We start from the raw sequence: 60,948 nt of genomic DNA, 5'->3' as shown, positions 1-60,948 counted from the left end.
ACAGGACGTGCCAAGTGTCAACCGTGGCGTTGACCCAATTTCTGATTGGCTGAAAGCGACGAGCAACCGTTGACTGGAAAATATAACGCGGTATCGCTTTCAGTGTTGCTGAAACTCATTAGTGGGGAATACGAAGTTATTATTTCCGAATTTTGATTTCTTTTTGTATTCTGTAGTTCTATGGTTGGTTCACCATTAGTTTTGTTTGTACACGAATTTTAATTTTCAAAATGAAATGCAAAACATGATTTTGGTCGCATAAACTGTGGCGTATTCGGGAGCTGTTGTTCGGCAAACGAAGTTATTCTTAAAATAATATGTGCAGGCAACAGTGGTGCAGAGTGTAACAAAGGATATTCAATCGGGATGGCGGTAATAATAAGAAGAAGAGTAAGAAGCCAGATGGCACGTCCTGTCCTAGGCAAAAAGAAATGCAGTGCAGGTCATACAGCAAACACCCGGGCGATATTACAATAGATCAACTATACTGCTATACTGGTCGCAGTAATTAGTCCACACATGGAAAAAAATAATTAAAATTTTGTAAGTTATGATACAATTCCTTTATTTAGATTTTCAAATTTCAATTAACAAAATATTTATACATACTTCGCTTCTTTGCATTTCTTAATGTATCTTTCAAACTACAAGACCAATCATCATAAAATTTGAAAGTTACGGGTTTGAAAGACTCCTCTTTCATTTGCAATCAATTTCGTTTGAATAGCAATAAATTTCGTTTTTGCTTCAATATAACGTAACGAAAATAAAAATAAAGTTGCTTTCAAGGGGTCGGACACTCAGCACATTGTGCCCAGGCACTCCAGAGATATCAAGCGGCACACCTCTAAAGCCCTATAAAAATAACATTTATATGACTTTACACACCTCCGGTTCAATGTTACAGATGAAATGGGACCACTGCCAGTTGTCAAAATCATCTCGCACGGTTGCCAGATCTATCAGATTAGAACGAATTTAACAAATCTTGCAGTTCGGCACTTTCGGTACAGCATCGGCACAGTTCGGCTTGTTTCAAGTCGCCTAACATAAAAACGGCTGTGCTGAGTGACCGACCCCTTGGTTGCTTTATTATTACCACAGAGAACAGACTTCCAAGCTAGAACAAATTTGTCGTAATTTTCTGTGTAAAAATTCAAACGAAAAACCGTTAAAATTACAACAGTTATCAAACGCCGCCTAGCTTACGAATCGCCAAACTAAATTGACTATCAATCACCGTCAAGTATTTCCGTCAATTAACGATGAGAGATAACACTTGAAATAACTATCGATATTACGAGGCTATTTATCGATGATTTGACGGATACCATTTCGAACAAAACTAGTCAAACATCAACAGTAATAATAATAATAATTAGCCTAACAACACGATAACATCAAAAGAAGACCGAATTTTGCCACGTGTGTGTCACAAATCGCAAATCATTTCTAACAATGAAGTTTGACGATACTATCGATACCACACTAGTTTCGATAGTATCAACAAACCTTTGTACCATTCCCATGGTGGTTACTGATGAGCTTTTGATGTTTTTTTGGTTTTTGCATAAGTAAAAAAGGGTAAGAAATATATTGGATTTCAGTTTTGACAGATGCTTGCGGGTGGCGCCGCCATCGAACGAATCGCCAAACTAACAAATGCGAGGGATAACTTCGGGTAACTTTAACGTGAACGAGGGGTTATTTTGAAATGGCCGTTACAAAAATTTACACAGGTTGGGTATGCCAGCTTGGATGTCTGTTCTCTGTGGTATTACTGTATTAATAGTAGGTATATGTGTTTGTATGAATTTCAACTATTGTGTGAGTGATTCTAAATGATGCTCTTATCAAAAGATTCTGAAAATAGGAACAAAATGCTGCATTTTAAAGCTCATTTATGCTCAACTGATTAAAATAGGTGATCCCTGATTAATCGGTCTTGACCTACTGGCTCACTGCCCGATCTTGCTCGGGGACATCTCTTGCTCTTGCAATCTTGCTCGGTGGATTTTTAGGTAAAATCAAGAAAAGCTAATGCTAAGTAGTATCCGCCTTTTGAAATTTTGAATATGCATTTGGGTTATGTTGGCTTGGTTATGAAACTTGGTTATTTATTGTATGGTTATTTATCGTGTTTTTACATGTATTTTTGATTGAAACTGCCACAGAAACTGGATAATTTAAGTCCATAGGTTGAAGAGAAATGCTTCCAATCATCGTCCGCCAAAATTTAGTCCTAAAATATTACGTGCCTGAAAAGATAACAAATAAATATAAATTGAATGTAGATGCCGCAAGTCTATCTTTGAAAGTAAAAACTGTAGTAACAACGATTTTTCTCGCATTTCAGCAAATATGATTAATTGCAGTGGTGGTTTCTGTACCTACCTCTTTCACCGTTGTACCACAGATAACAGACATCCAAGCTAGAACAAAAAGCTTCGTAAACCGTGTGTAAAATGACTCTAGCGACATCTAACTGCTTATTGCCACTTGCATTCTCTTAAGTGATTGAAGCGCCCGCTTGCGATACCTGCAGCTGGTGTTGGGCAGAGCTGCCAGATATCCCGCTTTTTTCAGCTTACCACATATTGTACACATATATTATAAATACGGCATGGTTAAAAGATATGTTTATATTAGAAATCAATATAAATCCAAATAGATGAAACAGAATGCACAAAATCATTGTTTCCGTGATTCGGCGTTAAAATTCGATAAAGAATAATTCTTTTAAAAAATATCTGGCAGCTCTGCAAAGTGTTGCTGATATTTTGAGGTTTGTTCATGACAAAAAAGGAAGGAAATATTTTTTCCTTTTGTTTATCTTCCCGTTTAAGATTTCGTGCAAGTGCGAGCAGGCTCTTCCGCGAAACTAAAAAAGGATGTTCAATTCTTTTCGCACTCACACGAAATCTCATTGTGGATTGGCAATGCGTGCGTGATGTCAAAAGTAAAATATTTCCTTCTGTTTTTTTTCTCGCTAATAAGCTAAACATCGATGATTCGCGGTTTTGCTGATATTGTTCAGGCGTGAGAAAAAAAGAGGGAAGTATATTTTTGATTTTTTCGTTACTCACACGTTGACAGTTCGTTACGAGGTTTCCTGTAAGTGCGAGCAGCCACGAAATCTCTTTTACTGCTTTCAACGCGAATTCGTGACTACAAAAGTGAATGAAATTTTCAAGCCTGTTCGCACTTACACGAAAACCCATGCCGAATTGTCAAAACTTGTGGGAAAACAATAGCAAAAATACTTCCTTCTCTTTTTTTCTTACAAAAACCAAACAAATATCAGCAACTTCGTAGTCTCGAATATGTATACAAGAGATCGTGTAGGGTGTAGCATCGTAGTCGCGAATGTGTACCTTATGGGGTTTCCTGTATACACTAGGGCCCCCAGCTATATAGGATTTTGTGTTAGTGTGAGCAGGCTTCAAATTGCTTTTGCGCTCATGTCTTCGAATGAACATTTTAGGTGATCGCAGTGCCACCATACTGCTTATTGCCACTTGCGAAAAACCGTTGCAAGTTTTTACACACGGTCCAAGCCTAGCTTGGATGTCTGTTATCTGTGGTTGTACGAAGCTACAACTGCTCGATTTTTACTGCGCGCAGCGCCAATGACTACTAGTTGCGATAACAAAAACTAAGCAGAATTTAAAATTAATTATTATTTTGCAAGATTTTGGCAAAGATTTAACGCTAAATGCTCGGCATCTTGAAATTTGTGTTTACATTTCGTGAATAGGAACAAAAACCAACGCTTAGACCATGCAATTAGAGAATATCAATGATGAGCACAACCACGTACAACGTACAGCCACAGACAAACAGACATAACACTCGTTTTCCATTCTTCGTACCGATTAAACCGTCATTTCAAATTTGGGCTTAGTTGGGAATGTCTCCATTTTGGTCAAAGTGGCGCTTTTTGACGAAAGAAGGGGAATTCCCCATAAAAAAATACTTGCTACTTCGAGGGACACCCATGTTGCTATTTGATATTTGGGAATGTCGATCATAGATGGTGCTAGTGTTCAGGCTAAATGTGAGGTACGATAATTTTTGTTGACTTTTCTTCCAAGTGTTATGTCTGTTTGTCTGTGGTACAGCAGTATGTCTGTCACCCTTCCGTTGTACATGTACAACGCTGTACACGTACAACGCTGTACACGTACAACGCTGGTACAATTGTATGTCTGTCTAGGGTATAATCCTTCAATAGGCGAATTCGAGCAAAACTAATAGCAACCGTTCGCTACCTGGTTGTGATTATTGGAACTACAAAAAAAGTGCAATTCCCAAAATGCTTGCTGGTACTTATATGGAGCTCAACTTTAAAAGTAATATTTTACCGAATTAACAACAGTGGGAATGATGAAAATGAATAATAAAGGTAAGAAAATGCATTTCCGTTCATTTGATGTATATTGTTTCTGATTCCGGAGATTATTAGAGCTTCGCAAGTGTGTTTATGACTACGAACTGATAGGTTATATGTTTGGCTCTTGACGCAGGTGGTGCTAATCACGAAAATAAATCCGTTAGCATTTGAAAACACATTGGAATGCACTGAAGACTGAAAATAATTGGTGATTCTCTATCCAGGATATGTAAACTTTGCAGCTGACTCTATGTACTTTTGTTTCATGCGGTACAAAATCAAACATTAACATTTTTCGGCCGTAAAGTTAATTAATTCGAATATTTTCACTTACTTTAACGTAGATAAACAAATTTCTTCCAATATTTCGCTATCTAAAATCCTGGACAATTGAAAGGGTTAATAAAAAAATGCATTTTATTTCAGCATTTTTCAAAAATGTATGGAGTTTGACAGCGATTTTACTTTTCATCACTTTTTTTATGCAGCGCCTCCAAGCGGGCGATAGCTTGTCAAAAACGCCTATAGAGCACACCTCGAGCAGTAAGTGGTAAACTAAATCTTGATGTCGCTGCCATCGCTGCTATGTAATACCAGAGACAGACATACAATTGTACCAGCGTTGTACCTGTACAATTGTATGTCTGTCACCGTGTACAACGATAGAATCACGCAAGCAAAGTGGTACAACGGTGGTTTCTGTACCTACCTCTTTCACCGTTGTACGAAGCTACAACTGCTCGATTTTTACTGCGCGCAGCGCCAATGACTACTAGTTGTGATAACAAAAACTAAGCAGAATTTAAAATTAATTATTATTTTGCAAGATTTTGGCAAAGATTTAACGCTAAACGCTCGGCATCTTGAAATTTGTGTTTACATTTCGTGAATAGGAACAATAACCAACGCTTAGACCATGCAATTAGAGATTATCGGTGATGAGCACAACCACGTACAACGTACAGTAGTATGTCTGTCACCCTTCCGTTGTACATGTACAACGCTGTACACGTACAACGCTGGTACAATTGTATGTCTGTCTAGGGTATAATCCAGCACATACAACGAAATATTGATAAAGGTAATATATGGATATTTTTTGATGCGTTTGGCAAACTATTTCTGGAGGGCGCACCAGCAGATTTTACACACAAAAAATCAATTACTTTTTTCGAGCCTGTCAATCTGTTCTCTGTGTTTATGGTATACTAGCTGACCCGACAAACTTCGTATTGCCACAAATTTAATTGTGTTGTACATAAATCGTGAATCTCGGATGACCTTTGTCACAATCTCGAGTTTTGCAAGCTTCTGAGGAGTTCAACCCTAGATGATTCATTTTGGCAGTTACATAATTGTGAAAGCATAGGTGGTTTAATATACAAATTTGCAATTTTCCTCACTGTGAAGTAGAAAACATTGCCCCCGTTGCTTAACCAGATAAAATAAAGCGGATAGCAATATTCGCCGTGGTTGTATAACATTTCGCCGAATACCATTTCGCAAAAAACCTTACGCGGAATGTGCTATTTCACACAATACCTTTTTGTGGAATGTACAGTGGACCCCCGTTCGTTTGAACAATTCCTCATGCAAACTAACGGGGTCAGTTTTTGATTTGAACTAGCAACCCTAAATATACTGAAACTTGTATGAACTGCGCGCCCTGCTCTTATAGTATAGTTATTGTTTTGGTAGTTTGATTCAGTTGGCAGTTGCAAGCAGCAAATATTTTATTCTCCGGTCGGACTTCTATCGTAATCGTTGGGAAACGAAATGTGAAACTGATTAAACACGCTAGATCAGTACAAACAAATCATGTTTATGTACATTGTCTACAAAAGCAAATGATGCCATGTTGACAATTACATTCCATAGGGCAATATAGTCTTAGCTCTTAGCCACTCAGCCCTATCATCGAGCTGTCGAAACGATGGCTAAAATAGAGAATAGTGTAGTGACGCTTAGTACCACCAGAAGAAGAAGAGACAATTACATTTGAACCATTTTTAATTTGCACGTTGCACAGAAGAGTAACTAGGGCAAAAAGCTGGTCACAATTATTTTCTTATGTATTAAGTAATATTTCGGTCGATAATGAAGTGAAACGTAAAAATAGTTAATTTTGTAACAAACTGGTGCCATTACTAGTTATTTCAATTCACTTATCAGTGCAGATTATGCTTTTCTTCTAGTTACTATTTTGCAGCCTTCTCCAAAACCTACAAATGCATGAGCAAATCAATGAGTATCTTGTTTGTCTCTGATTCATATAAAAAATGATATTGGTTAATACCACATCAGGCTTGGCATACACTTTTCGCTTTGATTTTGCTCTTTTGATTACTGCTCCTCAGCCAAGAAGAATTTGAAAAAGTGGTGTAGGGGACATTTGTAGAGCTAGTAATTATCTATCATATTGCTGAAGAAAGTGAAGTTTTATCTTTAGTATTCACGGCGCTGTAGGGCAGCAATGCCGTTGGTAGCAAAAAGAGCGCTCTTTTCGCCACCAAGAGGGTAGCAGCCTTATAGCGCCATAAATACAAAATGCACAGTAATGCTTACTTCAGCAATATTGTAGATAATAACAAATTCTACAAACGCCCCATACATCACTTATTCAAATTTTACTTGGCTGAGATGCAGTAATCAAAAGAGCAAAATCGAAGCGAAAAGTGTATGCCAAGCCTGTACCACATTGTTGATAGTGGAGTAGACTGATTCTTCGATACTAAATCAACGCAGATGTCTTCTCTGTGATATAATGCCTCTGTTATGCAATTTGTCAAATAACAATCACGTCACACATACTATAACATACTTTACCCAACTAACATTTTTCCTACTATTTTTGTTAGCGAATTTTGTTGAATGGGAATATTGATTCAATTAGTGACACTTCTTCTGGAGAACAGGCCTCATAATCCCTAGACATGTAGTATAGCTGGTGTGCCCATTGTATTCAAGGTGAATTATCCTGCACAAAAGATAGTACGCAACTAGATGCGAATTATCGATATTTCTTTGAAAACAATGTGAAACATATAATTTTCAAAAGGGTCACAAATGCCAGTCCGGACGTTTCCGGATGAGCTTTACGTACCGATTTGTTCAAAATACCACAAAGATTCATTCCTCCATAGAATATATGACCAGATTCTGCAAGATTTGATAACTTTTTTACCATTGAAAAATAACAAAATTGCAAAAAAATAGTTGTTTGACAAAACTATTTAAAACAAGTCAGATTTTCAAAAATTTTAATTTTCTTCCTGCAAACCAGTTAGAATTACTTATGTACTTTGTAAATCTTTTTGTTTACTTCTGATGGAATCCATTTCCTGATGATTGTTGCTTGTGGTGCGTGTGATGTGGGCTTGTGCGCGCATCGCAGTAAGGTGGTAATTCTTGAATTTGGTTCAATAGGTAAATTGAACGAAAAGTTTTCGGTTCGTAATTAAAATTCAGAGACGAGTTTGCTGGTAAAGTAAACCGTCGTATCCCGTTGCTATTTAAATAAATAGGGATATTCACGTAGCGCTTGCTATGTTGCGAATACGGAGTATTGCTTATTTATACTGCCGCTACTCGCATAACAGATCCATCTCTATAGAAACTGGAATTGCGGCAGTATATACACGAATTACACCGTTTACGCAACATGGCAAGCGCTACGGTGAAAACTCCTAATGTTGGTTTTATGATTAAAATATAGAAATGCGATAATAAAAAAAAGCTGCGTATTAATTTGTATTTTTCGCTCGTTGAACAGGTAAGCTAAACCCCCACGAGTCGCCACTGTCGCAATGTTACATGAACATCTTGTTATTGTTTCGTTCAGTTCAAGTGAACCGCTTTGATTTTTCGCTGCTAAGTTTTCGCGTTTTAAAGTGTTAAATTTACCCAAGTCGCTTTATTTTTCGCATATAGTAAATCTGCATCACTTGTACTAGCCGCACGCTGTGAAATTGCATCTGATTAGTTGTTTGTTCAGCTTTTGTTTTAATATTCTTCGTTAAGTTGTCATCCGCGCCAATTTCGGAACCAAAACAGAATGGAAAAGCAACAGTGTGGAGAATGTCAACAAAGCGTCAACGATCTCGAACCGATCCGTTGCGGCTTTTGTGAAACTAGCTTCCACATTGATCAGCAATGCTGTGGTTTCAACAGTCGAGTGTGCAAGGATCTATTCTCGCAAGGAAAAATGATTTTTATTTGCCCAACATGTAGAGAAGTGCTCAATGGTCGCTCTATCTCGGCTTACGTGGCAGATTTGCAACTGAACGTGCCAACACAATCGCAACCTCTCACCGAGCTACCGGCGCAGGTTCAAAAGTTGTGTGATGTCATTGATAGCCTAAGCAAAAAAATCGACAACTTGCCTAACAAGCCGATGTACGCTGATCATGAAACACCTTCTAGCTTGCAGACCACTCCTGTGTGGCCAAGTAAGAGTGTGAAGCGTCGCCGAACCGAGCGGGTTCCGTTTGCTGCTCAATCAGATCGTGGTGAAAACAATATCGATCTAAGCGATCTTTCAGTGTCATCCGTTGCTACCGTCGCAGTACAGAGACGGTTCTGGTTATATTTGTCGGGGCTGAATCCACAACTAACCGACAACGATATACAAAAAATTGTCTCTCGTTGCCTTAATACAACTGAGCCTGCTATTGCTATTCGTCTCGTGAAGAAAGGAATGGATACCTCTGGTTTTTCATATGTTTCTTACAAAATTGGACTGGATCCGGATCTGAAAAATATTGACTGCTGTTTCGAGAATTCGTGGATCAGCCAAAAAACTAATTAGTGAGAATGCTACAATCAACACCGTGTCTAATCGTTTTGGTACTGGATTTGTATTGACTGGATCTGACCCGGGACACCGAAATAGAGGTTTTCCGTCAAAAATTTTTTTTTCACTAAATGTTCGGTTTTAACTCTTAGAAATGATACCCATATAAAACTTTCTTTATTAAAACCTCTAACTACCGTAGAAATGGAAAACTAAAATAAGTATATTTCAATCCGTCACTTCTCGGATGTATTACATGCCTTTTTGTACCAGTGTCCTCTATTTTCACCACTTCGAAACCATTTGTGCCACTCTTTACTCTTGTGGCAAGCAACAAACGAAATGAAAAAGAAGATAATCATTAGCTTTTCATTCGTTTTGTCCTTTTCACTCTACCGCTGATACACCATATGTCAAAAACTGTTGTGCAATGCTGCCAGAAAATCTGGAAGTTTTGATAAGCAGTGCAGCCGAAACGAATTTTTTAAAACTCAACATTCGTGATTTGGTGAAAAGAAACTCAACATTCTTGCAATTTGCATTATTTAAAAAATCGTAGTAAATTCTAGAGTCAACGAAAAAAATATATTTTTGCACCATTGTCACTCGTATTGGGAGTACTTTCGAGAAAAAATAAGAAAAGGAGGGGTATGATCTGACGGAAAACCTCTATTGGCAATTTGGAAGCCCCTAATCCACTCATCACAGTCGCGCCACTGCAGCCAGCGCTCATCAGCCGTCCCGGTCCTGTGTATGAGAACGGAGAAGGGGTCTTCCAGCTTGCTAGTATAGGCAAGTATTCTGCTATCAATATTAATTCCGAGCAATCGGTACCTGATGAATGTTCTTTTTATGTACAGAACGTCCGTGGCCTAAGAACAAAAATTGACGAGTTTTTCCTGTCGACTACGGAGAGCAACTACGACGTTATATTTTTAACCGAGACCGGACTTGACGACCGTATACATTCACTTCAACTATTTGGCACGTCATACAACGTCTTTCGCTGCGACCGCAACCCGAGCAACAGCAATAAATCTGCTTTCGGTGGTGTTTTGATTGCCGTTGCGCAGCGGTTCCCCAGCTCAATCGTACGGACAATGAACGGCAACAGTCTGGAACAGGTATGTGCAAGTGCTACTGTTCGGGGGAAAAAACTATTGCTTTGTTGTGTGTACATTCCGCCTGAGAAAGCAAGAGTAGCCGATGTCGTCAACATGCACATCTCGTCCGTCTGTGAGCTGTGTGATGCTTGTGTGGAGCACGATAATTTAATAGTTTGTGGCGATTTTAACCAGCCACGCATTGAGTGGGAGCCAGACGACGATGCGATTCGAAATATCCGTACATCCCAATTGACATGTGCTAGTGACGCACTGGTAGACGGAATGAATTTTTTGAACCTTTCTCAAGTAAATACGCAGCGAAACTATCTCGGCCGTATTCTAGACCTAGTGTTTTGTTCTTCGGATTGCATGCTTACGGTTGATAGTTGTATCACTCCGCTGGTACCTATCGATCCGCACCACCCTGCTCTTGTTTTGTCACTGCCAGTGCACAACAATACTGCCATTGGAGATGCTTTTGGTGATGATGTGAGCAAATTGAACTATAGGAAAATCGATTTCGCTGCCCTGAATGAATACTTAACGTGCACTGATTGGAGTTCTCTATTTGTTGGTGAAGATGTTGATGAAATGGCTTCACAGTTTTGCAATACCATATCTCAGTGGTTGAGTTTGCATTTGCCGTTTGTAAGACGACCAGCCATCCCCGCATGGTGCACTCCTCGCCTCCGACAACTGAAACGTTTACGCAACAGCGCCCAGCGTGCCCTTCGCCGTTGGAGAACAGCTTTGACTCGACGCAATTTTAAGCTTGCCAGTGATAAATACCGCCGTCTGAATGCTTCATTATACAAATTGTATGTACTGCGTGTGCAGTCCGATTTTCGGAAGCAGCCGAAAAAATTCTGGAACTTTGTCAACTCTAAAAGGAAATGTTCCTCTATCCCTTCCAACGTGTATTACGACGACGTTGAGTCGAACTCAATCTCTGACTCCTGCGAGATGTTTGCGAAATTCTTTGCCTCAGTTTTCGCTGATGAAACTGCTCCCGATAGTATTGCTGGAATTGCTGCTGCACCTGTTCCGGCCGATTTGGTGGACTTGGGTTTGTTTACCATTACTACTGACATGGTGATAACTGCCGCCAAAAAAATAAAGCGCTCCTTTTCTGCGGGCCTGATGGTATCCCAGCCGTAGTTTTGAGTCGTTGCATTGCAGTGCTGGCCAATCCGTTATGTTCTATTTTTAATAAATCTTTTGAACAAGGCAAATTTTCCGCCATTTGGAAGCAGTCGTTCATGTTCCCGGTATTCAAATCGGGTGATCGTCACAATGTGAGGAATTACCGTGGAATCACCAGTCTTTCTGCATCATCAAAACTGTTTGAAATAATAGTGAGTAGCGTGATGCTGTCCTGCACTAGGAATTACATTTCAACGGCTCAGCATGGTTTTATGCCCGGTAGGTCTGAATGCACTAACCTGCTAGAGTTCACATCGATGTGTATTTCGGAAATGGAAGACAAGAAACAAGTTGATGTCATCCATACAGACTTGAAGGCTGCTTTCGATAGAATTGACCATACAATACTCTTGCGGAAACTATCTCGACTCGGTGCTTCTCAACAAATGGTGAAATGGTTGAACTCATACCTCAGTGGCAGAGTGCTTCGTATAAAACTTGGATCCGCTGTTTCATCTGTGTTTACTAATAAGTCTGGAGTTCCTCAGGGCAGTAATTTGGGACCATTGCTTTTCTTGTTGTTCTTCAACGATATTGCGCTGCTTTTGGGTACTGGCTGTAGGTTAGTGTACGCCGATGACCTGAAACTATTTGCCTCGATAGGAAATATAGATGACTGCCGTCGACTGCAGGGTTTGCTTGATTTGTTTACGAGCTGGTGCAAACAAAATTGGCTGATTATAAGTGTTGCCAAATGTGAAGTTATGAGCTTTCACCGCGTTAAAAACCCGATCCTTTTTGGTTACACCGTTGATGGTATTGAGTTACGCAGAGTAGTCCGAGTTAACGACCTTGGAGTCCTGCTGGACACAAAAATGACGTTCAATGTGCATCGTGAATCAATTATCTCCAAGGCATCACGGCAGCTCGGATTCATCTTTAAGATTGGTCGGAACTTTAAGGATGCCCACTGTCTTAAATCGTTGTATTGCGCCCTTGTTCGTCCGCTATTAGAAAATTGCAGCCTAGTTTGGTTTCCAAAGCAGCTAACTTGGAACCTGCGCATTGAACGTGTGCAACGGAGGTTTGTCCGACTAGCACTGCGACACCTCCCTTGGCGAAATCCTGACGACTTGCCCCCATACGCAGACAGATGCCGTTTACTCGACCTAAACACACTAGAACATAGACGCAAGGTGCAACAGGCATTATTTGTAGCAAAAGTTATTAATGGTGAAATTGACGCCCCTAACTTACTATCAATGATCAATTTTCGCGCTTCGCAACGATCCCTGCGCTCGACGGGTTTACTGCAGACCCAATTTCATCGGACTGTGTTTGGATACAACGAACCAATTACTGAATGTGTAAGGACCTTTTCGAATGCGGATGAATTGTTTGACTTTGGTGAACCGTCGCGCTTGTTTGCGCAGAGATTACGCAGATTTAATTTAGTATAAGATTTTATTCATGTAGACAATATTTTATGTCAAATGAAATATCCCTAATAAATAAATAAAAATAAATAAATAAACATTATCGCAATGTTACATTGTAATGTAACAATGTTATGTAAAAAAGTAGGAAATTTCAACCATCCTGTTACTCCCAGGTTACGTAACTACAACCTCACATCATAACACAGTTACGTAACAATCTGGTTAATGTTATGTAACAATGTTGACCGGGTTATATGCAAGTTAGCTGTTTTTTCATAGTCTACGTTTAATAATGTTTTCGCGTGTTTTGTATTTCCGGAGTGATTCGCGATTGGGGCTCAACTACAAATTGTAAACAAATCGTTTTATCACACCATCAGCCTTAAAAAGACTGATAATATCCTTGGCAAGAATCCTTTCTTCTGTTTTAATCGTTAGAATGATTTAAAACAAGTTTTTAGTAATGGGCGATAGAAGTGTTTAACCAAAACAAATGACAGTTTGCAGTTTAGCCCCTCGCATTGTTATGAAGTGACAGGCTTATTTGCAAATTGTTTTGTAAACAGGCGATAGTAAAGAGCTAAACTGCGTTGTTAAAACACAGGCGCATTGTAAACAGGCGAAACTAAATAAAAAAATCAAAACAAGGCGAAACAGGGCTGGGCGAATCTCATTGTCAAAATGCTTTGAGGCTCATTCCAAGGGGTTCAACTATAAAACATAGATTTTGAGCTTGAATGCACAAATTTTATGCAGTATTGTTGTGAAATTATAAGATTGATTTATTTTACACCAATTTATGTCTTTAAACTTGATTTTTGTAACTTTTATTTAAATTAAGATTTGAAAATGTATTGGCAAATTATCACAGCGATATTTCTCATTGTCAACACTTTGTTAGTTGCGCCCTTATCGCGAATCACTCCGGATTTCTTCTGTTCCTTCTTTTGTATTTAAATTTATTCTGAGTGTGAAAAGTCCTGAAGTAACTATGTGCGCGTGTCGAATTATAGCTGAAACTGTCCGGTACAAGAGTTTAATTTAATCCAAAATATGGTGTAACTCTGTATGAAACGGTGGAAAGCTGACGATAAATCGAAAAATAAAAAATAAAGATAAAAAGAAAACACACGTGTGTGAACCAACGCTCGAACAACCAATAAATTCAAACTCTCCGAAAAGTTAACGAAAAAATTAACTTTTTAGAGTTTTGCATGGGAGGTAATATTCGCTTAACTTTTCCGAACAATTTACTTTTCAGAGAGTTAACTTTTACGAGAATCCACTGTTACTAAATAAACAACGTTCGAGAAAATCGGAAAATTTCCACTGAAGTTTTTTGGAAAAATAGCTAATAGTAGCACAGAGGGGTTATTTCGAAATGGCCGTTACAAAAATTTACACAGGTTGGGTATGCCAGCCAACACGAGGTTGGGTATTCTCTGTGATAGTAGTTAAAAAGACACGAGGTATATCAGATTGATACATTCATATTAACATTAACACATTAACAACTTGTATGTAAATGGATTTGCAAGATTCAACATTGTTGCAAAACTAATCTAATGCTAATAAAACTATTATTAGATATTGTTATAAAACAATACATACCGTTGAAAAAGCAGAGCCAAAAGCGTTCTGCAAATGTGAAGTTGCATCCTCAGATTTAACAAAAAAATCGTGAACCACGCTAGCCTCATCTATACGTCGCTCCAGGAACTTCCACGTCTTTTCGTAATCAACTGAGTTATCTTGTAACATATACAATTCGGTCGCTTTATAAATACTTGCAAGTGCAATTCGTCTTGTATACCAGTTAAACTGTAAAATTATTAATGATAATGGATTATTCGAGATAGCTTGTTTAAAAGGGACAAATGGCTGGTGATACTACTGTGTTACCTGACTCACTGCGAATATGGGTTGTGTTCGCGGGACCGTGTTGGTTCGAAAGGTTTCGAAAAATATCGCCCTTGTATAGAAAATATCGTTAATTTTGATCACTAAAAATAACGTACTTAAATGTTATATTTCAAGTGCCAGTAGTACGCAATAATTGTATTGTGAAACTAAATTGTTATTTATGCAACTTTTTACAAATTAAATGCAATAACAAAAGCACAACTTATAAAAAATCGTTTGTTATCGATATTAGCTGCATATGCGTTATAAACGAATATAACGAATGATACGTTTTATTTCAATAATACGTATATTCGTAGTGAGTCAGGTAAAACAGTAGTGCCAAAACAAATTGCCACTCTAAAATTAGCAATCTTCAATGATATTTTAAATGACAAATAGTAATAAAAATGTAAAATTACTCACATCTATGGACCGATCGCCTGCATAGTAGCATATATCATCAGCAAGAGTCAGCACATGTGCTAGTGAGTTGGGTATATTTGGTGGTAGAGCCATGAGGCCCATTGCCTGTGGCCAGTTTTTTATATATGGTATTTGCATCCGTAACCGTACTTCAATAGCCTTTTGTGCAAATTTGGTTGGATTTTGAGCTTTATTTGAGCGACTGGATTCTTCTTTTAAGTAATTTAGCATATTCTCATTACATTGTCTGTGAAAATGCTGCACCAATTCAATTGCACCAAGAGGAAAGAGTCCATTAACTACTGATGGGTAATTAATACTTAGTGCGCCCTTTGAGATTGATTGCTTCGACCAACCGTAGACAGAAACATAACTCAAAGCTGCGTTTAGGATATCACTTTTTACAGATAAAACTTTTGCGTTCTTTTTACCTTCATGAATTTGTCCAGTGTTGTTACTTGCACGCTGTTTCAATAAATCTTCTTGTTTTTGCTCTTCGCGTGCTCGGAAGTTATCAAAATTACTCTTTATCCCATCTTTTCCTGAAGTGGTACTGCAAGACCTTATCAAGTTTAAAAAGTGCCCGGAAATACTCTTAATTAATACGGCACGTCGATTGTAACAGAAATATATTAGAGAAGCTGAAATGAATGAAATCACATGGTTAATTACATACTGTTTTATACAATGATTTTATGAACGTTGGTTGATATTAAGTTTTTCAATTAACGTGTTTTTATCTCGTTCATATAAATACTGTTTCATTACTCGAAAAATCATCTTATATATAAAAATGGAAGTGAAAAAGTTCGACCGCGCATCACTTGAGAACGGAGCGTCCGATTTGAGCCGTCTTTTCTTTATTGTGTTCGTTTCCACCACCGCTATGTTTTTACGGCGAGAAAAATTGAAAAATTTACTGGGAAGATAGGAAAACTCGAAAAATTATTATTTTTTTTTTTTTTTTTTTTGAACCGATGGTTCTACAATTGATGAAGGGACGGTAGGGGAAAGAAATGAAAATTTTTGGTGAAGGAGGGGGGAAGAGCGGAAAGGAAGGGGGGGGGGGGGTATTGGTAGCTATGCTTGACAAGTAGTCATTTTGACTCCTACCTTTTGTCCAATGCTGGAAGGTGCATGAGTCGAACCAAGCTGTAATCTGAGATTATAACCGGATTCGAACCCACAACACCCTCCAGGGCATGTGGTTCGCTGGTACTTGTACCTTTGAACCATAGAGGCGCTGGACAAAAGGAGACCGCAAAATCCACTTCTCAAGGATAGCTACGCGTGTTGGTTGTGTTATCGACACATATTGTGCCGCTTCCTGCATCAATTGCAGATTACCACCGAGCGAGAAGTTTTAATCTAACTACTATTTACTTTCAGGACGACGACACTGTGCCGGTCCTTACGACTTGCAAGGTACTGCACGTGACGCTGTTCGTCCGTCAGCGTATGTTAGCCGCGTTTCTCGGCGCGGGTTTTCGAGGGAAGGCCCCGTTCCTATGTAATAGACTAATCTCAAGATTTTAGTCTTGACCTTGGAATGAGGTCATACATATATTAATATTTTTTTTTTTTTTGAAACGATGGTTCTACAATTGATGAAGGGACGGTAGGGGAAAGAAATGAAAATTTTTGGTGAAGGAGGGGGGAAGAGCGGAAAGGAAGGGGGGGGGGGTATTGGTAGCTATGCTTGACAAGTAGTCATTTTGACTCCTACCTTTTGTCCAATGCTGGAAGGTGCATGAGTCGAACCAAGCAGTAATCTGAGATTATAACCGGATTCGAACCCACAACACCCTCCAGGGCATGTGGTTCGCTGGTACTTGTACCTTTGAACCATAGAGGCGCTGGACAAAAGGAGACCGCAAAATCCACTTCTCAAGGATAGCTACGCGTGTTGGTTGTGTTATCGACACATATTGTGCCGCTTCCTGCATCAATTGCAGATTACCACCGAGCGAGAAGTTTTAATCTAACTACTATTTACTTTCAGGACGACGACACTGTGCCGGTCCTTACGACTTGCAAGGTACTGCACGTGACGCTGTTCGTCCGTCAGCGTATGTTAGCCGCGTTTCTCGGCGCGGGTTTTCGAGGGAAGGCCCCGTTCCTATGTAATAGACTAATCTCAAGATTTTAGTCTTGACCTTGGAATGAGGTCATACATATATTAATATTTTTTTTTTTTTTTTGAAACGATGGTTCTACAATTGATGAAGGGACGGTAGGGGAAAGAAATGAAAATTTTTGGTGAAGGAGGGGGGAAGAGCGGAAAGGAAGGGGGGGGGGGGTATTGGTAGCTATGCTTGACAAGTAGTCATTTTGACTCCTACCTTTTGTCCAATGCTGGAAGGTGCATGAGTCGAACCAAGCAGTAATCTGAGATTATAACCGGATTCGAACCCACAACACCCTCCAGGGCATGTGGTTCGCTGGTACTTGTACCTTTGAACCATAGAGGCGCTGGACAAAAGGAGACCGCAAAATCCACTTCTCAAGGATAGCTACGCGTGTTGGTTGTGTTATCGACACATATTGTGCCGCTTCCTGCATCAATTGCAGATTACCACCGAGCGAGAAGTTTTAATCTAACTACTATTTACTTTCAGGACGACGACACTGTGCCGGTCCTTACGACTTGCAAGGTACTGCACGTGACGCTGTTCGTCCGTCAGCGTATGTTAGCCGCGTTTCTCGGCGCGGGTTTTCGAGGGAAGGCCCCGTTCCTATGTAATAGACTAATCTCAAGATTTTAGTCTTGACCTTGGAATGAGGTCATACATATATTAATATTTTTTTTTTTTTTGAAACGATGGTTCTACAATTGATGAAGGGACGGTAGGGGAAAGAAATGAAAATTTTTGGTGAAGGAGGGGGGAAGAGCGGAAAGGAAGGGGGGGGGGTATTGGTAGCTATGCTTGACAAGTAGTCATTTTGACTCCTACCTTTTGTCCAATGCTGGAAGGTGCATGAGTCGAACCAAGCAGTAATCTGAGATTATAACCGGATTCGAACCCACAACACCCTCCAGGGCATGTGGTTCGCTGGTACTTGTACCTTTGAACCATAGAGGCGCTGGACAAAAGGAGACCGCAAAATCCACTTCTCAAGGATAGCTACGCGTGTTGGTTGTGTTATCGACACATATTGTGCCGCTTCCTGCATCAATTGCAGATTACCACCGAGCGAGAAGTTTTAATCTAACTACTATTTACTTTCAGGACGACGACACTGTGCCGGTCCTTACGACTTGCAAGGTACTGCACGTGACGCTGTTCGTCCGTCAGCGTATGTTAGCCGCGTTTCTCGGCGCGGGTTTTCGAGGGAAGGCCCCGTTCCTATGTAATAGACTAATCTCAAGATTTTAGTCTTGACCTTGGAATGAGGTCATACATATATTAATATTTTTTTTTTTTTTTTGAAACGATGGTTCTACAATTGATGAAGGGACGGTAGGGGAAAGAAATGAAAATTTTTGGTGAAGGAGGGGGGAAGAGCGGAAAGGAAGGGGGGGGGGGGTATTGGTAGCTATGCTTGACAAGTAGTCATTTTGACTCCTACCTTTTGTCCAATGCTGGAAGGTGCATGAGTCGAACCAAGCAGTAATCTGAGATTATAACCGGATTCGAACCCACAACACCCTCCAGGGCATGTGGTTCGCTGGTACTTGTACCTTTGAACCATAGAGGCGCTGGACAAAAGGAGACCGCAAAATCCACTTCTCAAGGATAGCTACGCGTGTTGGTTGTGTTATCGACACATATTGTGCCGCTTCCTGCATCAATTGCAGATTACCACCGAGCGAGAAGTTTTAATCTAACTACTATTTACTTTCAGGACGACGACACTGTGCCGTCCTGAAAGTAAATAGTAGTTAGATTAAAACTTCTCGCTCGGTGGTAATCTGCAATTGATGCAGGAAGCGGCACAATATGTGTCGATAACACAACCAACACGCGTAGCTATCCTTGAGAAGTGGATTTTGCGGTCTCCTTTTGTCCAGCGCCTCTATGGTTCAAAGGTACAAGTACCAGCGAACCACATGCCCTGGAGGGTGTTGTGGGTTCGAATCCGGTTATAATCTCAGATTACTGCTTGGTTCGACTCATGCACCTTCCAGCATTGGACAAAAGGTAGGAGTCAAAATGACTACTTGTCAAGCATAGCTACCAATACCCCCCCCCCCCTTCCTTTCCGCTCTTCCCCCCTCCTTCACCAAAAATTTTCATTTCTTTCCCCTACCGTCCCTTCATCAATTGTAGAACCATCGTTTCAAAAAAAAAAAAAATATTAATATATGTATGACCTCATTCCAAGGTCAAGACTAAAATCTTGAGATTAGTCTATTACATAGGAACGGGGCCTTCCCTCGAAAACCCGCGCCGAGAAACGCGGCTAACATACGCTGACGGACGAACAGCGTCACGTGCAGTACCTTGCAAGTCGTAAGGACCGGCACAGTGTCGTCGTCCTGAAAGTAAATAGTAGTTAGATTAAAACTTCTCGCTCGGTGGTAATCTGCAATTGATGCAGGAAGCGGCACAATATGTGTCGATAACACAACCAACACGCGTAGCTATCCTTGAGAAGTGGATTTTGCGGTCTCCTTTTGTCCAGCGCCTCTATGGTTCAAAGGTACAAGTACCAGCGAACCACATGCCCTGGAGGGTGTTGTGGGTTCGAATCCGGTTATAATCTCAGATTACAGCTGGGTTCGACTCATGCACCTTCCAGCATTGGACAAAAGGTAGGAGTCAAAATGACTACTTGTCAAGCATAGCTACCAATACCCCCCCCCCCCTTCCTTTCCGCTCTTCCCCCCTCCTTCACCAAAAATTTTCATTTCTTTCCCCTACCGTCCCTTCATCAATTGTAGAACCATCGTTTCAAAAAAAAAAAAAATATTAATATATGTATGACCTCATTCCAAGGTCAAGACTAAAATCTTGAGATTAGTCTATTACATAGGAACGGGGCCTTCCCTCGAAAACCCGCGCCGAGAAACGCGGCTAACATACGCTGACGGACGAACAGCGTCACGTGCAGTACCTTGCAAGTCGTAAGGACCGGCACAGTGTCGTCGTCCTGAAAGTAAATAGTAGTTAGATTAAAACTTCTCGCTCGGTGGTAATCTGCAATTGATGCAGGAAGCGGCACAATATGTGTCGATAACACAACCAACACGCGTAGCTATCCTTGAGAAGTGGATTTTGCGGTCTCCTTTTGTCCAGCGCCTCTATGGTTCAAAGGTACAAGTACCAGCGAACCACATGCCCTGGAGGGTGTTGTGGGTTCGAATCCGGTTATAATCTCAGATTACTGCTTGGTTCGACTCATGCACCTTCCAGCATTGGACAAAAGGTAGGAGTCAAAATGACTACTTGTCAAGCATAGCTACCAATACCCCCCCCCCTTCCTTTCCGCTCTTCCCCCCTCCTTCACCAAAAATTTTCATTTCTTTCCCCTACCGTCCCTTCATCAATTGTAGAACCATCGTTTCAAAAAAAAAAAAAAAATATTAATATATGTATGACCTCATTCCAAGGTCAAGACTAAAATCTTGAGATTAGTCTATTACATAGGAACGGGGCCTTCCCTCGAAAACCCGCGCCGAGAAACGCGGCTAACATACGCTGACGGACGAACAGCGTCACGTGCAGTACCTTGCAAGTCGTAAGGACCGGCACAGTGTCGTCGTCCTGAAAGTAAATAGTAGTTAGATTAAAACTTCTCGCTCGGTGGTAATCTGCAATTGATGCAGGAAGCGGCACAATATGTGTCGATAACACAACCAACACGCGTAGCTATCCTTGAGAAGTGGATTTTGCGGTCTCCTTTTGTCCAGCGCCTCTATGGTTCAAAGGTACAAGTACCAGCGAACCACATGCCCTGGAGGGTGTTGTGGGTTCGAATCCGGTTATAATCTCAGATTACAGCTTGGTTCGACTCATGCACCTTCCAGCATTGGACAAAAGGTAGGAGTCAAAATGACTACTTGTCAAGCATAGCTACCAATACCCCCCCCCCCCTTCCTTTCCGCTCTTCCCCCCTCCTTCACCAAAAATTTTCATTTCTTTCCCCTACCGTCCCTTCATCAATTGTAGAACCATCGTTTCAAAAAAAAAAAAAAAATATTAATATATGTATGACCTCATTCCAAGGTCAAGACTAAAATCTTGAGATTAGTCTATCGAAAAATTAGTTTTCCATATAAAACCCGCAACGCATTGTATGCGCCACGTCATTGGCTGCTATGATCATCGTACGATTTTTTGCAGCACCGTGGTCGTATTCAAACAAACACATGGTTACCTTCATTGAAATCGCCACATCGAACAATGCTCTTAAACATTTTGGGGGTTTACAATTTCAGAAAATAACCATTTCAATAGGTCCAACTTATTAATCAACCTAAACTCAAGCCTAAAGCGTCAACAATAAAATTTGTTAATTTCATTCATTCGTTCATTCATTTATCAAATTTATGAAACAAACACGAATCATTTTCATCCTTTTTACATCGGATGCGTAGCCAGAAGATCCAGTGCAGGTTAACAAAAGGTTTAAGCACTAAATTCACTAAATTGCCACTTCCCAATCATCAAAAGAAGAATACATTTTGCATATGTTAACGGATTATGAGCATATTCGGTTTAACTGAATATCAAGCTAATAAATCAACAGTTAGAGCATATGATTTAGAAATTAAAAAAAAGTGAACGAAGCAACTATTACACATCGTATTTAAGGGATCAGTCCCGGCGTAGTGGTTAGCATTCACGCCTTTCACGCCGAGGACCCGGGTTCAAATCCCAACCCCGCAGAAGTCAGGAATGACCCAAGCTGGTTAAAGTGACTATGATCAAAACAAAAAAAATCGTATTTAACTTTCAATCGATTTCATTTCGTATTAGACTCTTTAGAAGAGTAAAAAGGTTTATAAAATGACGCTTTTATGTTAAATTGTTTTAGTGCGTGAATTACTAAAGGAAACATTACAGCGATCAATTGATTTTGTGGAATAATAAAATTTAGTTTGTTTTGAGAATAACAGTTATCGTGATTCAGCAATGCAATTCCTTTGGGTAATTCTTATCAATAGATTTATGAATAAAAAAAAATCTAATGACTATTGATATTGAATACATATCAGAATATAAAATTGACCCTTAAATTATCGAGAAATTCCAACGTTGCAGCAGACGATATTAGCCGTTGTACCAAATTTTACAACAAGTATATTAACATCCAGTATTACTATTTTTAACCAGCAGAGTTTTTAAAACAAGACTCAATGCAACTACCACCAACACGACTGATGATATTGCGGGGATTGGCAAACCAACTTTTACACCGATATGCATTTCTTACTAATGACTTAATACAGTTGTTAAATTTAGACATTCTCTGAAATCCCGGCGTTTCGAAACGCAGAACTCCTTAGACAACGGCAAAACTTGACTTATACCTAGAATATATCCCTTTTTCTAAAACGCAGCAGGAGTTCATCTGAAGTTTACATATCGTATATTTAGTCCAATTTGTGGCAGTACGAAGTTTGCCGGGTCTTCTAGTTTATTATATAAATGGCAATGTCTGTCTGATTGTACATTATATAGATTCAAAAACTACTGGTCTATCGTCAAACATTGAGACTCAAACTAGGGTCAAACTAGTGGAGGCGGGGGGGCAAGAGAGACTTAGCCCCTCTAGGGGAGGACCTTGGCCGACCAAATAAAATGGTCGATAAAATGCGGGAGTCTAGCCCCCCCCCCCCATAAATGAGCGCTATTTCCGCCAATGTCGTCACACCCAGTCTCACATACGCGCCAGGTGTGCATCCTATTTATTATTTTGATTTGACAAAACAAACGTTCTCGAATTCTTAACGTCCGAATTCTACCGTGTTATCTGACTCATAACGAACCCCTATCACAGAAAACAGATTAACAGGCTCGAAGGAAGTAATCGATTTTTATTGTGTAAAATCTGTCGGTGGCGCCCTCCAGAAATAGTTTGCCAAACGCATCAAAAAATATCCATGTACCTTTATCAATATTTCTTTGTGCTGGAGTTACATAGCAGCGATGGCAGCGACATCAAGATTTAGTTTGCCACTTATACTGCTCGAGGGGTGCTCTATTAAAGGATTACTCGTAGATTACATAAAAACCTTTTACACACTTTTTATAAATTACCTGGTAGTCTGTTCTCTGTGCCCCTATTGCTTTTATTTTTGGAGTAAACATGTAATTTCTTATGTTATATAGTTGATATTTGTATGCTCTATTCGAACTTATCATTGGCGTAGCTAGAGGGGGTGCCTGGGGTACCAGGCCCCCTCCAGAATTCTGGAGGCCCCCTCCAGAAATGTTCCCCATTGAAATTTAAAAACCGGAAAAAAATTCAGTGTACATGTTCGCGCTGCGTAGATATTTTCTTTTTCACTAGCCTAGCCTAGTAACCAACCCGGGTCATGCTGTTTAAAGCAGTCGTCTTCATTCAACTCCATCTTGGGGTACTCGTCGCCAATTTCCCAGTCTCAGAAGTCGCAAATCACTTTCGACCTGGTCGACCCATCTTGCACTTTGAGCCTCTCTGTTTCTGATACTGGTGCAGTTGTTAAAGAGAACTGTTTTCGTCGCACTGTAGCCTACTGACTTTCACCACCTGAAAATGGCAATCTCTCCAAACAGGGCTTGCGGCTCGTGATTCATACATCTCCACTACTCTTCGCTTTTAGTTTGTACACCGCCATATATCGTCCGCAGTACTTTCCCGCTCGAACATGGCAAGGGCGCGTACCGTCCGCGGGAAGCACGCGCTTGTTTCCATTGAGTCTCTTTCTCTCATGTATTTTGTCTTCAACGCAATTATGTTTATCCCACTCCTCTTAGACTTCGCTTTCATCGGATCACACCCTCTAGTTGGATGCCGTCACATTGTCTCAACCTTCACCGTGTCTCAAAGGAACACGAAAGTATCGCCGAGATGCACACGAAACACATCACTCGATCCAAAGCTCTGATCAGTTGTAGCAAACCGTATTCGTGCATTCTCTGCCATAGCTGGTCTCGATCGATTGTATCGTATGTTGCTTTGAAATCAATAAAGATGTGATGCGTGAACACGTTGTACTCTCAACATTTCTGCAAGAGCTGTGGGATGGTAAACATCTGGTCCGTAATTGCGCGGGCCCTCATGAAACCCGCCTGGTATTTTTCTACAAAACGTACTATCGGTGACAGCCGGAGGATGAATGAAAGTTTTTTTTGGAAGGCACCACCTAGGCCCCCTCCAGGGAAATTTCCTAGCTACGCCAATGGAAATTATAATCAATTAAACGAAAAACCACAAAGTTTGTGAGTTACGAGACCCTCCTCCGTATATAACGTATATTTGTTATGAGTCAAGTAACACAGTAGTAGTAATAAGTAGAATGAAAGTCTGCTCGGCATTCCCAACTAAAACGGTCTTTTTGCATTTTGGATGCTGAAGAGGTAAGTTGCATATAAGTTGAAGGTACTGGCACTGGGCCTTCAATATTGGAAGCTTTAAGGTGAAATTAGTCGTCATCGATTCTGCAAATTTCAAAAGCAGTTTTTTTTTGTTAGAAACAAAAATTCTATTCATGAAAATATATTCGCTGTATTCAGATTAGTAAGAAGAATGCAGTGAATCCAGCTTTTTACGCGCTATAATGGCGGACGCTATAAATTGTGTTCGTAATATGCGTACAATCTTTTTGACAACTCTGCATACATCAAATCATTTGTCGCAGCATATTATTTGGGTAGTCGCCGGAATCGAAACCACAACGAACATTAAATGGATTATTGAAGATAGCATAGCTATAGTTTCAGAGTGACAACTAGTTGCTTCTGGTGCTGGTGGACAATTTAATTACCGTCAGAAGCAAAGTATTGTCGCTGCAAAACTGGCTATCTTCAACGATCCACTACTCAGAATTGCTAATAAATTTATCAGAAAATTTAACAAATCCGGCAAAAAGTGCCAATTCGGCTTCATATGTCAGAAAACCGGCCTTTTTGCAGGATTGACCGGCCACCGGCTTTGCAGATGAAAAATCGGTCGAGCCGGCCACTTGGCAACCCTAGGTCGTTTGCTTGCAAGATCTTGTGAGTCAAAAATGAAACGCCCGTGTCACGTCAGTTCGTCAGTGCCCTCCGTCTAATGGACGTGGAGGGTTATCACACTTGCAGAGGAATCTTCTGATTGTATTAGAAAAGGCCTTCCTGAGAGAGTTACCCCTCCGTCCCAGACGTGACACGCCTTCACAAATATCTACAGTACTATTATTCTTACAGAAAAGTGAAGTTCAACTAATCGATAGCAAATTTTCTTATCTTTAATATGGAAAAAAGAGATTTAAAATTTGTTTTTGCAGCCGGAGATATTTGTATATTTATGTACATGTACTTTCTTTAAGCAAAATTTTAACTTTTGTGCATCTGCATATCCCAAAAACTATTCTACTTTAATTTTTTCTGACCTCATTTTCGGATTCAGCGGCCAATTTTGCATGAAACATCACCTTCAGCTTACTGAGTTCATAAAGGCTGTTAACTAGTTAATTATAATTATTAAGTTATAACTTGGGTGCCCATCTTGCCCCGCATAATTTTTTTATTGGTAAAACTTTGTTTTTTTTTGTACTTATTTTTCCAAGCTAATTAAATAAAATGATGGCAAAGCTTACAGGGTAGATGTTAATATGTTGGGACAATTGACAGCCCACGTTAACGTGCAAATAATTTATGTTTTACCCAGTGAAATCTCCACCTATTCTTAGGGTACCCCGGGTCCTCCTATCACAAATTACTATTAAAGTATAATACATCTCTTTACGGGGAAAAATGAGCACCTCTTTACAGTACAAGATCACCACCATGCAACTCTATATCCCTAACCTTGAATCAGCAATTGTTAGGGTAACGGAGGTATTTTGGACCACCTATATATTTTGGCCCACCTGGTAGTATTTTGTACATTTTATCACATAAACTTAATAATCCATACGTATGGATTATGGATTATGTACGTTATGAAGGTTATACCAAGATTGACTACTTCAAAGTATTTTAGGTTCTTTGCTTTCAGTAAATTGTTTCATTTTGAGGTGGTAAATTTAAAATGAATCCAGGCCAAGGGGTCGGACACTCAGCACATAGTGCCCCGGCACTGCAGAGATAGCAAACGGCACACCTCTAAAGCCTTAAAAATAACATTTATAGGGCTTTACACACCTCCGGTTCAATTTTACATATGAAATGGGAGCACTGCCAGTTGTCAAAATCATCTCGCACGGTTGCCAGATCTATCAGATTTTAACGAATTTAACAAATCTTCCAATTCGGCACTTTCGGTACAGCACCGGCACAGTTCGGTTCGTTTCAAGTCGCCTAACATAAAAACGGCTGTGTCGAGTGACCGACCCCTTGATCCAGGCAGTTTCAGACTCGTCACTGAATCGGTACAATATCAATTGGAAATCGATAATTGGAGCCAATTTTAAATATTTGTTATAAATAACTAATGTGTATATATTTTTAACATGCAATTAATTTTTTTACATCAATAAAATCCAGTAAAAACAATTTTCATGCTCGAACAAGCGCTAAAAAGTGTTAAAACAAAAATTTGAGGTATGGCGAAAATATGTTGGCATATTCTAGAGAAAATATATTTTCGCCATACCCCTAACCAGTTTTGACAGTCCTTTGTTTACTCTTCATCAGTTCTATCGTGAGCAGGTAATATTTTCTTTAATTTTTTCTTATATACTTAGTAAAAAAAACAACTAAACCTATATATGAAATTGTTCTTTTTAATTCTAGATGGCGAAATTGAAAAAACCTCCGCAGCAGAAGGCCTAAACAGAGGCAAATATAAGCAAGTGTTTACACGAGATAAAAGCAGGAATTCGCAGTGCGTGTCGCCGCAACAATGTCCCTCGCTCTACAATAAACTTCTGTGTGGGGAAACAGTGTAAAAATCAGTGAAGAACCGGGCCACCGACTGCCCTCATAGCTGAAGAGGAAATAGATTTGGTGAACATGATGCGCAAAATGGCCCGGAAAGGGATTTCGGTTACCAAATACCAAATTCAACAGAATCCAGACAGGGGAAGTTTTAGAACCGGCAGGCCAGGTATGGCAACCAAATTCAATTTTTTGATTAATTAAACTTGTTTTATCGTTTTGCAGCTGATGGATGATTTAAAGGTTTTCTGAGCCGGCGTAAGGAGCTTTCCATTCAGAAGCCAGACGATGTCACTGTAACGATCAGATACTCATCACGAGAGAGTACAAAGAAATGAGCATAACAAAATAGCTTTTATAAGCAACCGAATACATACGCGAAAATGATTCGCTCGAGACAAGCAACGTAGTAAGACGTGTTTCCTCTATTCTCCATCTGTGATTTATCACCGCACCACGAACCCTTTTAACGGTTTCAATTGGCGACGAGGAAGATTTTTCTAAAAATTTTAGGTCTCATTTTACAAGGGTTTTTTTAACAGTAAAAGTGATTTTTCGCAGTAAAAGGTTTTTGCGGTAAACAGTTTTTCTTTCAACTGTGATACAATGTAGTGAACCGGATTTGGACGCGTTACGTCGGCCATTTCGGGAGTTTCTTTTTCAACATACGAAGCGTGTGAGTGTAGGCCATTGGTTAACCTACCACCATGCTATCGGATTCAATTTTGGAATTGTTTTACCTGAGACAAACTCATCATACAATTTTATTAACGCTTTGCCTGGAGTGCGGATGTTATCAAGCTGGTTACGCTTGAACGATAGACGATTTTTCTTGGATTTCTGTTGCTGGTCGGATCAACTATTTTCGGATTTTGGAGCTGCTAATTTTGGAATGATTTGTTGCTGCTAATCACCATTAGTTGGACGTGCTACAATTATTTTTCGTTGCTGTTGTTGCTGTAGCTGGATTTTTATTGGATTTGTTGCTGACTTTTGTGTTGATTGCTGCTGTGGAATATTTGCGCGGTTTTTTATACTGCCCGTGTGAAGGAAATTTTAGTCAACGGATTGCTAATTTTGTTTAAGCTATACATTTATTTTTTTTGATTATGGCTTTAACTACTGTCGTATCCGAGAACGAAATCTTCTGATCACGCATCTTTCCTTCTCAAAAGCAGCACACAAAATATCACATGTCATCTTAACGATACTCGACGTCGCGGGCAAAGTTGCACATATGTCAGAATATTTGTGCAATTCTTTACCTTATTGCCAAATAAAATGCTTAATTCAACTAGCATTTGAGCAATGCTTTTCTTGAAAGATATCGTTATTTTCTTATGATAATATTCTTGACTAAGCCTTTTATGCATTATGTTCTATAAATACTTCAACTTCAATTACATGGCCCTACCACGCCATTGGTATTCACTACAACTACCACTACGGAACCCTATTTATCAGGGTCAATACCCTTTTCACAATATGTGGAACAATTAGAATGGGTTTTTCTTCACAATAAAATTGATGAAGAGCTTTATAAAACTTCTTTCCTTGCGCTTTGTGGTCAGGAAGTGTACTCGGAATTAAAAAGACAGGAAAAGCCTAGATTTCAAAAATTTGACATATGCACAGATTACCGACGAATTAAAAAAGCGTTATGATAAAATAGATTCTGAGGTCATCCACAGCTACAAGTTTTGGACACGTAGACAGGGACAGTATGAGAAATCAGAGGATTTCGTACTGGCAGTTAAGGTTTTAGCGGAACAATGCGGTTTCGGAACGTTCAAAGACAGAGCAATCAGGGATTTATTAGTAATCGGAGTGTTTGACAAACAACTCCAAAAAAGGTTGTGTGACGAAGAAGATTTAACTGCAACTAGGGTAGAAAAACTTATTTTGAGCCAGGAATTGGCGACAAATAGAACCCAACTATTAAACCCAGAAGACAACAGGAGATCCATTGTGGCTAGATTGGGACATAGGCCTAATGGGCATCAATCTCGACGGCGTTTTAGGAGTAGAAGTAGAAGTTTCGATAGAAATCGCTCGTTTTCATCAAGAAGCAGAAGTAATGGTCGGTTTTCGGGAAGCAATAGAATTGAAAAACCCTTGTATGTGTGTTCTTTCTGCAAAAAGAAGGGGCATACGAGGAATTTTTGCTATCGGTTAAAAGTAAAAGGCAATGATCAGCGTAGTGTCAAATTTATAGATTCTCCAAAGCCATCGATTTCGGGAATGTTTAAACGTTTAAAAACAGACGTATCTTCTGAGTCTGATGATGAAGATGATACGAAATGTTTGATGATCGCTTCCGTAAATATAATTAACGATCCATGCTATGTACACGTTACAATAAATCATAAACAATTGACTATGGAAGTGGATTGCGGATCTGCCGAGAGCGTAATTTCTGAACGGGTGTTTCTACAAAATTTTAAAAACGTAAAGCTTTTACCATGCACTAAAAAAATCAGGGGGGTTGTGTACAAGACACGACCGCATATATAGGCCCAGTGAACCATTTGGTTTGTATATCTCGATTGCAACTGAGATATACGAAATCATATCTGAACGAAAAAGTTATATTTCACGCCATATAAGAACATATATGTACCAAAGTGGAGGCGCTATACGTGCGAAAATTTTGACAATTATTCGTAATTCTATTTTACGTAATTTTTATAACACGCAACTAAATATTCCTGAATATATGATTAAGATATAATCAAATATTGCAATCGTCTATACTGCTTTATAATTCACAGTCATGGATTGTATATGAAGACACGCACGACTGCAAAACAACTTCTTGTTCACTTCGATTTGACATACTCTAATCATTATACAATTCCAATGTGAAATTGACATGAAAACGATTTAATGTGAACTTTCTATTACGATTTTGTGTTATCTGGGGGTGACGCAGGACTACGTAAGTCTCTTTGTAGTGATAATAGCATGTATTCATGCTTGTAATCATTCGATTCTTCATGTATACATGCTATATGCAACATATATACATGCTACATGCGTTGTATGTAACATTTATCAAAGTAGTAACATTGCATACGTTCAATTCTCAAAAGATTGTGCATTTGAAAACAATTTAACAAAATCAAGAACACAAACTATTGCTTTCCTGCTACCTTACTGAAATTAAAGATTGTTTTTATTATCCATGGTTTTCCACGTTGAAGGGATTTTACCAATTCAATCCTATTTTATCAACAGCACATCTTTTCACTACACTTCTAATGAAACAGCAAGCATGGGTATTCATACAGAGTCGTATTATAACCGAACATTACAGCTGTAGCACATTTTTCCAACACAGATAGCAAATTCGCCGAGGTTTAATCGTCTCGCAGTAAAGAATTTGCGATCTGTTGGGACGACGAACTTGTGTCATTTTTCTGGCACACTTCCCTAACACAGACATCAAATTGGACTAGGTTTAATCGCGTTCGTAAGAAATCTGTTGGCACGAGGGGGCTTTGTCACTCTCTCTGGCGTACTTCTCAAGCAAGGACATCAAAATGGTCTAGGTTGAACCGCGGTGTCAGGAAATCTTGTTGAAATGAGGAAACTTTGTCACTTGTTTTGGCTTACTTTCCAAGCACAGATATCAAATTGGTATAGGTTTAGATCATCGTAAAGAATCTTCCAACCAATCACGAAGCGAGTAGCATTGGGCGATACTGCGAGAAGCATCGATATTCGAATATCGATACAAATTTTTTAAGATCCGGCTGAAATATCGGGCGGCAAGTATCGATACCAGTAGTATCGATATCGGTATCGATACACTGACAGGGTGTACGCAACCACAACGAAAACCATACTTTTGTTTATTATTTAGCTTAATTTTCATCCGTGTTTTCAGCAAATCCGTTTTCTTAAGTCGGTAAACCGACTTTTTGCCAGATTGACCGGTCACCAGCTTTGCAAGTGAAAAACCGGCCGGGTCGGCCAGAAATCGAGCACTCAGCAACCTTACAGACAAAAATGCTAGAAATGGAACCTATGAATAAAAGCGAGGTGACCATATCGGTCGAACTAAAAAATCAGAACATTTTCTGCCCAAACATGCGGATGAAGATTTAGATTCGACAAACCAATTAATTTAACCCCCTTTCACCTCTGTTTACGCTACAAAAGGTACAAGCCATACAAAACTGGACAATAATGATGACCGTGAGAATGTACCTCTACAATCATACAGATAACTAAATTAAACACTTTGCTCTACAAGTGGTAACACCAACAGGTAACAATGCTCCTAATGGCCCTTAACACCTAATACAGTAAACATCGAAACATTGAAATAACTGTAGAGCGTAACACTTGCTGAGACAGATGAAAGTCAAACACTGCTGAAATTTGGTTGAATGCATGTTACAGACCAGTGATGGCGCTATCAGCAAGAGAGACAAGAAAAAAAATGCTACGTTGTAGCGACCCGGGGTGGATTGTGCTATATCAAGAACTCCCAAGTCAGTTTCATCCTGATGCCAATGGTGCATTCGTACAACATGCCAGCCGTGTACTACATTGGCGTAGCTAGGTAATTTCCCTGGAGGGGGCCCAGGGGGTGCCTTCCGAAAAAAATTTCATTATGATCCAGTTACGCCGGCTGTCAGCGATAGCACAGGGTTTTGTAGGGAAATACCAGACGGGCTTCATGAGAGCCCGCGCAATTACGGACCAGATGTTTATCATCCGGCAGATCTTGCAGAAATATCGGGAGTACAACGTGCCCATGCACCACATCTTTATTAATTTCAAAGCAGATACGATGCACTCGATCGAGGCTAGCTATGACAGATAATGCAAGAGCACGGTTTTCCGGATAAACTGGGGCAAATGATCAGAGCTACATTGTATCGAGAGATGTATTTCGTGTGTAACTCGGGAACACTTTCGAATCCTTTTTACATACTATTCAACTTCGCTCTTGAGGGGGTGGTCCGACGAAAGTGAAGTCTAGGAGGATTGGGTTAAACATAAGTGCGTCGAAACCCAAATACATGAAAGAAAGAGGCTCGATAAATCAAACACGTGCCTCACACGGACGGTAACTGTTCACAGCGTCGCTTGCCGGAAGCGGGAGGCACACCGGACAATATTTGGCGGAGAACAAACTGAAAGCGGAGAGTGGCAGAGACGAATGAATCACGAGCTACAGAAACTGTTTGGAGAGATTCTCATTGTCATCTGGCGAAAGTCAGTAGGCTATCGTGGGCCGGACATTTCGTAAAGATACCGGACGGCAGTGTGACGGAAACAGCTCTTTTCAACAGCTACATCAGCACCAGGAACAGGGAGGCTTAACGTGCGAAGATGGCACGACCAAGTCGAAAGTGATTTGAGACTTCTAAGACTGGAAAATTGGCGACGAGTGGCCCAAGATCGAGTTGAATGGAGACGACTGTTTATAACAGCATGAGCCGGGGTGGCTATCAGGTTACTGACGGCTACTAACGATGACAACAACTACGCGTTTGCGATACCTAGCAAAAAAGGAAAACATCAACGCGGTGGGAATATATACACTGAATGTTTTTCCGGTTTTTCAATTACAATGGGGAAAATTTCTGGAGGGGGCCTGCAAAATTCTGGAGGGGGCCTGGTACCCCAGGCACCCCCTCTAGCTACGCCAATGCGTGTACGATGGGAATCTTTCAAAGTAGTGCCTGCAGCTCGTGGTTTATATGCCTGGACCGCTCTCTGCTTCCAGTTACCAACACCTTGCGTTCAAATACGGCAAATGCACTTATATTTTGCGTACGGTTTATGCTCCTTGATCGAAATCACTTACGAAGGCAAAAGTAAACCTGACATAGCTAGAATGTGTCGTTGAATCTGCTTACTCGTATTATTGACGGCGGTTGCCAGAGATCCCTAATTTATGAATTCATCAACCCCTTCCAGTTCATCTCCGTCAAAATTCACTCCATGCAGGGTTTCTTCACTTAACAACGCGGTTGCGGCCTCATTGACGGCCTAGCGTATCCAACCACATCCATTTTCGAGTGGCAAGACAGCTAGCTCTATTGAGGAAAGCAAAGCTTCACTCAGCAAGTGCGCGTAGTTCTCAGCAACTTGCGAGTTGTCTAAATGATCGCATTTGAAGATTATTTTAAAATCGGAGCTGGAATTGCACTTGAAATTTTACTTAAAATTGAACTTGAAATAGAAACTGAAATTTAACTTAGAATTAAGCATGGCATTATGCTAAAAATTGAACTTTAAATTGATATTGATGATCAAATGATATTGGACAGTTTGAATCAATTTCAACTTAAATATTTACTTTAAATTGAACTGGAAGTAAGACTTTAAATTGTCCTTAAAATTAAACTAAAAGTGGAACTTGAATTTGGACTTCAAATTACACTTAAAATTGGACGCGAAGTTAAACTTAAGTTTGGACTAATTCAGACTAGAATATATAAATAGGACTTGAAATTACACATGAAATAGGACTTAATGAGACATGAAATTGAACTTGAAATTTTACTTGAAACTAACCTGAATTGGATGTAAAATTATACTAGAAATTTTACTTACAACTTCGCCAGAAATTGGAGTTAAATCGGACTTAAAAAGGAACTTCGAATTGAACTTGAAATAGGATTTGAAACTTAATTTAAGTTTTACATCGCCCAAGAAATCCGACTTGAAATTGGATTTCAAATTGAAATTAAAGTTTTATTTAAAATTTGATTTAAGACTGGGACTAGGAATGCATCTATTTTTGCAGCGTTAGTATATTTATCGATAAAAATAGCCGCCGTACTTTTAATTAGGTACACCTCATATTTTAATTTCTACGAGTTCGAGGTGGTAAACTAGTTTATATACTTCGGGTCGTTGATGACGTCGGATAAGGGTATGAAATGGGGAAGGCAACTAGGAAGAAGCGCCCAACATAGCTCTAGCCGTCCCAAGCCCCTACCTAGCGCCTCCACGCGGCCATACCTGGAAATACTTCAATTTGAATAATTGAGTAGCCAAGCTAGGAGGTGCGGGGTCGTGCGGTTTTCAGTTCCTAACCTTACAAATGTAGTTTTAGGCAACCATTAAACCACACGACTTTAATTTCAAGTATTATATGATTTATACTAATTTTTTGGTAAACTAATCTATTTTCAGAGAGCGAAATAAGGCGCTATATCCTTGGCCAATTGCAGCCTGGTCTAAATGCCATTAGTTCATCCCTGAGGGTCCGGAGTATCACTTAACCCTTATTAGCAAAGATACTCCCAACGACTGTAAATAAATCATTATCTATGTATATGGGAAGCGTTTGGTACGGGAGGTCCACGCTTTCTTCCTTCCCTTGATTTCAAGGAATTTGATGGAATTAGGTATTTTTTCTAGTTCCACTTGATTCCTTGGAATTCTCTCTGCGGTACATGCTGCGCAGTTGGCCTGGCCGTTGACAAGAAAAATGATTGATTCAAGTAATCGTCATTTTCCAGGATGCCTTCCAGAATTGGCTGCGTTAGTGTGAGATTAGATTAGATTAGATTCGGGTCGTTGATGACGTTGGATAACAACTGCAGCAGAGAAACACACCTCACCATTCTTGCCGGAATTCGTGCTTACTACGGATTCTACAAGACCATAAAATTTGACCAACTTCAACCCTGTATCAAATGTACCATGTACAAAGCACAAATAAGACCGATAGTCTACGGGCACGAAATGTGGACAATGCTCGACGGAGACTTGAAAGCGCTGCAACGGCCATGGCAACGTTTGGACGTTGTGTGCTTAGGATCATCTTTGGTGGTGTATGTGAGTACGATGTATGGAGAAAAAACATAAACCACAAGCTGGCGCAGCTTTTCGGCGAACCCAGTATTCAGAAAGTTGCTGAGGCTGGAAGGGTACAATGGGCGAGACATGCCGGAAAACAATCCCGTAAAAATGATGTTTGCCTCGAATTCGATTGGTTCCAGGCGCAGAGGTACGCAGCGTGCTCGACGGTTAGACCAAATGGACTCCATTTAATGGAGCAAGTCCTGGAAAGTGTGGGACATTCGAGAAATTGGAGACGGGCAGCCATGGACCGAGTTTGTTGGCGGAACATTGTTATGCAGGTGAAATCCTAATGGACATCGCATTAGGATAAGCAACGTTATTAATTAGGATAAGTATTTTAGTTTCTCTAGCTTTTACTATATAAAGGTATCGATACAAATATCGGCGTTTTAGCATCGATACTGGCCGGTATCGGGACGCTCAGTATCGATCCAAAATATCGATGTATCGGCCCAAAAGTATCGATTTTTCGATACAGATACAGTATCGCCCAATGCTAGAAGCGAGAATTCTGATAAAACATAGGTTCATCATTTTCAATTTTTCAATAGTTAAACATCAAGAGTCCATACTTTTCTCCATTTGGGTCAATTCTTAGAAGATTTTCCGATCGATTGGTGTAAGAATATTGAAAATCGATCGGAAAACCGCTGAGCTATTTGCGCTCAAAACCTTTCATTTTTCGTGACGCACGTATTTTTCGATTTTTTGGAATGACACCCTATCTCAAAACTTGCCGTAAGACGTAGTCCTACGTCAAAATTGGTAGTTATCGATGGGAACCGTTTGGTAGTTCTAGGCAAAATTGTAGTCGAAGTACAGTTGAGTGGAATGAAACAGACCCTTGAGCTAGTTGTCTTGCGATGCGGCAACGATTTTGTTCATTTAATGGGACGCACTTGGCTGGACATTTTTTACGCAGGATGGAGAGACTTTTATCAACAAGACAATTTTGAAAAGCATAAATAAGCTCGATGAGAGGGATTTCGTTGAAAAGTTAAAGAGTAAGTTTTCGACAGTATTTGACAAAGATTTCTCAAATGCAATAGTGGGATTTGAAGGTGATTTGATATTGAAGGAGGACACTGCAATTTTTAAAAAGGCTTACCAGGTTCCTTTGCGATTACGACAAAAAGTCGCTGACTATTTAGTTGAACTTGAAAGTGATGGAATCATAACTCCTATTGAAGCAAGTCAGTGGGCCTCGCCGGTAATAATTGTCATTAAGAAAGATCAGAATATTCGTTTAGTTATAGACTGTAAAGTCTCCATAAATAAAGTATTAGGGTAGATGTACCAGTGGTTGTGGGTGTACCAGTAATAGTGGAAACTCGAAACATTTCATAATTTTGGCGGATTTTAGAATGATTTCGATAGAATATCAATTTTCGATTGTTAAATGTATATTTGTGAACAGTTTTATCTAACGTATATAGTTAAAATTTAAGATGTTGGTGCAGAAATTACAAATTCCTTTTGAGTAGACCAAAACGGTGCAATTACTTAAGAAATTCATAACAAACACTAGCATTTAAACAAGCCTACGTTGTTATCCACCAGCTGCCATGCACACTGCAAGCGTTACTAAGGGCGGTAAATAAAATTCCACTATTATAGGCACATTTTCCACTATTATAGGAACATTGCCACTACTTTAGGAGCACAGACTAATGCCAGTAAAAGCAATATTTTAGACATATTAACCAACAGAATGGTATAATTTTGGTATGTATATAAAGCCAACATTATGGCGCACCATATTATCGTATAGTTCAATTGGAAACTGGTAAATTGAGCATTCTAATTGTCTTCAAATACTTTCCCCTGACATAATCCCTCCATTACTGGAGCATCTACCCTATTACCGAACATTTACCCCTTGCCACAGGCTCAAGATTTATTTGCTGCACTTACGGGATCAAGTGTATTTTGTTCTTTGGATTTAGCAGGCGCTTATACTCAACTTTTACTATCAAAAAAATCCAGAAAATTTATGACTATCAACACAATTAAGGGTCTATACACATACAATCGTTTGCCACAAGGCGCTTCTTCGAGCGCTGCAATTTTTCCGAAAGTCATGGACAGGATACTTTGTGGGTTAGACAATGTATTCTGTTACCTTGACGACGCACAGAGGAGTAACTAGGGCAAAAAGCTGGTCAAAATGATTTTCTTACGTATTAAGTAATATTTGGCTCGAATATGAAATGAAACGTAAAAATAGTTAGTTTTGTAACAAACTGGTGCCATTACAAGTCATTTCAATTCACTTATCAGTGCAGATTATGCTTTTCTTCTAGTCACTAGAAGGCTGCAATTCTCCAAAACCTACAAATGCATGAGCAAATCAATGAGTTCTTGTTTGTCTCTGATTCATATAAAACAATGATGTGAAATTGTTGATAGTGGAGTAGACTAATTCCACAGAGAACAGACATCCAAGCGAAAGGGCCACTTGGATAAAACTAATGTCAAATTAGTTGGGAAACTATAGTGATGATGTCGCTAAAGGCGTATAAAATTCTACACTAAACTCACAACAGCTAGCATCTGGCGCTAGCATAACGCTTATAGTCCATAGATACTAGCGCCAGAGAAGCCAAAGGTTGTCAGTGTGCAAATCAAAAGAATCATTTAGTTGAGTGGTGGTGACGCTAGCATATTAGGTGATTTTAATTCGAAATTTTATCCAAGAATTCCCGAAAAATTTGTTCCTGAATGGATGTCTGTTCTCTGTGCTAATTCTTCGACACTAAATCAACGCAGATGTCTTCTCTGTGATATATAGCCTCTTTTATGCAATTTATCAAATAACAATCGCGCCACACATACTATTACATACTTTACCATCACCCAACTAACATTTTTCCTACTATTTTTGTCAGCGAATTTTGAATGGGAATGTTGATTCAAATAGTGACATATCTGGAGAACAGACTAGTGTGCCCATTGTATTCAAGGTGAATTACACAAAAGATAGTACGCAACTAGATGCGAATGGTCGATATTTCCTTCAAAACAATGTGAAACATACAATTTTCAAAAGGGTCGCAAATGCCTGTCCGGACGTTTCCGGATGAGCTTTACGTACCGATTTGTTCAGAATACCACAAAGATTCATTCCTTCATAGAATATATGACCAGATTCTGCAAGATTTGATAACTTTTTTACCATTGAAAAAGCACAAAATTGCAAGAAATAGTTGTTTGACAAAACTATTTAAAACAAGTCATATTTTCAAAATTTCAAATTTTCTTCCTACAAACCAGTTAGAATTACTTATGATGAACCTATGTTTTGATAAAAATCCTTTGTTAATCTTTTTGTTGGCTTCTGATGGAATCCGTTTCCTGATGCTTGATGATTTAAAAAAAATGTTTCAAATATTGTCAATGTTTGTACACCTGCCAAAACTTACTGGTATGTTTCTACGTGTTTTGACTAAGAGTACCTTGTGCAGCATCTATTTGAGCATACAAAAAAATATATATTATATTTGAAGACCGAAAAAAATGTTTTTCTTATTTTGACCAGCTTTTTGCCCTAGTTACTCCTCTGTGCGACGTTTTGATTGCTGGGAAGAGTATTGAAGACTGTAAACAGAAACTTTATTTAGTTCTAGAGAGACTTGCTAGAGCTAATATAAAAGTCAATCTAAAAAAGTGCAAGTTTCTTGTAAACGAACTGCCATATTTAGGACACGTTTTGACAGACAAAGGGTTACTTCCTTGTCCAGATAAAGTGCAAACAATTCGTGAGGCGAAAGCTCCGCGAAATGTTTCTGAATTAAAGGCATTTTTAGGTTTAATTACGTACTACTCGAAATTTATACCTAATCTCTCTTCTCCCATCAATTGTTTGTATAACCTGTTGAAGAAAAATGTTAAGTTTTATTGGTGTGACTTTTGTGAGAAAGTTTTTAATGATTGCAAGCAATTTCTTTTGAAACCAAATATATTAGAATATTTCGATCCTGACAAACCGGTAGTAGTTATAAGTGATGCTTGTATCTCATCGGTATATTCGGTAAGGAAGGAAAGACTCCAATTTCAGTTACAAGGGGACAGAGATACATAATGGAACTTTCTATTTACGACTACGATATTGTTTATCGTCCCTCCTCGAGAAAGGGAAACGCTGACTTTTGTAGTAGACTTCCTTAGCCTCAAGAAATTCCTAAGGAATTAACAAGATTAGATTACGTAAAGCATCTGAACTTTTCCGATGAGTACAAAAGAATTGCAACGGAAACAGCTCAAGACGATTTATTAAAGGAAGTTTTAAAATATGTAAAGAACGGCTGGCCGAAACGGCTAGATAAGCGTTTTTTGAATGTTTATGCTGATCATCAAGATCTGGAAGAGGTAGACGGCTGTATTCTTTTCAGTAATAGAGTAGTTATTCCAGAAATTATGAAAAATCAAATATTAAAAATGCTACATTTAAACCACTCAGGAATAAATAAAATGAAACAACTAAGTAGCACGTCGAACTGTACACTGGGTTGGAGTGAATAAAGATATAGAGGAATACGTTAAATCATGTAAAACTTATCTTACAACTAATACAGTTTCAAAAAAGGCTCCATATTCTAAATGGATTCCAACTAATAAGCCATTCAGCAGGATTCACGCTGACTTTTTTTATTTTGAAAACAAAATATTTTTGGTCATTGTGGATAGCTTCACAAAATGGATTGAAATAGAACATATGAAATACGGAACAGATGGTAGAAAAGTAATAAAAATATTTATAAGTATTTTTGCAAGATTTGGATTGCCAGATGTTCTGGTCACAGATGGTGGACCGCCTTTCAACTCTGAACAATTAATAAAATTTTTCAGTAACGGGTCATGAAAAGTCCTCCATACCACCCGGAAAGCAACGGACAGGCTGAGAGGATGGTTCGCCTAGTAAAGGATGTATTCCGGAAATTTTGTTTGGACAAGGAGATAAATAAGCTGGATTCAGACGAGCAAATTTCACTCTTTCTTTTTAATTATCGTAATATTTGCTTAGAAGGGGAAGGCAGGTTTCCTTCTGAGAAGCTTCTTGCATACACACCAAAAACACTATTGGACTTAATAAATCCTGAAAATAGATTAAGACAAAATTTGACTAACCAGCATGATTCTTGCTCGCAAATGACACATAACACTATAGAAAATGATGATTTCGCTGGATTAAAAACGGCGATCTGATTTACTACAAAAATATTAACAAAACCGATATACGAAGGTGGCTTCCTTGTAGAGTAATCAAGCAAATCTCTGATGTTTTACAGATTTCACTCGGCGGCAGAATCATTTCGGCGCATAAGCGTCAATACCGCAGGACTCTCGCCGGAACAGGTTTCTTTCTGTCACGTTTCGAAGGGAGAGCTCCAATTATTCAACACAGCACAGCAGAAATAATTTGAAAAGGAGAAGAGACGAATTTGAAGATGGAGTTGCCGGAGGGGAATCCGACCCTGAAGAGGATTTCTTTGGTTTCCCGGCAGATTCATTTATATATAAAGATGTTCAAGCATCGAATTTGGTCAACGAAGATTGTCAACGACAGCTCGAGGAGTTTTCATTCAAAGATGATTTCAGAAGATTTAAAAGAAGAAAAAAGGATTCTAATCCTAATGTGCATGATAAAGTTATACAAAAAGCTTCGTCTAAACTGTCTTCGGTTAGACGTTCGAAAAGGAATGTTAAGAAACCAAATGATAAAGATTTTATATATTTTTAAAAAATTTATTGTAAATTTTAATCAGTTTTATATTTTGTAAATTCGATAAATTCACTAAATTGTTAATTATATTGTATATAGTTTTGATAAGTTTGTAAATTTCATCATAAAGGATGGAGGAGTTGTAACGATCAGATACTCACCACGAGAGAGTACAGAGAAATGAGCATAACAGATTAGTTTGTATAAGCAACCGAATACATACGCGAAAATGATTCGCTCGAGACAAGCAACGTAGTAAGACGTGTTCCCTCTATTCTCCATCTGTGATTCATTACCGCACCACGAACCCTTTTAACGGTTTCAGTCACAAACACGAGTGTCAACGTATTAGGACAAGATATACGGAAGTGGTTCCGGAAAGTTCATTTTGGGGGAGGATAGTCTACATGAAATTCTTCGAACGGTTAGGTGTGTCTTGAACGAATCACGTGTTAATCTTGGTCCTGAATAAATTAATCAAATAAAATAAAACAAAACTTTTTTTATCATTTTTGGGATTAAAAATATGATAATAAAGAGAGACTAATCGAGGTACGCAGAAATCGAGCACTTTTCATTGCAACCAATATTGAACGGCTGGTTCTATTTGGAATAGTTCAATCCAAGTAGAATTAAGAATAGGAATTTAAAGAAATATTTTATTACATTAATATACATTCGAAACTACTCAACAGTTAATGTGGACAAACGGAGAGTGCAAATTATATTCCAAACTCAGTGCAAAATATGTTTCCCTAAGCAAACTCTAAGGTGGGCCAAAATATGTTATATTAACGGTCCAAAATAAAACCTAGGTGGATCAAAATAGAATTTTAGAAATCTTCAGAATTTGTGAAATTTTTGCTTAAATTTCTATCAAGTTGCATTGTACAATGTTTTGTTTCATCAATAACATTCAGCTCTTTGTAATGATATGTTGAGCGTGCTGTATATTGACGTAGGACTACACCTTACGGTAAGTTTTGAGCGATTTTCAATATTCTTACACCAATGACACACTCCAGCGTTACGGGACACAATTAGCACCCATTGTTACCCTGTGAATCGCCTCCTGTTTCACCAATTAACCAAAGTACCTTGTAAAATAGTTGTTAGAAGAGTACTTCATGTTTCACTAGAATTCCAGGGATTTAATGACACAGAAACCGAACTGCATAGTAGGGACAGTGTGTTCCGTAACGCTGGAATGTGTCATTGGATCGGAAAATCTTCTAAGAATTGACCCAAATTGAAGAAAAGTATGGATTCTTGTTGTTGAACTATTGAAAAATTGAAAATAATGACGTAGGCAAGTTTTGAGCGATTTTCAATATTCTTCCACCAATCGATCGGAAAATCTTCTAAGAATTGACCCAAATGAAGAAAAGTATGGATTCTTGATGTTGAACTATTGAAAAATTGTCGGTCGGTCGTGTTCATCGGCTGCTGAGGAAAGGAAAGTATGCTGAGCGTGTGTTGGAGCTGGAGCACTCGTTTCGCTGCCGTGACGGAATATCTGCTGCTGCAGTTCTGGAATTGACAGGAAATATGCTGCTTACGACAACAAAACGACCAGAACCATCCCACGTCACTTGCAGCTGGCCACTTGGAGTGGTATTTCATCGTGTCTCAGGACCATACACGAACGGCTTCATCGATCGCATAGCTGCTGAGGCTTTTCGGTTGGTCCGTTGCAACAAGCCGTGCCTGGTTTACGGTTATCGGTATTCCAATTTACCGAACAGATAATTATACGTTAAGTGCGTTAGTGCAAGTTTATTGCAAACTGGAGTTATGATAATCAAACAATACGTCCTTTTAAGGGCCACAGAACGATCGAACAGTTTATTGTATTTTCTTGTCTAGTTAATATCATAATAACACAGGCAACGAGGGAAAAGTTGAATTTGGGCGGCCCCCGTAGAGATCACCTCTATCTAGGTTTATTTATTTTGCAAGATCTACTGACCTCTATTACTTTCCTTCAGTTGGGTCACCCCTGCGAAATGGTACTTTCTACGAAAAGATTTTGCGTGAAATGATACATCCCGCGTAAGTAAGTAATACATTCCGCGTTTGTAATGATGGCGAATATTCAAATGCTATCCGCTTTGTTGTATCAGGTTAACCCTCTCTGTCCCAGGGGTGTTTCGGTGGTTTACAGTTTTTGATCATGTAAAAAAGCTATTAATTAGCAATTCGTCAAACGCAATTATACAGCTTGTAAAACAATGTTTTTACTACGTTATGAAATCAAAATATCCATATTTGAATGCCTCAAAAATTTTATCGGCCAATTTTAGTATCGGAAGTCATGGAGCACCTGTGCTACCATGGGACAGAGAGGGCTAAGCAATGGGGGGGTTATTTTCTACTTTACTGTGAGGAAAATTTGTATATTAAAACACCCATGAACTCCCCAGAAACTTGCAAAACTCGAGATTGTGACAAAGGTCATCCGAGATTCACGATTTACGTACACCACAGTTTAATTTGTGGCAATGCGAAGTTTGTCGGGTCAGCTAGTATTATATATTTGGACAATAAAAAAATTTGCCTATCAAATATTGTTTTACGACTGCTAAAAAAACATACATCGACTATAATTCTGAAATTTATTTCAAATAACCTCAAGGCATTATGTACATTGTATAGATTGTTCGGTTCTATTCATTTCTATACACTCGAAAACTCTAGCTAGTAAACTATCCATTAAATCAAAATTATTTAATGCCCTTGTTAATATCTCCAATTTTTTATCCTGAGTAATCTCTGGAAATTTATCCCCATTAATAATTTGAACAGTCATATCGATATCATTATCCTGGTTCTTTTGCCCTTGTGCTACAGCAAAACTTTCTTGCTTAAAATGAGCTCTCGTTAGATCAATTGCCTTTCTTAACGGTTTGAGAAAATTCATTTCAACATCCGTTAGATAACACCATATAGAAGTCCTATTGGACTTATCTCTGATCAAAAGGTAGCGCAAAATATTTAGGCCTGCTATAATACTATCAGAGTTTTCCATCAAATCCGTTTCGATTCCATTTTTAAGTACACATATCTCTTTCATTATTAATCGTTTTAAGGATTTGCCGGAATACCAGGAACTAGGAATAGAGCTCGAAAGCAGTTCGCTATGCACAAAATCTTTATAAAGTGTTGCAATGAACGAATGTAATCCGTTATGATGGACAGTCTTGAGGAGATTCGCTATTAGCATATATCGTCCCTTTTTGTCAAATCTGTGTATATAATCTCGCAGTACAAATGTGCCTTCTTTTCGATTCCGTTCAATTTTGGAATACACAATTATTTGCGTCAGATTTGTGCAGAAACATTGATGAATTTTTAGATCTAAATCATCTGCTTTCAACTGAACAGTTCGGAGCATATTTTTGACTATCACAATTCCCTTATAATGTACTGCTGGCTTCTCATGTTTTATGAGTTGAACACAATGATATAAACATACTTCGAAAACATAATTCGGTGAATAGACTGCTGGTATTGTTGGAGGGCAGCATTCTCCTACTACTAAATAACAAAGCATTGCCAGTGATAATAAAGGACACTTTTCTTCATCCATAAAGATGTCTTTCGAAAATTCATGTAATACACCGTTTAAATTTGATCTTATTTTTTTGGGCCAACGAATCCTTTGTTCGCCGTACCGCAGTAAATAAAATGAATCGCCAAGTACTTTTGATAGCAGTAACACTAGATCTTCGACCACTTGGCGAGTATAACTTTTAACGTGATCTGCAATAAATTAATACATGTTATTTTGTTGAATGCTATATGTTACCATTGTTACCCAAGGTTGCATCGTCGGTTTTGTCATAATTCCGAGCATTGAGCAAAATGAGTGGTTCTCCCATAAGTTGAAGAATAAAACAGATTATAACGTTTAACTTTGTTGTTGTATTGTTATGAAATGATCCCCGATGGCGTGTCCTCAAATCTTCGACAATTGGTTGCAAGAATAATAAAACAGTCATGTAAAGCTGTAATAAACGTTGCACTTTTTCATCCGATTCTAGCAGATTTTCTTCATCCTCCTCGATACTGATTATGTATGGCGGCAAACTGATATTTTTAATGTAGAATAACACCGAGTTCAGACTCCACTCTAATGATTTAACTTTGCTTTCATTAAGTCGCATTAAAACAACTTGTAGTACTTTTAGTTGGCTAGTGAAAACATCGTCATGTTTTGCATACTCTATTCGCTCTAGTAAAACTAGAAGGACTTCCTGCGGGCTACATTTACTAGCAACGAGTTTAAGTAAGTTCTCACAAGTTGTGTATAACATATTGTTGTTCCGTAATGTGTTCTCATTTATATTTACTACTAGCATTAAAACGATATCCATACAATTTTCATTTAGCTGCATGTCAAATTTTTCATTTTGTAAAAATTTAACGACTTCTTCATATTTTCCAATATTTAATTTGTTTTGTAATTGTTCCACAATATTCATGTTTGTTGAATAAGTTGGATGGGTTTTGAACTTTTCAGTTAAAGTCCTAAGATATTTAAAGTACATTCAAATTACGTTAATTACACTAAGCTTATCGTTGCTTTTTTGAGAAAAACTTTTGTTAGCCGGGCTCAAAGTAAATTGATAGCAACGGGGTAACAAGCTGACAGCTCCCATATATAAAAAACGTAGAGTGACTATATACAGAGTGGCGACAATGTCAAAATTGGAATGATAATTATCTGTCAGTGTCATTCCAATCGAGCAGACCTACACGCTTAAAAAATTTAACCCGCGAATGAATAAGATTAACTCAGAAATGAGTGACTTTCAACTCAAAAATGAGTAAAAACCGACTCACTTTGACAAAAAGTGGAACAGCCCAAAAATATGAGTATAATGGCAATTTCTCAATTCTGAGTAGTTTAGGTCGACCTCATAACTGAGTTAAATTTACTCGTAATTTGTGTAAGTACTACTCAGTTTTGGGTGAAATGGCATTTTTGAGTAAATATTGCTCATTAATGAGCTTCTACGGTGTAACTCCTAAAAGGAGTAAGAATTACTTAAAATAGTGTGTAAAATATACGCATGTTTTGAGCTGTTCCACTTTTCGTGAAAATGGGTCAAATTTTTTAAGCGTGTAGGACAGGACGTGCCAAGTGTCAACCGCGGCGTTGACCCAAAATTGACCCATTTTCTGATTGGCTGAAAGTAACGAGCAACCGTTGACTGGAAAATAACGCGGTATCGCTTTCAGTGTTGCTGAAACTCATTAGTGGGAATACGTCAATAAGTTATTATTTCCGAATTTTAATTTCTTTTTTATTCTGTAGTTCTATGCTTAGTTTTATATTAGTTTTGTTTGTACACGAATTTTAATATTCAAAATAAAATGCAAAACATGTTTTGGTCGCATTAACTGTGGCGTATTAGGGAGCTGATTTTCGGCAAACGAAGTTATTTTTAAAACAATATGGGCAGGCAACAGTGGTGCAGAGTGTACAAAGAATATTCAATCGGGATGGCGGTCATAATGAAAAGAAGAGTAAGAAGCCAGATGGCACGTCCTGTCCTAGGAGCAGACACCCTATCCAATGCGTATGCAGGAAAGAAAAAGAAAAACCTTGGAAAACCCGCATTGCATACATTTGGGATGAGTTGTCGCCACTCTGTATATAGTCACCCTAAAAAAACGTACCTCGAAATGCAGGTTCCTGGTTCCGCTACTAACCTTTGAGTGTGGCGAATAACTTGAAATGATAACATTGCATGGATTTTTGCACAATGCGTGTGCAAATTATTCCTTTTGTTTATTGTCAATTGCAAGGAAAATTGTACCATCCAAAGTGCGATATCGCTCATAAAAGTATTATTTTGCATTAAATCGTTTCGGTATCTTCGGCGCACTTTTTCGTTATCTTCCATGCAATAAGTGCGCCGAAGATACCGAAACGATTTAATGCAAAATAGCCACGGTACTGTTAGGCAGCCATGTTTTTGGAGTCAACATCTAACCATTTGCGTAAATGAAACAACATGACACTGCTATACGTTCTGTTCGTTTCACTCTGCAAAGCCGGTATGCTGGCAGACGGGTAGTATTTTCAAATCTTAGCCAGATTTTTGCAAATAATACCCACGCCGGCAGTAGATGTTGGCTACTGTCAAACACATTGAGCTGGGATAGGGTTGCCAGTCCCTTGAAAATAGGCACTTTGGATGGTAGAATTTTCCTTGCAATTGACAATACCATTTAGGCTGTGAACCATTTCGTGAAATTTTTAACTTTTTAGTTAAAATTTGACAGTTCGATGGTTATTTCTCCTTGAGTGGTTAAAATCAGTTCAGAATGTGAACCATTTCATAGTTGACGGATTGATAGTTTTTTTTGCTCAATGAGAGCATATAAGGTGAGGATGAAAATATTGTTTATTCTGTCCGAGTTAAAATAGGATGAATTTTTGATGATTATTTGTTTTTGTTTGATAGATAAAATTCATCTCATTTCAACCCGGGTTGTTTGGACAAATTTATTATGCGATAAGCATCCATACCAATGTAAAAAAATCTAACGAAAAATCAGTGAAACACATCGAAGCTCTCTTCCTCACCTGTGCAGTTCTCATTGGCTCTCAGAACTTCGTTAAAACCAGCGGGGTAGTGTGGCTGTCAAACTACATACATTGTACATGTCCCACTCATTGATTTTGGTACTTTTGGTTCTGGTGCCTACTTAAAGGTTTATTCATTTTCAGACTACCGAAATTGATTAGAAAGCAGTTAAACACAGCCTTTTAGCTATAATTTAAGTAATATTAGCTGTTATTTTCGGTATACTGGCTGGTTCCAAGTAGTCGCCGTCCATGGATGTTTAGCCCGCAAAATTTTGACAATTTCACACCCCTGGTTAAAACCAGGGCTATGGTGTGCATGTCAAACTCCATATATTCGATGCGTTACTAACATGCACCAAAAATTTGGCTCTTAGGGTTACCATTTTTTCCAAATTAGAGTAACCAAGAAATTTTTGCAATATTTTTATAAATTTTTTACTTTCAGTTAAGGCGTTTTTTTAATTGGTTAGAAATTGAAATAACAGCGAAGAAAAAATTTGACTTACATATAAAACTAAATGGATTGTGAAACTTTAAGTAAATTTTAATTGTTAATCGTTTTAATTAATTGTAACAAAAATGCATTACGACAATTATCGATGACCTTCAAACAAAACAAGTTTGGTTAGCTTATTACGAATACCTAGACTGAATGCTTTTTACTATTGACTATTTGTGTATTTATGAAGAACGAACATTGGAAGAACTGGGATTGTTGTTTTTGAAATACTACTTCAAATACTAAATAGGAGGAATTTTTTATGGGGATGATTTCGATGCTAGGTACGAAATTTTCGCTTGACACCACCCCCCTGGGAATGACACTGACAGATAATTATCATTCCAATTTTGACATTGTCGCCACTCTATATATAGTCACTCTAACCTACATTAGTTTCGAGTATGCGTGAAGCGGAATAGCGATTTGTTAAAGAGTGCAAAAGACAGAAATATGTCGGAAATAATTTTCACGCATTCAGCTGCGGGCAGTTCTGTAAGTGGAAAAGAGGTCGTGCGGTGCCATCCTTGCGAATACAAACATTGACACATTTGCAGCGCACTTTTTCGCGACTACGGAACTAAGAGATTTTTAAGTTTATTCACACTTCCACGTAATTGCGTGGCGAAACTTGTGTGAAAATATAACATTTTTTTTCAACTTTATAGTCGCGGACTACATCATGACACACTATTATGAAACGGTCTGGCGAATTACTAACATCTCACAGAGAGCAATACATTAAATATTAATTATAATATATTACATTATAAGCACGTTGGTGTATTAAAACCTATCTCGCAAAAACAAAATAAAACTTACCGTTCCAACGTTTATCACGTAGTTGTATTAAACTATTCATTATGAATTTTACAAAAAGTCGACACGAATAAACAACACTATGTGGTATCTGGTATGTAATATTACCATTTGCGACTATCGAAGTCGCTGATATTTGTTTGGGTTTTGTGTGAGAAAAAAGAGGAAGAACTGTTTTTACTTTTGTTTTCACGCGGTTTGACAATTTGGCACGACACCTATCTGTACACGCAAAGTAATCCACACGTCATTTCCACGTGAAAAATCACGTAAATTTCTCTACAGGTGACGTTTATTATCAGATGAACATTATTGGATAATATTGCGCTCTTCACACTCAATTGGACTGCACAGTTATAAAGTGCAACCTTCAAAACCACCCCATCGGCAGACAACCATGTTTTGGCCGCCAACATCTCGTGTGTGCGAAAATGAGATAGCATGTCAGCACTGAGTTTCACTCAACTGCCAGCAGTCTGATTTGGGCCCGCTGTCAAATTTTGAGCCCCGAACATGCTGTCGCTGACGTTTACTGATGCAGTTCGATATAGAGATGTCGATGGGTTGTTCAAAACTGTGATGAAAAGTGTGCTACTGATAATATCGCTAGTACCCAGGTAACCAATAAGCATTTCCAATGCAATTTAAATGCAAGCCAATAAGCATTTAAGTTGCCTTAAATGCTTCTTAAATGCTATTTTGGCAAAATATGCGGCTACTTTACTGCTAGCCCTCTTATAGTGCTGACAATGCTTATTTGCAGCTAGTTACCGACAAGAAGAATTTAAATAGAATTGTGGATGCCAATTTACAACGGTTATGCAGTCAAAAGGCTGATAAACAGCAACCTGCAGTATAAAACGCCAGGGATGCTAATAAACGATTGATTTACTGCTAAATACTGATGCTTATTGGTTACCTGGGTAATCTTATATCGATAATACCATCAAACTTTATCGTCACGGAAGAGTATCGAAAATTGGAGGGTTTAAAGTGAAATCTTCTTCTTGGGTTGTTATTATTTTAACATTTTTGTTCTATTTCTTACGTATTTTTGCTTATACAGTCATATTAGCGTTATTAATTATTAACGATAAGAAAACTTGATCCATAATCGTTATAGATTTTGATCGGCATTTCCCATCTCCTTTATGGCACAGACCTTTTGATCCATAAATGTCGGCATTTCCCATCATTACAACTCTCCCATCTGAGCTGACATTTGATTTAGCAGTGGCGCCAGTACCAGTTGTAGGAAAAGCAAATAGTATTTAATATTTAACTTTTCATTTATTTCATATATGCTGCATATTTGTTAAAATTATGAATTATGCGCGGAATTATGTATTTAGAAACTATTTTTATATTATTCGGAGCGTCGATAACAACTCTACTTAAGCATTAGAATTCAAATAGGAATCAACCAAGATTCATGGGTTTTTACCACGAAATTTTGGCAACTTTTCTCACCTACAAAATGTGTGACTGAACAAGTGTGCTCAAAATCCAACTTTCAATGCAAAGGGCAATACAATACATCTATCTTATTTCCACGTAAATGTTGAACCAACCACCGACAGATAATCTCCTGATTTGTTGTGGTAATCTAGTATTTGAAAATTTACCATATCAATTATTTTCCACCAAAAACATGCTACAAAATATATTTTGTCGAGCCACAAGACAGAAAAGCTAAATTTTATTATTGCTGTTGTATCGCGATTATATCCTGAGCGCGTCGAGGATTTATTAGCGCTGCAATATTGCGGCGGTTATGAAAAATCCGCCTGCAGCGACGGTGATAACGCGCTCAGAGGAGATAACCGCGAGATAATCGCAATATTAAAATTTAGGTTTTATGGTTTGCAGTTCTACAAAATAACAGTTTTGTAGCATGGGTTTGATGAAAAACAATTGATTTAGTAAATTTTCATTAAAGCAATCAGCTCTGCGGTAATCTTTTGATGGTTTGGCTCGTTTGGCACGTTTGGCTCAACAGTCAAGATAACCGCGATGCGAGGGGCAAGACACTGTTGAAAATATATTACTTTTCCCTATGGAAATATTTTTTCAACCTTAATATATCTACCTTTCCCCTTGTCTTGCCCCTCGCCACGATGTGAGGATTTTTCTTGCAATCTGCAATATTGCTGATTGCAAGGAAAATTGTACGATTTGAAACGATTTAATGCAAAATAGCACTTTTATGAGCGATATCGCACTTTGGATGGTACAATTTTCCTTGCAATTGACAATACTTTACTGTCAAAAATGAACCATCAGCTACCTGATTGGCTGATTTCATGATGCGTGCAAACTGTACACTGAAACAAGAACCATGTACCGTGGTATCTCGCAAAGTGTATTGACATTTACACTTTGAGTATCTCATACTATTTAGCAGAAAACGCTTGCTTTTTGTAAGTGCCATGAAAAAGCTTTTCCAATTTACCATGTTTCTTGTACAAGCAACATCCCAAGGAACAATTTTTGCTTATTAAACGTTTAACCGACAGCTTTTATTCAGCACATGCTGTATAGCTGCTTTTCAAGTATGTCTAAACACCTCTGTTCAATGCTTATACAGTTGGTTTTAGAGAATTTAAACAGCACAGTGCTGAATATGGGCGTGGAAGATGCGTTTGTATGACTGTTATGCAACGTATAGTAAAACCACAGACAAACAGACATAACTCTTGGAAGAAAAATCAACAAAAATTATCGTACCTCACATTTAGCCTGAACACTAGCACCATCTATGATCGACATTCCCAAATATCAAATAGCAATATGGGTGTCCCTCGAAGAAGCAAGTATTTTTTATGGGGAATTCCCCTTCTTTCGTCAAAAAGCGCCACTTTGACCAAAACGGAGATATTCCCAACTAAGCACAAATTTGAAATGACGGTTTTATCGGTACGATGAATGGAAAACGAGTGTTATGTCTGTTTGTCTGTGGTAAAACGTTTATTCAGTACGTGTATATATGTTTATTAAACTTCTGCTGATGACACTTAAGCTACGTTTATTCCACAGCAGTTCAACATTTAGACAAGCAAAAAGAAAAAAAATATGCAGGAAGTATTTTTATTTTATTTTGTGGGTTTCGTTATTTTCATGGCCATTTTTGTATGCCTATATTATAATTTATAATAAGAGACTTAGTAGGAAATCATTGGTTGACTCAAAATTCATCAAGCCTGCCATATACTTTTTTAATTCACCTGGGTTCGAACTTACATCCTGTCGGTCGGAAGCCGCCAACGAACACATCTGAGATAATCTGACATATGACAGGCGCCGAGTTTTTAGCCGATGTAGATTTACCAGCTTAAGTTTGTCAAGCGTGGAACAAAAATTGGTTAAAATGTATTTAAGCGCTGAAGAGTAGTTTCTTAAATCATGTTTGGCATCTGCTGTACAAGATTACTTTAGAAGTATTTATTCCGTACATGTTAAACATTTAATAAACTATTTATAATAAAATAAAGCATTTCGCTTGTACCACCAGCAACATAACACAGTCGCAACGCAGAAGACTTTTTTCTTTTGAATATTGACGACGGTGAGCGGTGGTACTTAATAAAATTCACTGGAATCCAGAATGTTCGGCTAGTGATTGTTCATTTAGTTAGCAGTGATGTGATTAACAGCAGCAGTGATTAGTTAACAGCAGGAGTGATTCGTGCTAGTACCGCAGAGAACTTGTGTACTTTTATCACCCCGTCATTAGTTTACGCAGATAGTCCAGAGCTTATTGCTGCTTTAAGTCGCTCACTGTCTGTGCACATCTATTTGTCATCGGCTCTGATTTAGTTTTTTTCGTCCAAAAAACAAAAAAGAGCAGCGGATGGCACGAGAAGCAGTGGTGTTTTCGCGCACCGGCAGCGGGAGCTGGTCATCGCCACTATGCCACCCGATCATAACAATTCTGGCGGCTTTAGCCCGACGGAATTCATCTCGCTGTGCAAATCCATTATGAGTAACTCGCAAACCGTCAAGCAGCCAGCTGTCTTAGGATACAAGTTTATTTAATTTATCGGTACGACGAGGGATAACGACACGCCGAGGGAAAAGATACACACCGTACAGACAACAACACATAAAAGGATTTCCACGACCAGCAAAGATTTGCGGCGGCTGTATCAAAAAAATAAAGTGTTTAAAGCATAAATTATAAAGTGTAAAATATAAAGTGTCATTCAAGTTATTGGTGTTGTTGGCTGCCATCAAGCACCTTTTATTCCACACCTTCTCTTGTTGGTGCTACTGATATGTTTGTACGACGATTATTCGACACATATTCCACAACTCCTCTTAGCAATGCAGCTGATGCGTTTGGGCAACTTTCATTCCACTCTTATTCCACACTCGCTCTCAGCAATGCTGCTGATACGTTTGCGCAACGCTCATTCCACTTTTATTCTACACTTTCTCGCAGCAATGCTGCGCAACATTTATTCCACTGTTATTCCACACTTGCTCTCAGCAATTCTGCAAATTCGTTTGTACAACATTTATTCCACTGTTATTCCACTTCTATTCTGCACTTGCTCTCAGCAATGCTGCTGATACGTTTGCGCAACGCTCATTCCACACTTATTCCCAAGGGGTCGGACACTCAGCACATTGTGCCCAGGCACTCCAGAGATATCAAGCGGCACACCTCTAAAGCCCTATAAAAATAACATTTATATGACTTTACACACCTCCGGTTCAATGTTACAGATGAAATGGGACCACTGCCAGTTGTCAAAATCATCTCGCACGGTTGCCAGATCTATCAGATTAGAACGAATTTAACAAATCTTGCAGTTCGGCACTTTCGGTACAGCATCGGCACAGTTCGGCTTGTTTCAAGTCGCCTAACATAAAAACGGCTGTGCTGAGTGACCGACCCCTTGCTTATTCCACTATTATTCCACACTTGATCTTCGTAATGCTGTTGATACGTTTGCGCAATGCTCATTCCACTCTTATTCCACTTTTACTCCACAATTGTTCTTGACTGACACGTTTGCACAACGTCTATTCGACATGCATTTTCATGGTAGCTTTTAAGCGACCATTATTCCACACCTGCTCTTAGCCGTACTGCCGATACGTTTGCATAATGTTTATTCGACTCTTATTCCGCACTTATATAACAACGTATAGATGTTGATTAGAAGCTAGAAAAAATGTAGGGTATGACGTTTAAACAACAGACAATTCAGCAAATTCGCTTGTTCAGCACCGAATGCTACCACACAACTCTTATTCCACACCTGCTTGTTTAGGTGCTGCCGTTTTGTTCCTTGGGATGTTCTCAGATAATTTTACCATCTTTCATTGTATGACTACTGTTTTACCTGACTCACTGCGAATATGCGTATTATTGAAATAAAACGTAACCATACGTTTTATTCGTTTATAACGCATATGCAGTTAATATCGATAACAAACGATTTTTTGTAAGTTGTGCTTTTGTTATTGCATTTAATTTGTAAAAAGTTGCATAAATAACAATTCAGCTTCACAATACAATTATTGCGTACTACTGGCACATATACTACTACTGGAAATATAATGTTTAAGTACGTTATTTTTAGTGATCAAAATTAACGATATTTTCGATACAAGGGCGATATTTTTCGAAACCTTTCGAACCAACACGATACCGCGAATACAACGCATTTCGCAGTGAGTCAGGTAACACAGTAGTAATTTTGACTACGATTCTGATATTTTTGCTATGCATCGGGGTAACGCCGAAAGTAGCGTATAGTAATTTTGACGACTACTGTGTTACCTGACTCACTGCGAAATGCGTTGTATTCGCGGTATCGTGTTGATTCGAAAGGTTTCGAAAAATATCGCCCTTGTATCGAAAATATCGTTAATTTTGATCACTAAAAATAACGTACTTAAACATTATATTTCATGTGCCAGTAGTACGCAATAATTGTATTGTGAAGCTGAATTGTTATTTATGCAACTTTTTACAAATTAAATGCAATAACAAAAGCACAACTTACAAAAAATCGTTTGTTATCGATATTAACTGCATATGCGTTATAAACGAATAAAACGTATGGTTACGTTTTATTTCAATAATACGCATATTCGCAGTGAGTCAGGTAAAACAGTAGCACAATGCTTAAGCTAAACAGAAATCTTTTCTGCAAAAATTCACTGGTGTGTCAGCTTAATTTTAGCGTTTTTGTTTAAGTCCAACCTAGTTTCGCTTCAATCAAACGGCTGAAAAAAAAACGTTTGTTTTTTCACCTTGGTTGAATTTAGTCTCGCTCCGGGTTGCACTTTTTAGATGATGGATTCGCCCTGGATTTTATCACAGTTTCTCTGAAGCTAGTCTGTACTACGGTACTACCTCTGTGCTGAAGACTAGAACAATAAATAAATAAATCTAGTTTTACTGTTCGTTTATTCCAGCAAATGCCGCCCAGTTAGCTTCGAGGTACGACGCTGGTCTAACAAGCCAGTCGTCTTATGTTCGAATCTCGGCTAGGCGGTGCTTGCTAGTTAGAGTCAGTAGGATTGTTGCACTGGCCCCGTAATTTTCCTGTACTCTAACAGCCGGCTGCGAAGTCTGTCGATAAAGAAGGGTAATGTCTAAAGACGGTATAAACCCATGGCTTTGCTTTTATTCCAGCAAATATTCCTTTAACCTATAAAACCAATCATACTTATATAAAGAAGATGTATGTTTCACTTGACGGTCAAGCAGAGATTGCCGCTTCTAACTCATGATTTACAGCCGCTACTCGCATAACAGTCCATTTATATAGGAAACTGATAAAAATTGGGATTATTATTCGAGTAGCGGTAGATAAGCACTGTTATAAGGAACACGCGTTTTGTGAATATTTAGTAGCCTTAGTTTTACCATTATTAACACGTGCTTGGTTACCACCTCACAACGATCATGACAATGACGCTGCTTGATTTTGAACGTGGTATCTGTTACTTTACCCCGATAATACTCGTAGTTGTCTAAAGCGTACAAACCTGACGCAGAGCAAAAGAGAACAACAGAAAAAAGCATCATTCAATTCTGTAAAACTGCCAACAATTCTTCCGTTTATACCACCCCATCGGCAGACCACCATGTTTTGGCCGCCAACATCTCGTGTGTGCGAAAATGAGATAGCATGTCAGCACTGAGTTTCACTCAACTGCCAGCAGTCTGATTTGGGCCCGCTGTCAAATTTTGAGCCCCGAACATGCTGTCGCTGACGTTTACTGCAGTTCGATATAGAGATGTCGATGGGTTGGTTTATACGTTACACACAACCATAAACTTGGTTTTATTGGATTGTATAACAATTCCCCGAAAACCATTTCCCCGAAACCCGTCTCCCCGAAAAATATTTCCCCGAATGTATCAATTCACCGAAAACTCTTTTCCCGAAAGATATTTCCCCGAATGTAATAATTCCCCGAAATATATTTCCCCGAATGTACTAATTTCCCGAAAGATATTTACCCGAATGTACTCATTTCCCGAAAAATATTTCCCCGAATGTACCAATTGCCCGAAAAACATTTTCCCGAAGGTATCATTTCCCCGAAAACCTGATTTCCACGAGTAAAATTCATGTTACATTGCATTGCAAGCCTGTTGTCAAGTGTTTGTCTGGTCTTACCCAAAAATTTTTTCCCAGTATCTTCAAAGTAGAAATATATGTAAGATTATACGACATACGGGGAAATATTTTCCCCGAATGAAGTTTTTCTGAAAAATACTTTTCCGAATGTAGGTACTAGATTCCCAAAATACAGTTTATAAAAACCAATTTCTCGAATGCCTCTTCTTCGGAAAGCATGTTTTTTAAAATAAGCCATTACTTCCCCTGCGCAGCATTATAGAATAGGTGAAGCAGTTTTATGCTGTAAATCTGATAAGTTTAAAATTTAAAAACTGGGGTTGAGTACCACAGAAGGCTGCAAATCAAAAAGTAGAAAAACACATAAAGCTGAAACAATTGAAACGTCAATGAATTTTGACGGAACATGTAACATACTATTTAACACCTCAAAACAAAACCAGTTTTCACATATTCTTGCTGATAAAATAACTGCTGCTCGTGCGGAATCAACTGAAAATTAGTTACTACGACTGGGTATGCGGAAATTCACAAATTTGTGCGTGCGAAAGTCTGCTACATCCAACGGTGGATTGGCTATCATTTTTCTTGGTGAATAGATGGATCATTCTTCGTGAACAGACGCAGAACTTTGACCTTCTTAGGTCCCTTGGTATGATATTCAACGTAAAAATCGTTTTCGGATCATGTAGGTAAGGTCAGTGCCGTAGCGTGCGGTTGTCAGACTAGCCACCGCTAAGGGCGCTAGGTCTTAAGGGTGCAAAAAGCAAGGCTCCGATAATAATTACAACCCTTTTTACCATACTTTCACTCGAAACACTGTGTAAAGGTCAATTAAAGGTAATGACATTATATTTCATGAAAAACTGAAACAAAATTCGTCATTATTTCAAAGATATTCTCGCATTTTGCTATTGATATTTGATACCGCTCATCAGACGGCGCACATCTTCTTCAATTACGGTCTACACGCTTAAAAAATTTAACCCGCGAATGAATAAGATTAACTCAGAAATGAGTGACTTTCAACTCAAAAATGAGTAAAAACCGACTCACTATGACAAAAAGTGGAACAACCCAAAAATTTGAGTAATGGCAATTTCTAAATTCTGAGTAGTTTAGGTCGACCTCATAACTGAGTTAAATTTACTCGTAATTTGTGTAAGTACTACCCAGTTTTGGGTGAAATGGCACTCATTTTTGAGTAAATATTGCTCATTAATGAGCTTCTACGGTGGAACTCATAAAAGGAGTAAGAGCTACTCAAAATAGTGTGTAAAATATACGCATGTTTTGAGCTGTTCCACTTTTCGTGAAAGTGGGTCAAATTTTTTAAGCGTGTAGGCCAGCAAAGTCGCTGGTGACTGCTTCCTTCTTTCATCTTCAGTCAGAGAATTTAACCACCCCATCGGCAGACAACCATGTTTTGGCCGCCAACATCTCGTGTGTGCGAAAATGAGATAGCATGTCAGCACTGAGTTTCACTCAACTGCCAGCAGTCTGATTTGGGCCCGCTGTCAAATTTTGAGCCCCGAACATGCTGTCGCTGACGTTTACTGCAGTTCGATATAGAGATGTCGATGGGTTGAATTTAACTCTTGCAGTAGGGAAATATCGACTGTATGTCAAAACATTCGCAGCCTTCGGTCTACTTAATTGTTGGTTATATGCTGTCCTTACTCGCTATCGCTCGTTCGGACTCAACTAAAGGATAACCCCTACTAGTCGGCAAACCTAGGAAAACACATGCACCTAAATAGAGGTGGTTTCTGCGGGGGGGCTGCCCCCCCGCAGTGGCCGGCGCTTCCGACGGCGGGTCGCCGGCGAACACTCGCGGCCTACGGCCGTCTCGCCCTGAATCATCTAGGAAACGTTTTGCTACTAGCACGATAAAATAGTTAGGTGCCACATCTTGTAATAAAGCGTAACTCATTGTACTCGTAACATTGATTTTAAAAACATTCGTTTATCCGAGAAAATAATTTTCGGGGAAAGTCGAAAATGCGGGCAAATGCGGTAATTAGACGATGCGCGAAAAATCCAGAAAAGAGAGATACTTAATAAACTGTAAGATAGCAGATGAAGATGTGGTTGGAATAAAAGATATTAATAATTATAATAATACCTACTGCAGAATAATTTGGTTTTGTTTCCTGATGTAAGTTAATTCCTTTAAATAAATGAACGCTCCATTTATTTTTAACTTTGGGTTACTCGCTGTTAAATATTTTTCTAGATATTGGTTCTTTCTTGCCAATAGCTTTCTGGTAAATAGTACTTTCTGAGAATCAGTTCTCTGGAATTTGATACTTGGAATTGGTTTTCTGGAATTTAGTACTTCCTGAGCATTGGTTTTCTGGAGAATGATTCTTTCTGGGGAATATCCTTCGGTATTTTATTTTCTGGTGTTTAGTTTCCTAGAGAAAGTCGGACAACCATTCGTTGAGTCCGTGAGGTGCCGCAATTGCATGCGACGCCTAATTTCATACGCTTGGTCTAAAGGTGGCGGTTTCCTAGCGGAACATACAGAACATTTTCGACAAAAATGTTTGAACGTATACTCTCAAGCATTCAAACATTGTTGAAGGAAATGTGCATGTTTTGTTCAGAGATATTGTTGACTTTAATACCATTTGCACGGAACTAGGAGCCAAAATTAGCCGAACGGAATTTGCGCGCCTCGGATCAGTAATGCCTAATACTCTGATCTCTGATGTGCTTAGCTTCAACACCTATATAATTTGTGACCTCGAAATATAAAACGTTACTTTTCGAAGAAATGGTACATTCGAGCAAACGGTTTTCGGGGAAGTAGTATATTCGGAGAAATGGTTTTAGGGGAAGTATTATATTCGGGGAAATGGTATTCGGGGAAGCAGTACATTCGGGGAAATGGTTTTCGGGAAAGTGGTACATTCGGGAAAACAGTTCATTCGGAGAAATAGGCTTCGGGAAAATATCCTTCGGGGAACTGGGTTTCGGGGAAACGGTTTTCGGGAAAATGTTGTACAACCGTTTTATTGTATTATAGAATACATTGGCGGAACTAGCGCTCATTCCTAGGGGGGCTATAGCCCTCGGAATTTTTTTCAGCCATTTTATTTCGTCGGTATATTAAAATTTAATGCACATTAATGCCTGGAATCTTATAACAGTCATTACAAATAAACTTTACTCTGAAGTTTTGCGTACCTATAGTTATCTATTGGTTTTTCAAAAATTAAAAAACTTAGTCAATTTTTCTAGGGGGGGGCTAAATTTTTTCTAGGGAGAGCTTAGCCCCCCCTAGTTCCGCCAATGATAGAATATGTATACCACATAGTTTATAAATAGTGTATTATGTTTACTTTATTCAAATATTCACTAAAATAAACTATCAAGTAAAAATTCATGAGGAACCATGATAAAATTAGAAAAATTATTACTAGAAAGCAAGCTTTACACAAATGAAAATTAAACCATTATTACGGCGACTTGGGAAGTACATTTTACAATTTGTGATCATTTTAATAAATCTTTTCCTGGGATAGATTGTCGAAATGAATCCCTGTATAAAATATAATCCACGTTACTAAAAAGCAAGCAAAAGATGTCATGAATCCTTCTTTTATTATTTCCCACATTCCGCCGTAAGCTTCGTCATCAATGGATTGGAAGCTAGTGCAGTAGAAATAAACAACGCCACAGTTGATTAAAGCAAACCTAAAAACAATATAGCATTAGTTGTTTTTTCGTAACTTAAAATTAGGCATTACAATGCGAGCGCAATAAAACCTTTAAATGGGAGAATCCCCATAAACACTCCTATAATGATACCAATAACCTGTCGAGACCAGTAGATAACATCCAGAAAATCATCCTGCAATGGAAAAATTAACCGTGTGTTTTCCGCATACTATCTAGTATCTTACTTTTTCATTCCATTCTGACTTGGGCTTAATTGCTCTATACCAGACGTTTTTGAAATTGTCTGTTTTCGCTTTTCTATCAACATTACTATTCTTTGCAGCCATTCTAAAAAATAATATTTATTAATTTTAACTATTGCGCTGGTGAACACGTGAACACTATAAAGTTAAAGCCCTATAAAGGCAAAAGTTTTGACCGCTGCCGATTATTTCACGGTCCCGGCGCTTATGGCGTGCTCTGTCATCACGGTCATTCTGCACCTACACGCTTAAATGGATTTACCTAATTATGAGTACAAAAACTACCCTTTTTCACGTTTGCCTATATATCACGGAGAAAAATGTGGCTAGTTTAAAACAACCATAAATTTGGTTGAAGCCCAAACTAAATGTTTGATTACGATAACATCGGAATTTGTTTAAATTAAATTCACTAATCTAGTTGAAAGAAACGACTTTTCCACATTATTTCAACTTTATTAATTCGCGTTGTTTCAAAATAAGTATCGGTTGATTCAAACTAAAAGTTTGCTTTTTTCAACCATAATCTTGTTTATTTCAACCAAAATTTAGGTTGCAAAATGCAGTTATTTTACCTAAATTCAAATTGAGGTGTTAGTTTAAATTAACACAAACCGTTGGTATTTATAAATAAACCAAGGGGTCGGTCACTCGGCACAGCCGTTTTTATGTTAGGCGACTTGAAACGAACCGAACTGTGCCGGTGCTGTACCGAAAGTGCCG

The 60,948-nt window shown here is 38.6% G+C and overlaps 2 protein-coding genes and 1 long non-coding RNA gene across 4 annotated transcripts; all 3 read right to left on the bottom strand.

Annotated features, from left to right (window-relative positions):
• Window positions 1-566: 566 nt before the first annotated feature.
• On the bottom strand, window positions 567-48,897 carry LOC128737160 (ubiquinone biosynthesis protein COQ9, mitochondrial). Its single transcript, XM_053831736.1, has 4 exons — window positions 48,693-48,897; window positions 15,202-15,842; window positions 14,485-14,694; window positions 567-2,258 (listed from the first exon to the last, which is right to left on the bottom strand). Exons 1-4 carry the CDS (start codon window positions 48,730-48,732, stop codon window positions 2,220-2,222), a joined length of 930 nt encoding a protein of 309 aa, XP_053687711.1. The 5' UTR covers window positions 48,733-48,897; the 3' UTR covers window positions 567-2,219.
• LOC128737159 (glomulin) lies at window positions 43,377-45,346 on the bottom strand. 2 transcript variants are annotated; one of them, XM_053831734.1, is made up of 2 exons: window positions 44,588-45,346; window positions 43,377-44,532 (listed from the first exon to the last, which is right to left on the bottom strand). In XM_053831734.1, exons 1-2 carry the CDS (start codon window positions 45,318-45,320, stop codon window positions 43,409-43,411), a joined length of 1,857 nt encoding a protein of 618 aa, XP_053687709.1. In that variant the 5' UTR covers window positions 45,321-45,346; the 3' UTR covers window positions 43,377-43,408. The 2 variants fall into 2 exon arrangements, with proteins under 2 accessions (XP_053687709.1, XP_053687710.1); XM_053831735.1 differs by having other exon boundaries at window positions 44,453-45,346.
• A 10,990-nt stretch (window positions 48,898-59,887) lies between the features above and the next one.
• On the bottom strand, window positions 59,888-60,231 carry LOC128737161 (uncharacterized). Its single transcript, XR_008412024.1, has 3 exons — window positions 60,208-60,231; window positions 60,071-60,155; window positions 59,888-59,998 (listed from the first exon to the last, which is right to left on the bottom strand). It is a non-coding gene; the product is annotated as an uncharacterized LOC128737161 (long non-coding RNA).
• Window positions 60,232-60,948: the final 717 nt, after the last annotated feature.

This window comes from Sabethes cyaneus, chromosome 2 (assembly GCF_943734655.1).
Source record: "Sabethes cyaneus chromosome 2, idSabCyanKW18_F2, whole genome shotgun sequence".
NCBI lineage: Eukaryota > Metazoa > Arthropoda > Insecta > Diptera > Culicidae > Sabethes > Sabethes cyaneus.
This window is presented reverse-complemented; position numbering and strand designations above follow the sequence as displayed.

What these genes read in the sequence shown, in the direction of transcription:
- LOC128737159 (XM_053831734.1), bottom strand. Translation starts at nt 45,320, where the DNA reads ATGTACTTTAAATATCTTAGGACTTTAACTGAAAAGTTCAAAACCCAT. An exon ending in AACCGACGATGCAACCTTGG is followed by an intron (nt 44,533 to 44,587) that starts GTAACAATGGTA and finishes AATTTATTGCAG; the next exon opens with ATCACGTTAAAAGTTATACT.
- LOC128737160 (XM_053831736.1), bottom strand. Translation starts at nt 48,732, where the DNA reads ATGAATAGTTTAATACAACTACGTGATAAACGTTGGAACG. An exon ending in ACGTGATAAACGTTGGAACG is followed by an intron (nt 15,843 to 48,692) that starts GTAAGTTTTATT and finishes CATTCATTTCAG; the next exon opens with CTTCTCTAATATATTTCTGT. An exon ending in TTGGCTCTGCTTTTTCAACG is followed by an intron (nt 2,259 to 14,484) that starts GTATGTATTGTT and finishes TTATCTTTTCAG; the next exon opens with GCACGTAATATTTTAGGACT.